At 38.5% G+C, this 72,089-nt stretch overlaps 2 protein-coding genes across 2 annotated transcripts in view; both read right to left on the bottom strand.

Moving 5' to 3' along the window:
* The window catches only part of LOC134489526 (5-phosphohydroxy-L-lysine phospho-lyase-like), an 11,516-nt gene extending 6,493 nt beyond the window's left edge, over nucleotides 1-5,023 (bottom strand). The window contains exons 1-5 of the mRNA XM_063292262.1: nucleotides 4,936-5,023; nucleotides 3,744-3,828; nucleotides 1,844-1,962; nucleotides 1,166-1,325; nucleotides 597-671 (exon numbers count right to left, since the gene is read on the bottom strand). Of these exons, the coding sequence (XP_063148332.1) occupies nucleotides 597-671; nucleotides 1,166-1,325; nucleotides 1,844-1,962; nucleotides 3,744-3,802 (413 nt within the window). The 5' untranslated portion in view covers nucleotides 3,803-3,828; nucleotides 4,936-5,023. The remainder of the gene's footprint in view (nucleotides 1-596; nucleotides 672-1,165; nucleotides 1,326-1,843; nucleotides 1,963-3,743; nucleotides 3,829-4,935) is intronic.
* A 7,876-nt stretch (nucleotides 5,024-12,899) lies between these two features.
* Nucleotides 12,900-64,762, bottom strand: LOC134489525 (collagen alpha-1(XXIII) chain-like). The gene is made up of 24 exons (XM_063292261.1): nucleotides 64,742-64,762; nucleotides 61,337-61,363; nucleotides 48,934-48,960; nucleotides 48,263-48,289; nucleotides 46,009-46,053; nucleotides 44,945-45,007; nucleotides 44,045-44,107; nucleotides 43,235-43,279; nucleotides 41,790-41,867; nucleotides 38,205-38,258; nucleotides 37,473-37,517; nucleotides 36,016-36,105; nucleotides 33,783-33,872; nucleotides 31,864-31,914; nucleotides 30,783-30,839; nucleotides 30,114-30,140; nucleotides 24,894-24,920; nucleotides 23,618-23,689; nucleotides 23,481-23,534; nucleotides 22,593-22,619; nucleotides 19,665-19,718; nucleotides 18,574-18,660; nucleotides 16,393-16,431; nucleotides 12,900-14,291 (listed from the first exon to the last, which is right to left on the bottom strand). The coding sequence occupies exons 3-24, from the start codon at nucleotides 48,934-48,936 to the stop codon at nucleotides 14,289-14,291; spliced, it is 1,101 nt and encodes a 366-aa protein (XP_063148331.1). The 5' UTR covers nucleotides 48,937-48,960; nucleotides 61,337-61,363; nucleotides 64,742-64,762; the 3' UTR covers nucleotides 12,900-14,288.
* Between the last annotated feature and the right edge of the window lie 7,327 nt (nucleotides 64,763-72,089).

The following is a 72,089-nucleotide window of genomic DNA, read 5'->3' as shown; positions in this document are numbered from 1 at the left end:
CTAGTCTGGTTGGCTTATATGCATGTACATTAAATGCAACTTGGTGTTCAGAATATGATCTTTAGGATCACAAACTTTTAGCTTTGAAACTGAATGGATGTACCTAGATTAGGAATTGCTTGGGAACCTCATAGTTGGTTTTGGCTTCTTGGAAAACTAGCAAAATTCAAGTTAAAAAATAGGAGCTTTAAGAAATTCACAATACTGATAACCTAAATACTTTTTAGTATGGGTCTTTTAACATTTACTTCAGAAACGCAATGAGCTTTTCAGACTCCAATTAATATTGAAAGAAAATGAAGACTCTTGAGCCAAACTCAATGCCTGGTAACTACAAAGGCATGTTCTTGTAGTTTTCTTGGGAACAGCATGGAAGTGATTTATTAATACAGTTTTCTGATACTTTTAAAAGATCTTCCTAGTCTAACCTATACCCCTGAGATTCTCAGCTGATTCCCTGACAGCATTTTCCTGTCCACGTTCTAACTAGGTTTGATCCAATTTAGCTTTTTCCAAGTTCAACCAAGGTTGGTTAGTGCTGCTAGCCAAACTGGATATAGTAATATAATGTTATTTAAAACATTTTATATACTTACTGGTCAATAACAATAATGTCTTTATGCTTTGTATACTGCCGTGCCAGTCTCAGAGCAAGATCATTAGCTTCTGATCTGCAGTGGAAAAATTCTGAGGATTTCTCATTGTCCATATTCAGTAAATCTGAGTAGTTTCATATATAACAAATGAAGGCATACTGGTATGGAGATATGACCAGCACTAGATGTATATAATTTTTATTAAATTTTAGTTGGATAAAAAAATAGATACAATAAACACAATTTTAAAAGAGAATTTTAGAGTCAGTTATTTATATGCAGTGTGAATTGTTTCATTACAGTTGCTAACTAAATGTATGACGAAAGGCCCTTTGATTACAGAAAATAAGGGAAAATGTAAACCAATTTTTTTTTTTTTGTAAAAGTGGAAAATACATTTTCAGTCATTCTGACTAAAGGAACAAATACTGAAGTAATATAAATACCAAGGAAGCAAAGATGTGATTATCAGTTTTGTGGGGTATTAACAAATTTCAGTCCATTTGTTTTGCAAATAAGGCACAAAGATGCCTCTATGTTCTAGTGATACATTTTTTTAAAAAACCTACCCTGAATTCAAAAAATAGAAGATGCACAACTTCTCCGGCAATGTTTTAGAAAGTCTCTGTGCATAATCCACCAAATTGTCATGCAGATACCGAGAGTTTGTATTTAACAGTAGATTCTGCTGATGGGCTGCTTTGACCACTTCAGGATGGCAGTGCCCCACTGAAAAATAAGGATGAGAAAGTAACAATTTTAGTGACCATTCATGAAGTTTTTAAGACTATGTATGTAATTCCTCACTTCTTGTTTTCCAGACTAATCTTGGAAAATCAGAGATAGAATTTCATAATGTCAGTTCAGTTACAGGGTGTACTTGCTAGGTGTACATTTCCACAGAAAAATACAATGGCCTCCTGTCTACCATTTTGTCCTGGTCACCCAAACTTTTGAGTATCAACTATAGCTTTCAACTTTCTGAACTTTCTGAGTTGTTAGTATATTTATTTACACTGCAGGGTTTGAATCCAGTGAATGAAGACACCTGCTGTCTATGAGACCAAATGCAGGCTACATAAAGTTACTACTGCTGGTGGGTGATATGGACAAGTTAAACCAAGGAAAAGGAAAGGATTAAACACAAACATTTTGCTAGTTTAATAAGGACTGATGAGTTACATTTACCTGAGCACACACTTTAGGCCTAAGCGAGTTTACTAAAGAGAACATAATTTCACACTTGCCATGAGCAACATTATTGATACAGTCAAGGTATTGGTTTCCATTTTCATCATACATATACTGGCCCTTTGCCCGGATAATCTTCACTGGGTCTTCTGGAAAAAAAAGCTTGCAAGATGTTCTTTAAAGAAAGATAAAAAACTTAATTGAAACTCATTAAACATTCTACCACTAATGTTATTGCATATTGGAGGTAATAAATCTGGAACAAAAGTGGTTTAATTAGCTACAATGATAATACATGCCTTTAATCAAATTCTAAGGAAATTGTTTTTGAACTAAGTTTAGTCTGTCATGCGTAGTTGCAAGTAACTTGAACAGTAGCTAAAAGTCGCTTTCTGTAATAATTTGTAGCATGATTATACTTCTGAAGAAACTTACACATATAACTGATCTGTGGAAGTCTTCAGAAGTGCAAGGTCAGGAACTTGCTCAGGTGACGTGTAATAAATATTTGCAGTAGATATGATGGTGACCAGTATGGGAAGACAGTGTGTGTCCCAAGAACTTTAGAATAGTCCTGCTGGATTAGGGCAACCCCCTTCTTAATGAGGCATTTTGTTTCTCACAGTGGCTACCCAGATGTCTTTGGGATGCTCCCAATGAGGAATTAAGAGACACACCCCTCTCCTGCAGAGTTCCCGTGCAACTGATATTTGGGGCAGGCCAACACAGTAGTAGTATCTGAGTTTAGGAGTACTAGTCTTGATAGACTTGACTACTGATGTGGCCTAGGTATGGAAGCAAGCTCTCAGTTTGGCTCCTCTCTTACATTTATTCCTCAGCATCAGGTTTTCGGAGAAATGCTGTCCCAGGCCTGAAAGTAACATTTGAGTCTTAAAAGACAGAGCTCTAAACAGACTTACATATTTCTGATCAGGGCTTCTTGGGTTAACTCAAGAGCTGGTTCTTTTGCAGCCAGTTAAAGCCTTATTGGACCTTGGAAGTTCCCTGAGACCATGTTTCATAACGGGCTTTGCGGAAAATCAAGTGAAGAGGCTTGATGAGTACAAGGAGATGGGTAGAAGTGGAATTCCCTATTGTCTACAGTAAAGCTTTCAAGCTCCTGTGACCATGCTTCACCTAGTTCTCTGGACTGTATAGCTGTGCCACTACAGTAGAGAGAGCTGTGCAAGTTTCAAGCAAGCACTGCAGATTGGCTCTTTGTACGCATGGAGGAAGATCCTGGCACAAATAGCCCAGCTTCCAAATTATAGCCATTATGTGTTACTTGTTGGAGAGACCAAGTGCAAGATGACTCACAGAGATGTACTTTGAACTGAATCAGGAAACAGTTGTAGCAGTACACTATCCGCAGTGACATTGTCTTGAATGGTGTGCATTATCAAAATGTCTTTAATTATAGTTTACTTGATGAGAATTTGTGTTCACCTTCATGTATCTAAGCTTACCAACCACTGGATTTTCAAATTAAATACACCATCGATAAGTACACAATTATAAACTGAAGCAAGTATGTGCTCACGCAGCAGGGAATAATCACTTCTCCTAGACGCTAGACCAATTCTGTCGCATTGCTGACTCGAGTCTTATTTGGGAAATCCTCAGGACGGAGATAGAAATAAATCTCGGCAACGCGTAGCTATCGGATTGATCCTACGCGTGAAAGTGCTGGAGTTCTCGGAAAGAGCCTACTGCAGATCCACCCAGCTGCCTGCATTGCGGGACGAGCTGAAAAGCACGGCGCGCACGAAGGGGAAGGCGTCGCGTCAAACGCAAGGAGCGCAGCGCCTCCCCCTTTACTGCGGGGGGTGGGTGCGGGGGTGGGTGGCTGTCTCGCGCCCTACGAAACAGAATTGTCTTGGCAGGGCAGGGCAGGGCAGTGCCCCGAGCAGACGAGTCCTTCCTTCGGTCCGTCCTTCCATGAGCCGCAGCACCTACCCAATGAACTGCTTCCGTAAAACCAGAGTCTGCTGGCGATTGCGGGGCTCGGCGGTCATGGCTGCTCCGGAGTCTGGGAGAGGAACTGTAGAGATAGAAAAGGTTAGCACAGGACTCCACGGTGAAAGCCGCTCTCGTGAGGAAAATGGATAAATAAATAGCTTAAGAATCGCCTTAAGCGGTGCCAGAGCCCTGTATTCTCTTATTCGCCGATTAGCATTCGGGGCGCGGGGCTCAGGTTGCAGTGGAGGACTCTAGTTGTGAGTTAGAGATCTATCAAGGCTGTGTTTGGAACCACAATAACGTTTTCTTAAAGCTTGACTCTCACTTTGTCCTCCTCCGAAGTGAAAGGAGTCCGAAAAACGCGCGTCTCTAGGCTGCTAAATTTCGGGAGGATTTGAGTGCCCAAAGACAACTGCCCTTGAAAACGTGTTTTTCTCCTTTCCGTTTGTTTGTTTGTTTTAGAGGGCTGACTCTACATTTATATTGCTTCCAGACCAGTAGCGAGCTAAGCGCTCAACCCTCGCCTCTGCTTCACGGCACTTCCGTCGTATATATTGGGAGTAAGTTACGACACGATGGCTTGGCGTTGCAACTCGGGTTGCCAACTCTGTTGCAGGTCGAGGTTTCCGTGCCTTTAAGGGCCGTATAGATAAGGAGCAAATGAGCGGGCGAGAGTTTTCCCTCGTTAAAAGCGCTTCGTCTGTTTAAGGGTTGCGTTAAAGGTGCCACTTCTTTGCAAGAGGCAAAAAAGTACCCTTTGGCAAAGTAGAACTACTAATCTTCCCACCAGTAAAGCGGAGAACGAAAGAAAAACACGCTTGCACAGCACTAGCAAATGTCTGACGTGGTTACCTCGTAATCCTTGCAATCACCTCATATAGTTGCCGTTCCGTACGATAACTTGGACTGCAGATCTCATAATACTCAGACCTCATGACCAATAGAAATTTTACATATATTGCATGACCATGCATTTAGAAGGCACCAGCCCAGGAAAGGCTGCTCTAAAAGGAATCGAGTTTATTTAATCTCTTTATAGTGCAGGTACTGGAACTAGTTGATAATGATCTGCCTCGTACCAGCTAGCAGGCAATTTGCGAGCAGGTAATTTCGTTCTTTTTCATTAACCCAAACTGCAATTTACAGTGCATTTACCCGGAAGTAAATCTCATAGAATGAGAGGACTTACTTTTGAGTAGATCTGCACAGAGTTGCACTGCCTGCCTCTGACGGGTTGGCTATACAAAATGGCAGTTGCCGAAACGCTCCAGGCTGGTAAAAGCTGACGAATATTAAAAAAAAAATAGGAAGGGGTTGGAACGGAAAGTATCTGGGAGCTGTCTGTAAACTCTTCCAACTTTTCTGCAAGAAGTATGAGATGTGGGTGTGAGTTATACACTGGACAGGCAAAAAAGGCAACTCGTGGCTCATTATGGTTTGTGACACTAAGATTATTTTTAAATAGGAATTTCTCCCTCATATTTGGTACTCAGCAGCAACCCAGCACGGCGGATGCTGGTGATTTATTCTCTCTGAGAAATATCAACAAGAGTGCTTGACAGACACACACACACACACACACAACCCGTGTATATCTAAAGACAAGTGAAGTAATGCTTTATTCACCATTCAGAAGACTAATTTACAGACTAATTTATCTGTTTGGGGGGAGATGGGCAGTGATAGAAATTTGAATAATAAAATAAATAAATCTCTCTTCCACCACAGCTCCAGGGGATTCAGGGAAATGGCAGAAGATTTTGTATCAAAAATTGACTTGTCAGTAATACTGCAGTCTATCCTGATATACATGGCCTTATTTAACATTTGCTTATCTTGATGCCTTATTTGCCAACTTCATTTGGAAAATTTATTGATATGCTTGGGAATTTATTGATATGTTTTCTTGATACAACTTTGATAAAGTAAATTTAGAATTAGCAAAATGTAAGTCATGACCAGGACCAAAGTGAAAGGTTAGCAGGCATTTTCTGGGCCAGTGATGGAGAGAGTTGGAAAATACCTTAGCATGAAAACCAAATGTCTGTTATTTTGGGGACGCGGTGGTGCTGCGGGTTAAACCGCTGAGCTGCTGAGCTTGCTGATCAGAAGGTTGGCGGTTCGAATCCGTGTGACGGGGTGAGCTCCCGTTGCTAGTCCCAGCTCCTGCCAACCTAGCAGTTCGAAAACATGCCAATGTGAGTAGATTAATAGGTACCGCTTCGGCGGGCAGGTAACGGCGTTCCGTGTAGTCATGCTGGCCACATGACCACGGAAGTGCCTTCAGACAACGCCGGCTCTTCGGCTTTGAAACGGAGATGAGCACCGCCCCCTAGAGTCAGACACGACTGGACTTAATGTCAGGGGAAACCTTTACCTTTACCTTCATGTACAAATTACAGGTAGTGTAAAACAAAGTGGGGGACAGCAATTAAAACTGCTCCTGTTTTGAAGTTTAATTCCATCTCACCAACTGGTCCAAAATTGTGGTGTTGAAATTTGCTGGTAAAACAGCTAAGTTTTGGTGGCATGGTTCTGGAACTTCAGGAGGGGTTTCTGAGCAGGGGATCCAAGGGTAGAAATGAGAATAGTTTGCTTAATAAAATTGTCTTGTTCTCATTCTCATTTTGATTCTTTCATTTTTGAAAGAATCAAAAAGAAATTAATTAGATAGCTCCAAATTGGCAGTTTTCCCCCAGATTTTAGCAGAATGATTTTAGGATGCTGGGCCTTGCTCACCCTTGATAGAAAACATAGTTTAAAGTTTAGTATGTTGTACAAGCCTAGCCAATTGCTGTTTATTCAACATAGAAGAGCCAGTGTCATGTAATGATTGAGGTGCTGTTACAGGATTATGGACATTAAGGTTCAAGTTCATCTTCAGCAATAAAAGATCACTAGATAATTTTGAATCAATCGAAGTCTCTCTGTCTGTCTGCCTCTCAATCTATCTACCTATTATTGTGAGAAAAGTCGAGAAAATATTAATATAACATTTAATAATATAGTATAATATATATGCTATAATATATAATAATAAATACTATATTTAATACATATAATTATATATAATTTTAAAAGTATAATATAATATTAGAAAATATTGGGCACACTAAAACTGATCAAGAAGTGCTTTGGATCTGGTAAAAGCATAGCGCCTCTGTTATTCATTAAAACACATTTCTTTTCAGGTGCCTGTGCAAGCTTGAAAAAATGCTTCTGCTTTAATGAATTGGATCAACGCAGCACTGTCTTTAATGCGACTCTTAAACCACCTGCATTTTTCTTCCAGGCTTGTGCAGAACTCTGAAGAATGCCATTGCTGCTTCATTAAGTAGAAGAGGGTTGTTTATATGCGGTCCAGAGAACTTCTGGATGACTTTTGAAATGTGGTCACCTTGAGCACCTGGTTAAAAAGGTGCAATATACATTTAATGAATAGCAAATAAATCATTGTTAAGCAAACTGTAGCTTGCCATGTTGTGTGAACAATGCCAGCATATATATACAAGACTACTAGAAGCCACTCTATCTCACCCATAGACTGGTTTGTGAAAAATGGGAGCAGCGTATTGTGGTTTTGGTTTGAATTTGCAGAACAGAGGTCTTTCATACTGTGTAAGAACTTTATGTAAAAATCATTAATTCTTTTTGTTTGGGTGGGTGGGGGTAGATTATTGGATACAGTGAAAATCCCAGCTATGTTAACATCTTGGGTTCTCTGTTGTTTTCTGAGTAACGGGTTTCTTTTCTGGAGTAATTTAAAACTCACTTCCCTCTGTTGTTTGTCCCAGTTGACCTTTTTTTTTCCTCATGTAAACAGTTCCAGACAAAGCACTGGGCTACAGTGCTTTGTATTTTCTAAGAATGCTATATGAGGCTCAAAGGTAATCTTAAAAATAAGAGAGAATATAAAACTTCGAACTTTGCTTTGAAGTTTTGCAGCCTCCACCTTCTCATTGGATTTTAAGTTGAACCAATTGACGGAGGCAGAGAATGTGGCAGCTGCCAGGAGGAAGTGTCTGTAAACAATGTCTGCTGTTCCTGCTTTATGTACGTCCCATCTTTCTTAATTCCCCCTCCCCTCTGTTTGTATAGCACTGGATAATATGTGGCTGAGATTGCGCCCCCCCCCTTTCTGAAGATTGTTTTGGTACACTATAAACCTCAAAGTTAACCCAAGCCTGCCCTTAACCGTTCTTCTTGGAGAATGGTTGACGCTGTTTGGCTGAACAACCGGAATTGCTATTGCTGTATGGGATGATTGAGTATATCTAGTGTTTGTAAATGAAACAGTTTCCAAGTAACTATTTCAGAAATAGAGACCTGGTTAATACAACAGCCTTCTTGGATTGTAAAAAATTAATATAACTCTTATTTTTACTTTAACCGTTTGCTGGATATACTTGTAGTTACAAATGCTGCAGTATAGAATAATCATAGAAAACCATTTGTACAAGAAGCAGTTTATTTTAAAACTGTTCAAATACCAACTCTTAACTACAGATTAAAACACAAAGCAGTGGGTGCACTGCCAGATAGTGCAGTGACTGTTGTAAAATTTACAAACAAGCAGTACAATTCTGCATTTTATTCAATAATGCATAATACTGTGTTAATGCCTTCATTTAAAAATAGTTGTTCCCCTATATTACAGCTAGATATAACACTTGTTTTGGCATGTACACATTAGAAATTTTACAATAAAGCCAGTAAGTGAAGTATGACTTTGTTTTGAAACAAAGCTGTACATTTTATTGAAGTTCAGAACAGGGTTTCCAATATAATCATGAATTACATTCCACAATTATGTTGCCCTTGTATTGTTTCTAACTTATTTAATGTCTGAGATTATTTGCATGAAAACAAATTTTATATGATCAGTTCAAAAAATTAGATCATCCCATATTTTCTGTGCATTTATATTATACCTATTCAGTTTAAGTTGAAATGAAGGAAATTTGAATTAACACATCTTACCCTGACACAGTTTAGATATTGTATCCAACTGCCATGACAGAATTTATCTTCCTGCATTCCTCGAATCTGCTTGAGAGGTTTGGGAAGTGAGGGAAAGGGGCACTCCAGGATATATTTGGAGAATGTGTGGCTGAGAAGGACAGAGGGAACCCCCATTGCATGTAGTGTAGAGGTAGCTGCTTAACACATTCTCAAATCTGGGTTATCACCTGGCAGTCTCTAGGCCAAAATCCAGGCCTCTGACATGTATTACCTGAACATCTGGATCTGCCAGCATAGAGGTGTAGACAATGGCATTTGGAAGAACATACATGATGCTCTGAGACGGGTCTGCATGCCAGGACAACATATGATTCACCAATGTGACTGAATTCATATCAGCCTTAGCTGGTTATGGATGCTGTAGACAGAAGCTGGAGTCCAACAGCCTCTGGCTTTAGGCAGTGCATAGTGCTGATTAGGTATTATAACGGCAGTAAACTATAACACCTGGGAGGGTTAAGCTACTATTGCTGCACATACCTAACATTTTATATATGAGGTTTCCTTAGAAATACAAACCGCAAATGAGTTAAGTAGGATTAAAATCTAATTTCAGCTGAACTGTAAAATAGACAAAAGGCAGAACAATTATTTTTGTAGCTGCAACAATGTATTTTTGGAATAAATGCAAAAGGTTTGCAAAAATACTAAACATGGATAAATTGATTGTAAGACATCCTCCTCCATATTAGGCCTACGTTTATTAATCAGAAGTTGGAGTTTAGATCAAATTTGGAATTAGCTCAAAAGATGTTTAATAATGCCTCATTTTGGGTTAAAGCTAATCATGGCTTAACACTGTATTGAGAAACTTAATAGACATGATAGAACCCAAATTAAATGCTATCAAGTCTCAAGACTCTTTAGTATGAGAAACTAAAGCATGAATGTTATGCTTTGCCAATTCTATTGCTTCAATAATTAGACTTTATTGGGGATTAATTTGGGGTGGTTATGGATTTAATTTTATTCCTTCAAAGCTACGTTTTACAGCTCACTTGTGCAGTAAAGTCAGATCAACTATTATGTATGGGTAAGAATTTATCATATAACTGCCTACCATTCCAAATTAATTTATTCAGTAAATGTCATTAGTTACTGAGTATGTTCTATATTACTAGCAGGTAACAGTGAGGAAGTGTACAATTATTCTATTACTGTATTAATAACTTTACAGGGCATTGAAATGGAAGCCTCCTAGAGAATGACTTATCCAATATCATTTTTTAAATGAGTTACTACAATATAATGTGGATATTATATAGTTAGATTAATGTGGTATGTTCAAAGATTATCCTCAAAAACTAATACTATAAAATGGTGCAGCGAAAAAGATGAATATGTTGTCTGGGTGTTGCATTTCTCATTATCCAACATAAAGTCATTTGTTCATCATCTTCAGTTCTGCTGACATCTGGTGGTGATTTGCCAACTTAACTGTCCTTACATAGAATAAATAGGATATTTTTATTCAACATTTTATTTTCAACACTTTAAAGATCATTTCTGTTCCACAATTATCCATACCACAAAATATAATACTGCTAAATGAGGGTGTACTCCAGGAGGACCTCAAAAAATTCAAGATGGTGTCTACAATCATGCAATCGAAATCCTGCCCTTTTTATACACCCCTTTTTTGTGGCCTCCATCTTGATCTTTTTGACACCCCCCGACACTCATGCTGATAAATATTTTGAAAAGAATATGCAGAGAATCTCATATTTTTCCATAATGTTTTTACTTGTGCTGTTTGTAGTTGTTTTTCTTTACTTTGTTTTTTGTATCTTTATTGTGCTGCAGCTTTCTTAAAAATTTATTAAAAGCTAAAGCAAAAAAATAAAAGAACCTTATTCTTGAAATGAAATTGATTAAACTAATTTCAGAGACTTCTAGGAGAAAAACGCCTGCTGATATTCAACGTTTTATTATTTTCAGCCGTTTAAAAATATTTTCCCCACAATTGTCCGTACCACAAAACATGACATTGATAAATATTTTGAAAGGAACATGCAAAGAATCTCACTAGCTGCAATGAAATTGATTAAACTAATTTCAGAGTCATCCAGGCGAAAAATACCTGCATATATTTTTCCATGAATCTCCTGCCCACGGCATAATTTCATAACTGATACTGTGATTGCCACAGTTTCTGTGTAATGTGTGCAAGCCAGTAATCTCTGGGAGGATTTTCCAGAAGCCATAGAACACTGGACTTCCACTTCATAAATGCTAAGGGAAATCCATCTGGCAAAGTTCTTTTTGGAATGTGGCATAACTTTCTAATAGTAGCACTAAGTAGGGAGTGTGGTCCAAGGACATGTAAGAGGTGGCTGAGCACACTGTGCTTCCATTTCCAAATATCAGAAATTACTCAACAACTGCCCCCTCACCCTAGTTGGAGTTCTTAGTTGGAATAAGCCTGCAGGACCTCTCAACCACTGCTACCTTAAGATTAAAATTACTTAATATAAATACATTGGTGCCAAATCCTTATTGGTGTAGAAAGGGAAGATTTGTTTTAACGGGATATCAGAGGCATGGAGTTTTTAAGGAGATACCTTTTTTGAGAGCTCTCATAAAGGTTGGATAAATTACAGTTATGAATGATATCCTATCTTGAGAATTCCCTGTTTCCATGCAGTAAATATGGGACTGATGTTCATTCCCCCATACCCTCCGTGTACTTGCCATAGACTACTATTTGCTCTACTCTTTCTTTCTGTTCAGAACAGCAACAGTTATACAGTATTAAAGTAAGTACTATAGACCAGAATGAAATCTCTTTTGCTACAAGATAAGAGTGGAAGAGAAAGACAAGAGTGATTTTGCTGTCCATGGGTTAATGGAATTTGTCACCAGTCACACAACTATTTAAGGAATTATTTGATTTTCAAGGAAGTCATAGTATTTAACTTCCCTTTCTTGACTCAGCTATATCTTCATTTAATTAAACAACAGTCTAATACTATTAGAAAACTCAATAACATCATATAGGCCTCAAAAAAGTCATAAAGTAAAGCTAACTTAGATACCCAAACAAGTTAACATAGTGAAGCGATGCTAACTTTATAGTCTCAAATTGTATGAATCTTATGCATCTTCTACCATGAAGAATTGTACAGTATTTTAAAGTATTGATTGAAGCTTGTCTAGAGTATTTTAAAAACATTTACAACAGAAAGAACAGACATTACTGCTAAAGGTTCATAGAATAGCAGTCCTCTGCCTACACAAATGGAGAGCCATTATGCCATCCTTACTGAAATAAATTCTGATCAATAATGCAAACCATTTTGGAATATCCTTAAATTCATTTTTGGGAATGAGGGCTAAAACTGGAATTGGGATAAAACTAGTTAGTACTAATATAAAATGAGAAGGGAAATTTAAACTTTCTAAGTATTGTTAAAATCATACATTACGATGCCTCTTGGTTCCTATAACATGTGAACTGATCATTGCTGGTGCTTGAGGATTTCAAACAATGTTCTGATTAGTAATAAAGGAATTGCTGTTAGGCTTTGGTTAAAAGGGAATAAACCCTATTCATACATTGTTCTAGGCAAATATTAAGAAATTATTCCTAAAATCTTTCTGTACTCATTCTGGACCTCATAAAAGTATGTGTTAATGTGGCCTTGGAAAGTGAGCATCTTTTAAGATTGTTGGCTCTTCAGCATTTTAAGCTTTGAATAAAAGATTGAATAATTGAAACTTAAAGTTCAAAACTATGGCAGGTTATGTTTCTTGGTTGGATCCCTCAGAAGATTTTCATGGATGGGAGAGCTTCTACTGTCTGTGCAAAACTACTGATACGACTATTCAATATTTTATTTGAAATGCTGGTTTACTGGGATAATTCTGGTGGAAAGGTAGAGGCAACCTTTGTTATTGCTGTCCTCCTATTGAAGCTCTGGTTGGGCCAGAGTCTGCTCCAAAGGCTTAAGGTAGCCTCTAGGTCTTGGGGATGCAGAAAGGTCAAATGGCAAAAATCCCTTTCTGCAAGTAAGCTGGCAATCTTGCAGGTTGCTCCTGCTGTTGGCTGAATAAAAGTGATAGCCAATGCTATTTCTGTTAGAGGGAACAATGAGCATGTAGATATTCTCCTAAGCAAGAACACTTCTTTATTCCAGCAATATTTGTACACACTGCTAGAAACTGGAGAAACCATTCCTTGTTACAAACAGAATCTCTAGACCACTGGTGAGCATAGTGAAGTTTTGGAATCAGTAACTAAATTATAACTGCAATAGATAGAATGGGTCATATATTGGACAATGTCATAATCTACTTGTGGCTGTATAATTTCATAGATGTAGTCCTTTGGGACTGAAGTAATACTGTATTGTATATAGTGACATTTGGCTTTTGGGCACACTTTTTTCTTTCTGATGCAAGAAAGGTGTATCTGTGACAAAATTTCATAAAATGTGGTGCTCCCCTTGCTTTTTATCTCTGAATGGAGCTGAAAGAGCTGTTTCTATCACCATGTTAATTACAAAAGCTTTGACAATAGGTTGTATTACTTTACCCCTATCAATTGTAATGCAAAAATTCATATTAAATGGGTGTGATGAAACACTCGCTGGTGGGGTGGTGGGAATCATCTTTTCAGTATTTATTAAGCTAGTTCTGTGAATCCAGGAGAATAAGCAGCATGACAGGTAGCAGCCATGGCCTACACAATGGGACTATTGTTTTGTTCCAAAGCAGAACTCATGTTTCAAATCTGTACACTGAGATGATTATTATAGTGTTTTCTTTATTATGTTTCTGCAAAAAAAAAGTTTGGCAGTTGAGGTGTTCTGTGTTTTGAATTCTGCAGTAAAATAAAGTTCCACAAAAGAATCTTCCAAACTTTAGTCACAGATTGAAGATGTGAAGTGGAGATTTTCCCCGAGATGATGCTTCCTTCTGGAGGAGGAGCAGCCACAGATGGTGACACAGATCAGAGTGACCTAGGTTGGAACGAGTTTCTTCAAGGTTGAAGCAGGTAGCAAGAAGTGTGGTTATAGTTGTGTTACCTTTCCGGATTGAAATTCTCCCTGCGTTCATCCAGAAGGTAGAGTTTGTTCAATTTCTAGGGCTGCATCTTTTTTTTCCTTTTTGTTTTCTCTCCCTTTTGTGCCAGTGTCTATATGCAACAGAGTTAGAAAGTTGTAATCTAAAATGGTTGTCCAGGGATGTTCCTTCTCCATGCAATAAAGCAAGTTTTTTTCAGTATGGTTAATCCACACATTAGCATTAGCAGCAAGTGACATCCATTCCTGACTGTTTCAAAATGTTGAGTGCTTCTGTGTGTGTGTTTGTGTCTGTGTGCCAGTATGTAGTCTGTCTTGTGGACCTCAGGAATGTTTATATTTTTAAAAATTCATATATGACAATATCCAGCATTAAAAGATCAATATATTACTGTTGAAAACATTGTTTTTGTGACTTTTTCCTCTTTTTGTATAAAAAATTAAAAAAAAATAAACATTTATCCCACTATTATTTACACAGTCCATGCTTGTAGAATCACTGCAAAACAAAACAAAAACAGTGCATGTTTTAAATCACAGGCATACATGCATCTCACAGACTGCTTCATTAAAATGCAGTTTCTTTTAATATTTAGAAATGTTTATTTGACCTAATAAAGATCATGCTTAACAGAAAAGAAGAAAACAAAGCTGCTCCTTCAAAACCTGCTCCATGTTATATATTAACTAAACAATGACAGAAAGTGAAGTATTTCTTCTAGCACAGCTAAGTTCTATTTTACTATTTGTAAAATATGTCATACCTTGACCAAACCAGTTTTATAATTATTGGGTTTTACTATGGTTTTAACTTGCTGTCTCACACTTGTTTTCTAGCCAGTCTTTTGCACTAATAAAGTATCTAGTGGTCTGTCTAACCACAAACCCAAATCTGTTAAGAAGAGAATGTTGAAATAGTTGGCACATCGTCTTTTGGCTACTAGTACTAGAAGCTGTTCACCTGAAAGGATCCATGATTGATTTTTAGCATTGCTTGAAATGTTTATAGTGTTCATACTGTCTGTTCTTTGAGAAGGTCCTCTTTTCTTGGACTAAATATTGCTAGGTCGATTGTTTTTAAAGGAGCTCATAGGACAGAAAGCTGTGCTTTACTAGCAAAGAAACAGGTCTTTTCATCTGTTGCCCTTTATATGTGTGAAACTTTGGGGACATCCAAGCAATCAGTTTGTCTTCTTAAGCCCTGCTGCGTTATCACCATTATCCGTGCCTAAGCACTGCAAAGGGTGCAGAAAGCAAAGTTTGTGTTGGAAGAAGATGGAAAACACCACCTTAACCTCAGATCTGACAAATGTGAAGTAAGGTGGCCTCAGCTATGAGCTGAGTCGTGAAAACGTGTCCTTAAAGAGGAGTAAATGAGACATCCTTGAAGTGCAGTTAGGGGACATCTGGTCAAACCTTAAAACATTATAAAGAATCTGTACTCTCAGTGTTCACGGCAGATGTATGAAGAATTAAGAGAAAAGCAGAGTTCCTTTTTCAAAGACAAATGGGAAACTATTTTTTAGAAATAGGAACATACCATTTACATTTGTTTGATAGGAGTTGGAGGAAATAGCAGGGACACAAAAAAGTGTTTGTGGAAAGCATCCTTGATGTCAACCCACTATCCATGTTTGCTGCTGAGTACTAAAACTCCTGCAAAGCAGCAAAATTAATCTTATTATTTCGACAGTGAACAATTACCTTTTTCAACCTTAAAGCAATTAGAAGACCTCCTTTACTCTGGCTCATTACCTTGTGTGACAGCTTAAAAGTGATGTCTGATTAAATGATTTAAGAAAATAAATCATTCATTACACTCTAGAATCAAAATGTGACTAACAAAACATGACTGGAAAAAAGAGGTTTTATGTTAAGGAGGAAAGTTGCTGCTTCTCTGCCAAAAATCCTCCTTCCACTCCCATGAGCAAAGTTCATGGGCTTGCTACTAATATAGCTTGAAGCAAATGGGTAAAAGCACATTAAAAATAAAAATAAAAGCATCTGAAAAGCAAGATGCAAAATCATGTTGAAACTGAAGTAAAGCCAGATTTTTATGTCAGAAAGACTCCAGGTATATATTATATACATTACATAGAATTGTTATTGCTAATTAGAAACATAAATTTGGTATACATAGGAAGGTGTATTTTCTTGTCTCTGCCTTAGTCCTCAGACCTCTGATACTGGTATTACACACAGCCATAAGCCCTGTTCAGCTGTTACGATAACTGGAGAAAATTAACTTGCATTCTAGGCCAAACGTGTTTGAGTGTATTAGCCTTCCCTTCCTGTGTAGAAGGTAAACGCCTGCAGTGGAGAGTACCTTTGATCCACTGAAGTTCTCTTTGTCAGTGGTTTCTGGAAAGCAGGCCCCTTAATCATATGAAGAGCCTCCTCATTCTGCACCTGGGAGGGCAATATGAATGGTGCACCCTAGACTGTTTCAGAACAACTCAACAGGGCTATGAAAGCACAAACATCCAGATTTACTTCAGTTTGTTTATCAAACATGTTTACAACTGAATATATGGTGTTATTGCTCTTGCTTAAAAACAATCCAAATTCAGGACAAAAAACTCTAAAATATTTTACAATACCTTGTGCCAACATCCTGGTACCGGTAATCCATCTGGACCCTGTAACAAAATAAATAATCGTTTTGTATTATTGGAAGACACTTAAGAAACAAATGCCACTTCATTCATGATGTCTCTGGAAAGTCTACACCAGCTACTATGAAGAGCAGTTAATGTGAAGACCCATGGAGAAACCATGTGCTGGTTTGAAGAAAAAGTATATTGGAACAAACAATACTTCATTAATTAATAATTACCATTAAAACAATATCTGGATTCTAGCACACATTTATCTGCTTAAGATGTTTTGATTTATGGAATCACGTGAAAGTTTTGGGCAGGAAAAGCTATAGTGGTGCATACATATCAAGCTAAATTAAATCCACCTGTGTAGTCTGTAGGAAGTACTACTGAATTCAACTCTACAGCAGCTCATGACAGAAGCTTATAAAGGCTATATCCTTTTCAGAATGGGAGATCCAGGATCAATGACTAGAAAATATGAGCGTCTTCTTAGATACTTTTTTTCTTTCTTATCCACCATGTCCATGTCTTCAGTTTATATTATCATCTGGGGGATGGACACCTTCCTTGGCTGGCATGCTATCTTCTTTCTTGACCTTTGCAAGCCCCCCAAATTTTAAGATGGCAGAATCAGGCTACTGTTTTGTGTGTGTGTGTGTGTGTGTGATTGAGATATAGATACACACACACACGAATATTGGTTATTCAAATAAAAAAGTTACAGGACACATTATAACACTTGATACATGAAACAACCTTAGAAGGCTGTAAGAGGGAGCTACAGAAGTCTCAAATGAAAGACTTTTGAGAGAGGTGTAGAGTGAAGATTATATGGCTAGATCTTGGGAACATAACCTGTGTTAGACTATCTTAATTTGGAATACTCTTCAAAATTCTGTGACTCAGGTTTTGCCTTTCTCAGCATCTTCTTGATGACTTTTTAAATGGAGAAACTAGAGACTCAAACTGAGCCCTCCACCATGCTTAGCCTCTGCCAAGGGGAGTGTGCCAAGCTGCTTCCACTGGCAGGCTTTGGGGAAAATGTTGCTTGAGAACCTACATTTATCTCTTTAATCCTGTGTCTGTCAAAGGCACCAAATACTTCAAAATGTGTATTCTTTCCAAACACAGCTTCCTGTTAAAATATATATTCTGTTTTTTGTAGGCACTGTATAGCCATCCACTGTCAAAGAGAAAGGTAGTTTCCAGGCTGGGAGGAAGGGAGAAGATGGGAAAATGTCAAGCTGAAAAAGTCATGCAAAAGGCAGAAGGAAGAGAGAGATACTGTACCAAAGGACAGAGCATTTCCACACCATCCAGTTCTGGTAAATCTGGCTCCCCTTTAAAAATGAACTGTTAATTGAAAAAGGAGAAAGGGTTAATAGGAAAGAAAGAAGGAACAGAAGTAAAGAAAAAAAAATCAGAGGCTGACTGAAACCTTATAGCTGGTGTGGGCAACCTGTGAGAGTCAGCCTCCCAACAAGAGGCCTCACGGTGATGCCGTGATGTGACAGGAGGGAGCTGGCCAGTTTCTTTCAACCCTAGCCCTAGCCCATTTTTGTTTTACAGGGAGGAAACAGGAGCAGAAGGAAGGCAAACTGTTCCATTTCCTCTCAAAGACCTACATTTTGGGGTTTGGGTATTTTAAGGGGTGGGCATTGGAAGCAGTTTGACTTGCAGAAGCCTCCTGCTCCTACTTATTTGGGGGTGGGGGAAGCACAAAAAAAATGGTGTAATTGAAAATGGAATTTTGGTGATGTGATCAAAATTAGGAGCCACAAATGAGGGGCTCTGAGGCTGCCCATGGCCTGCTGGATGCCCACTTTGCTATAAAGGCTTCAGGATATTCAGGATAAAACTGAAAAGTGACAGGGGGAATAATAAAGGCGTTTCTGTTTTTTGTAATGAAGCAAAGTGTTAGATGGTATTGTCATAAAATGACAGGCAAGGAGTGTGGCTTTTAGGATGGCTTGTGAGATGTTTTTAGCCATCTGTTCAACATTCAACTGCAAAAGCGCATTCTGGTCTGGTGGCATAAAAAAGGCCAATAATCGGAGGTATTAGCATTCATTTAGGCACTTCATTCCAAACAGCCTCTGGCAGAATGTTTTGAAATGGATTGCTTACACTACAGTTGTCAAACACCCCAAAAACGTTCCCAACAATATCAAATCATACCACTGGGCAAGGCTGATCTAATCCAGGGGGGCCTGGTTCTCCTTTTTGTCCCTTTGCTCCTTTTCTGCCTGGCAGTCCTCTTTCTCCCTGTTGACATTAAAATAAATAAATATATTTTAAAGAACTTGAATGACAAACGTCCCAACCTTCAGCTAGTGCCCAGTTTTTCTTAGACTTTGCATAACAGAATGTTCTGTCTGTTTGCATCAAATGACTGACATGGCTTCGGACCCTTCCTATAGAAATATTTTACTGGTGTAAGCAATGGATATGAGGCAGTGAGCCAAGAAATTAGCTCAATAATGTTTTCCCGTACTGTAGAGGACTTGCTTATATATGACATGGTTAGGTACCAAATAAAGAAAGGTTCGATCAAAGTTAGCAACTTTTTGAGGCTGCCAATAGATAAAAAAGAATGGCCAAAATCTGACAAAATCAGTATACACGTATTCTTGCCTGTAATCTCAGAGAAGAATTGGCAATCCTAGGAGATATGACTGTTTTAAAAATGTTTTATTTAAATATGGGTACGATAGGTAGATTAGATGCTGCACTGCCAAGCCTAAATTAGGTCTGTAATGTATAATAAACAGTTTACAATGTGGAACCATAAAAATGTGGACTTAACACAACTATCAGTTATAATATGAATTATATTCATACTTAAATGTATCCCTATACAAATATGTGGAAAACTAGCATATCAAGGAAGAGGATTTAACTTTATATGTTCTTGACATGACAATTTCCTAGAGCAGAGATATCTTATGTAGGTGTGGGAATAAGGTAAGAAAGCACTCAAATATGCATGTTTTAAAAATACAAACTTTCTAGTACAAGAAGTGCAGCCACATATGATTTGTAATTATGTGAATCGCTTCAATTAAATATGCTGAATCCTTCTCATTAAGGTGAAGGATAATGTTTGTACAAAATGCTGTGCCAACAGATTCCAGTCTTGTTAGACTATAGTGTGATAGAATATCTGCCTATGGCTAATCCCATTTAGTTTATAGGGGAGAACAAAGGTACAGAGATAGCTTTTTTGAAGAGCTGAAAAGAAGACAAGAACTTTATTCAGTGATAGCCACCTTTTCTCCTCTTTCACTTTTTTCTCCTTTTTCTCCTCTGAGGCCAGGGAAGCCCTATCAAAATAAGATTGCAACATTTAAAGCCAAATACACTAGAATATCACTAATCTTAAAGCAAAGGTCAACATAGTTTTCTTTTAAATAAGTACAGTACTCCTAGCCAAGAATCATTCTCAGAGGAAAGAAGAAACATTTGTGTGTGTGGATGTGTATATGTGCACATGAGTTCATGCACACACACACACACAACACACACAAACACGAATAAGATGGGAGCATTATAGAATCTTAATAGTAGTTCTGAAGTATATGATATTCAGATCTCTTAAGAAGCCACTAGATGGCATGGAACTCAAACTCAATGAACAGGACAACAGCACAGAACAATGATGCACTATGATATCCTTATGATAGGGACCATGTGAATAAGGCTCATATCTCTGATTCAGAACTATGTGTTAGTTTACATTTCAGGTTTTAGTTTACTCAAAAACTATGACTGATAACCACTATAATCCAATGAATAGAAAAGCTGGAAGACTTGATCCCAAGCATCATGCTACCTTTCAGCTTACATTTTTTATTTATAAAAAGAAGTAAATGAGCTATCCTTTTAGGATTGCTTTTTTCAAATATTCAGCAATCCTTTTAGGATTTCTTTTTTTTGGATATTCAACTAAAGGACAAAGTATATTATAAGTACCACAGGTAGTCCTTGCTTAATTACTCTAATTGGGACCAGCAACTCTGCTGCTAAGCAAAGCAATTGCTAAGTGGGAAATCATGTGACTGCAACTGTGCTTTCTGGCTAGAAAGAGACAAGACTATTTAGTTTCACACCTTCAGCTTTTATTTGCTTCCTAACCACTCTCTCACCTTTGAAATGCTCGAGTGTGTGCTTACTGTCTTGTACATATTGAAAGCAATGCAATCGTGCCAGAGCCTAGGGCTGGGAGCCATGGGTGTGCTATGCAAGCAGCTTACAGTACTCTCTTGAAAATCCCTTCCTCTCCAATCTCTCTGCTCTGCAATGGGGGGTGGGGGAGAAAAAAAGCAAGCCGTTTCTGTAGGCAATCTCTCCTTTGCCTGATGCTCCCCCCCCACTTACACAGCAGAGAGTTTGGAGAGGGATTTCAAGAGAACAAGCTGTTTGCTCTTCTACACATCAAAAGCAATGCGATTGGAGCTGTGGGTGCACTATGCAAACAGCTTACAGTGCTCTTGAAATCTCTTCCTCTCCAATCTCTCTGCTCTGTGAGAAGGTGGGGTGGGGGGGAAGCAAGCGATTTCTGTAGGCAATCTCTCCTTTGCCTGACACTTTTCTGCTTCTGGTGTGATCGCATTGCTTTTGATGTATAAAAGAGCAAACAGCTTGCTCTCTTGCAACCCCTTCCTCTCCAATCTGTCTGCTCTGCAAGGGGGGGAAAAAAACACAGGTCAGGCACAGGACATTGTATACTGAGTGTAATGGTGATCACATGACTGAGGGACACTGTGAAGGTCGGAAATTGGTTGTAAGGTTATTGTTTCAGCACTGTTGTAACATTCAACGGATGCTAAATGAGTGATCAGTAAGTGAGGACTACCTAGAATACTATTTTTATGTATTGTAAGTATGCTTATACTAACTTGCAAATATATTCCCAGGGAGACTTCCAAAAAAGAATAAATAATTCTTTATATAAGTAAAGCTACAAGCCACGAAATGACAACAAGCAGCAGAGAACAGTTAGAAGGACTAAATTAGCAGGACTAAAATCTAACCTTTTTTGCATATTGTTGAGAAGACACAAGGTGACCCATTCTCTATGAACCTATCTACAAGTCTACAAGTGGTAGGGCAATAGTAAAAAAGCATATCTAGTAATCACAGCCCATTTTTCTCCATATAAGAAAAACAGAACCAGAGCTTGAAATTAAATAAGGTAGAAAAATTAGGCAGAGCATGGATTCTGGAATTCTTTTTGACCACTTAATAGTAGCGCCGTTCTAGGTCACATGACCAGGAGGGGCTCAGAGTAGAGCCATCAGCCACATTCTAAGCCACTGTCCACCTGCCTTCCATCAGAGCACAATGGGCGATTTTTTAAATGGATGTTCTTTTCCTCTGCAGCCCCTGGCCAGATCCAACCAATGTCTGAATGTGATTGCTTACACCAAGTGGTCAATAGTGACCCCCAAGGGTTGATGAGACTATCCATTGTCGTCGTCGTTATTATTTGTACTATTAATGTAGTGTTTATTAAATTATTTTCATATAATAAATGTTTGGGGGTCAATGAGCTGAAGAGTTTGGGGACCCCTGGCCTATGCTAAATTTGATTTTGTTCCTTTCTGTTTACAGAGTTATCCTGTTGACAGACAGACAGAGAGACTAATAGAGTCCCAAGTTCCTTTACATATTTTTTCCCAACATTCTGTTGAGTTGGCATGAATAAAAAGTACGCGTGCGCTGCATTTTTCCCTATCAACTCATTTTTTCCTTTATATTTTCAAAACTCTCAGTTGACTGCTGACTTGTAGAAAAAGAATACGAGGAAGTGTTCTTGTATGTATTAAGCCTTCTTTTATGTATTAGCTAACCTTTCAGGACTTCTTTCCACTTTGAGTTTCAATAACTAGGGCAACCATATATGGGCTGCAAAGGATCCAAAGGACCAGAAGATGACAGCACAGATTTGGAGTTATTTCTATCTTTTTGTTGCCATTAGTGGTTGGTTGAATTTTTGCAGCCTAGATATTGTAGTCCTAAAGTGATTGTAAGTCTGTAGGCCAGAGGTCTTCTGACTGTGCTACCTGAAAACTTTTAACTAGAAATGCCAGGGATGAACCTGGAACCAGAACTGAATTTAGTTTCACCTAAATTATTTCTTGCATTACTTGGTGACAGACTGATGATACAATGTCAATAAAGTACTGATTACTTACATCTAATCCTGGTTCCCCTGGCTTTCCCTGCATTATTAAAGAGGAGAAACAGAGAACATTGAAAAGATGACATGGTATACCACATTAAGTGGATTACATTAAGTCTATATATGTTTTTTTTTTAAATACCGAATCCAGGTGCCTAACTAGATTTTGCCTCAATGGGAGAAGTAAGCAATATCGTAGCTATCTCCTACTAACCACCATGTACAGCATTAGGACAATGCAAACTCTTATTCAGCACAATCTTAGGGTCATCTGTCATTTTAGTATGGCAAAAAGAAAGCAAATGTGATGACAGTTTTTAATTTTTTTATAGATGATTTTTTATTACAAACACAGCTGGCAGATTTTCTCCTATATTCAATTCATGCAACCTGGCTAAAATGCATCCCTTAATTTAAACCTGTGAGAATCAGAGTTGTCCCTACTGCATCTGTTTGCATCACTGACAGGAATAAGCCAGTAGAGAGAGCTGCCTTCCTTCTAAAACAATGTTTCTCCACCTTGGCAGCTTGAAGATTTGTGGACTTCAACACCAGAATTCCCCAACCAGCCATGCTGGCTAGGGAATTCTGGGAGTTGATGTCCACACATTTTCAAGTTGCCAACGTTGAGAAACACTGCTCTAAAATGTAGCTTCTGAAGGTTCCATGACCTTCTGGAGCAATATGTGATGGAGCACAAGATGCCTTCAGTAGACAGAGGAGTTTGGACAGAATCAGATGCCCAATCTTCCTTGACAGAAGGACTTAGTCTGTTATGGTAAAGTGATCACTTTATTTTGGATCATAATGTATCCAAAATACATTATGTGGGTGACTTTATAGGACATAAAAATGAGCAGTACATCTTAATGATCTTTTAAAAAAATTATTAAGTTCTTACCTTCTCCCCTTTAGTACCTGGTAGGCCAATAAGTCCAGGAGTGCCAGTGGGACCCTAGAGGAAATGAAAATTATCAGAAAGGTTTCGGATATCTCCTCTGCTCTCCTGTGCAGGTTTTATAAGAGTCTATTACTCACATGTGGCCCAGGGGCACCTTTTTCACCTTTATGGCCACTTTCACCTTTTGCACCCTTTGCACCATCTGAGCCCTACAGGAAAACAAATATATTGATTAGGCTTTCAAATAATCACATTATATTTAATAATCTGCTTTATTTCTGCTTCATAAATCAGTTATATTTGTACAGAGTTGCATGGCACCCACACTTTTATCAAGAGAAATGTAAGATGGTATATTCTTTAACAAAAGTTGCCATTCTTCTAACTCTTCATTAGAGGAAAAGAGTCTGTACTTTTTTCAGTTTTCTGTTATGACAACGTCCCTTGAAAAATTACTGTTGAAAATAATTCCTGCCAATTAATATTTTGTCCTCGCTGAAACTAACGGTATTCCCCCTCAACAAAAAAAGCAACAGAAATAGTTTCCATATATACAGTAGATGAACCACTGTGTAATTCAATTAGTTACGGTTCAACTGATGCCAGAGAGAGAAAGTTATTCTACAACATTGGTAGATTTCTTTATATTTAATACATTTAAAGACTGTTTACTAGGAAATAAACAAACATAAGGCTTGCTCCCTAGTAGTGTATGTAGAACTGTAACCCTTCTTTAGACAAAAAAAAAAAGACTGGAATAAAGAATTTGCAAACATCCCTGACTCCTGATCAAAGACAACTTTGTAAGCATGGTGGGCTGTGTGTGCGTTTTTGTTTGTTTGTTTTTAATCCATTCAATTGTATCCTATTCTCAGAGACTCCCTGGACAAGCCCCTGCAGTTTTCTTGGCAAGGTTTTTCAGAAGTGGTTTACCCTTGCCTCCTTCCTAGGGCTGAGAGAAAGTGACAGTCACAAGGCCACCCAGCTGGCTTCATGCCTAAGGTGGGACTAGAACTCACAGTTTCCCAGTTTCTAGCCTGGTGCCTTAACCACTACATCAAACTGGCTCTCATGTGCTTAATACTTGATTTCACAACGTTATGCTAAATGTGCAGTGATTTTAGGACACTTGCGTCAGAACAGTTGTGTCAGAACATTTTTTTCTGAAAAATTATTGCAAAAAGTTGTTTTATCAAAGAAACAAACTGTTGTTGACCCCACCCTCTGAATCCATAATCAGGATTTAGCACTAGATCCTCATCTAAATAAAATCTTTTATACTAGTATAGCCCGCCGACTTTTTCTTCAGATAAATGTTCTATTATAAATTAACTTGTCAACGTCAATGGTTTTCTTCGTATACTCAAGATCCACTTTACAATTATAAAATATATTAATATTTTTATGACATACCTTTTGTCCTTGAATTCCTTGAGGACCCTGTAAAATAACAACAGGACATTTGAAAATTAAAATCTTCAAGAATTTAATTTAGTAATCCACTTGTGTCTCTTCTCTCACTAAAGGCTCTTCAATACAGTGGAAGATTATGTGGAACAGGAGGACATTTTATGTTGCTGCTTTCTTTTTCTGTCTCCATCCATTTTTCACTTCAGCAAAGGATCGTTACCTTGTCGTGGTGCTGGAGCTTGAGCACCTCAATGACGCCATGAGCTAAACCGTGAAGGGCCACCCAAGACGGGAAGGTCATGACAGAGAGGTCAGACTAAATGCGATCCCTGGGGAAGGTAATGGCAACCCACCCCAGTATTCTTGCCCTGAAAACTAAATGGATCAGTACAACCAGAGATATGTCGGTATACCATTGGAAGATGAGACCCCCAGGTCGGAAGATGGTCAAAATGCTACTGGGGAGGAACAGAGGATGAGTTCAACTAGCCCCAGACATGATGACGCAGCTAGGTCAAAGCCGAAAGGACGGCTAGCAGCCGACGGTGCTGGTGGTGAACGGCGAATCCGATGTTCTAAGGATCAACACACCATTGGAACCTGGACTGTAAGATCTATGAGCCAGGGCAAATTGGATGTGGTTATTGGTGAGATGTCAAGATTAAAAATAGACATTTTGGGTGTCAGTGAACTGAAATGGACTGGAATGGGCCACTTCACATCAAATGACCACCAGATCTACTACTGTGGACAAGAGGACCACAGAAGAAATGGAGTAGCCTTCATAATTAATAGTAAAGCAGCTAAAGCAGTGCCTGGATACAATCCAAAAAACGATAGAATGATCTTAATTTGAATTCAGGGCAGGCCATCTAACATCACAGTGATCCAAATATATGCCCCAACCACAGATGCTGAAGACGCTGAAGTAGAGCACCTCTATGAGGATCTGCAGCACCTACTGGACAACATGCCTAAAAGAGATGTTATTTTCATCACGGGAGACTGGAATGCTAAGGTGGGCAGTCAAATGACACCTGGAATTACAGGTAAGCATGGCCTGGGAGAAGAAAATGAAGCAGGACATAGGCTGATAGAATTTTGCCAAGACAACTCACTCTGCATAACAAACACTCTCTTCCAACAACCTAAGAGATGGCTTTATACATGGACTTCCCCAGATGGACAACACTGAAATCAGATTGACTACATCCCTTGTAGCCAAAGGTGGCGGACATCTATACAGTCGGTAAAAACAAGACCTGGAGCTGACTGTAGTTCAGATCACAAACTTCTTCTTGCACAATTTAGGATCAGACTCAAGAGATTAGGGAAGACCCACAGATCAGCTAGATATGAGCTCACTAATATTCCTAAGGAATATGCAGTGGAGGTGAAGAATAGATTTAAGGGACTGGACTTAGGAGATAGGGTCCCGGAAGAACTCTGGACAGAAGTTTGCAACATTGTTCAGGAGGCGGCAACAAAATACATCCCAAAGAAAGAAAACCAAGAAGGCAAAATGGCTGTCTGCTGAGACACTAGAAGTAGCCCAAAAAAGAAGGAAAGCAAAAGGCAACAGCGATAGGGGGAGATATGCCCAATTAAATGGAAAATTCCAGAGGTTAGCCAGAAGAGATAAGGAATTATTTTTAAACAAGCAATGTGCGGAAGTGGAAGAAGACAATAGAATAGGAAGGACAAGAGACCTCTTCCAGAAAATTAGAAACATCGGAAGTAAATTCCAGGCAAAAATGGGTATGATCAAAAACAAAGATGGCAAGGACCTAACAGAAGAAGAAGAGATCAAGAAAAGGTGGCAAGAATGTACAGAAGACCTGTATAGGAAGGATAACAATATTGGGGATAGTTTTGACGGTGTGGTCAGTGAGCTAGAGCCAGACATCCTGAAGAGTGAGGTTGAGTGGGCCTTAAGAAGCATTGCTAATAACAAGGCAGCAGGAGATGACGGCATCCCAGCTGAACTGTTCAAAATCTTGCAAGATGATGCTGTCAAGGTAATGCATACTATATGCCAGCAAATTTGGAAAGCACAAGAATGGCCATCAGATTGGAAAAAATCAACTTATATCCCCATACCAAAAAAGGGAAACACTAAAGAATGTTCAAATATCGAACAGTGGCACTCATCTCACATGCCAGTAAGGTAATGCTCAAGATCCTGCAAGGTAGACTTCAGCAATCCATGGAGCGAGAATTGCCAGATGTACAAGCTGGGTTTAGAAAAGGCAGAGGAACTAGGGACCAAATTGCCAATATCTGCTGGATAATGGAAAAAGCCAGGGAGTTTCAGAAAAACATCTATTTCTGTTTTATTGACTATTCTAAAGCCTTTGACTGTGTGGACTGTAACAAATTGTGGCAAGAGGAACTGAGGAGCCTTATGATGAAGGTGAAAGACGAAAGTGCAAAAGCTGGCTTGCAGCTAAACCTCAAAAAAACCAAGATTATGGCAACCAGCTTGATTGATAACTGGCAAATAGAGGGAGAAAATGTAGAAGCAGTGAAAGACTTTGTATTTCTAGGTGCGAAGATTACTGCAGATGCTGACTGCAGTCAGGAAATCAGAAGACGCTTAATCCTTGGGAGAAGAGCAATGACAAATCTCAATAAAATAGTTAAGAGCGGAGACATCACACTGACAACAAAGGTCCACATAGTTAAAGCAATGGTGTTCCCCGTAGTAACATATGGCTGCGAGAGCTGGACCATAAGGAAGGCTGAGAGAAGGAAGATAGATCTTTTTGAACTGTGGTGTTGGAGGAAAATTCTGAGAGTGCCTTGGACTGCAAGAAGATCAAACCAGTCCATCCTCCAGGAAATCAAGTCAGACTGCTCACTGGAGGGAATGATATTAAAGGCAAAACTGAAATACTTTGGCCACATAATGAGAAGACAGGACACCCTGGAGAAGATGTTGATGCTAGGGAGAGTGGAGGGCAAAAGGAAGAGGGGCCGACCAAGGGCAAGATGGATAGATGATATTCTAGAGGTGACGGATTCGTCCCTGGGGCAGCTGGGGGTGTTGACGACCGACAGGAAGCTCTGGCGTGGGCTGGTCCATGAAGTCACGAAGAGTTGGAAGCAACTAAACAAATAAAGAACAACAAAATCCATTTTCAACTCAGAAATCCACATTTTTTTGTTTCTGGAACAGCATGAGGAAGGAAGCTGAAGAGAAAAGCGGGCATTTACAAAATGACCTCTCTATCACGGCACTCTGAACTGAAACAAGAGACTTCTAATAGTAGAAGGATAGAAATGAAAGGATGCAATCTGAAATAGCTTGTATTCATTTGATTTGATTCATTTCCATCATTTTCTTGCAATGCAGAGGAAAATAGGACGATATATATATAGTTAACAAGAGCCTCGTGTGGCGCAGAGTGGTAGGCGGCAGTACTGCAACTGAAACTCCCCATGACCTGAGTTCGATCCCAGCGGAAGCCGGATTCTCTCTCGGGTAGCCGGCTCAGGTCGACTCAGCCTTCCATCCTTCCGAGGTCGGTAAAATGAGCACCCAGCTTGCTAGGGAAAGTGACGAGTGGGGAAGGCAATGGCAAACCATCCTGCTATAGTCTGCCAAGAAAACATTGTGAAAGCGGCATCCCCCCAAAGGGTCAGACACGACTCAGTGCTTGCACAGGGGACCTTTCATCTTTCACCATATAGTTAACAGGGTGAGGAACAGAACTTTTGCCACATTACATTATAAGTTAAGTTTACATCACTTAGAGAAAGTAGCTATAGACCAATTGGATTCATTCAGCCTTAATGAGGATCAGCTACAGACTCTAATAAAAAAAGTTCTCTCTTTAAGAACACTCATGGCTGGAAATACTGCCTTTTGCTTGTGAGCACAATTATTCTTGTGTCGCAAACATTGACTGAATGAGAGGTTTCCTTGATGTAGGTGCAATTGTTTTGGCCGCAAGGCCCTATGTGCAGTTGTTTGGCACCTAAATATCTTCAGGACCACAATCTCCAGTCAAAATCAGCCTGTCCAACTCATTTGCCTCAGGAGAGTGTTAGTAATATTGTACTTCTGTAAAATAAGGGGTGTTGAGGTTAAAGGTGCTGCTTCTCAAGAACAGCATCTATTTTTTAGGAGAGCCTCACTGTTGAGACAAGACTTGCCTACTCTTTGATTTCTTTTCAGAAGATGCTAAAAATTAAGCTCTTCCAAAGAGCATTTGTAGATCATCTGGGTTTGAAAGTTGGAGGTGGATTTTGAGGTCATGTTATTAGCTGGCTATTATTTCATCATTACTTTTTCTTAATCCATACCATTAGTGTTTTATTATTTGCTTACCATGGGTATTAAATATTATGTATTTAACCACAGAGAGTCTTATTAGGTTATAGCACTATATAAGTTGAATGCATAAATGAATGAATGAGTAAATAAATAGATAGGTAGCTTTGGATAATCTGTAACACTGCCCCAGGAAAAGATGCAGGTCCTTTCATTCATATGAAAGCTTGGTCATAAAAACTGAATCCCTAGCTTGACCTGCAGAGTTTAGCACCATGTACTGCTATTGATACAAATGCAGGATCTCCAAATAGCAACTTTAAAGGGAGGTTCTTGATGGAGAGAACGGAGTGTGACCAATGTGCAGAGGATAAAGAATCATGGAAGGGCTGAAATCAAATGAAGGGAAAATATCTCACGAAGTGATATTCCTTTGGGAATGTTATAAATAAATAAAATGAAGTGATGGCCTGTATTACTATAATGGCCATCAATACAACACATATTACAGGTAGTCCTCACTTAACAACCATTCATTTAGAGATGGTTCGGACTTATGACAGTGCTGAAAAACTGATGACTACTCCTCACACTTACAACTGTCACAGCATCCCCACGGTCATGTGATCACAATTTGGGTGTTTGGCAACCAGTTATGACCATTACAGCATCCTGTGGTCACATGATAGCCATTTTTGATCTTCATGGCTGGCTTCTGGCAAGCAAAATCAGTGGGGAACTGTGTGATTCACTTAACAACCACGTGGTTCACTTAACGCCCACAGTGATTTGCTTAACGACTGCCACAAAACGGTCATGAAATTGGGTCAGATTTGCTTAATGACTGCTTCGCTTAGCAATCGAAATTCCATTCCCAATTGTGGTCATTAAGCACTGTAGTAGAAATATGTGAAATACTGTATTGCATGTAGGTATAAAGGGCTCACCTTATGTCCTTGTATTCCTTGCGGACCCTAAAGACAACAATAATTCATCTGTAAAATATCCTAAAATAATCTAGAAAGTTTATAACATTCATGCTCAAAATGTCAGCACAACAAAGCTGAATTCCCCCAACCAATTCCAACCATTTCCAAAATAAAATACACTTGCTGGGAACAATGTTGTACATCAACATTTGAAGGGCACTATTGCTCATTCCTGCTACAGTCCCCCAGTATTAAAAAAAATCAATTCTAAATGTTGCTTGCTATCTTAGTATGTCATTCACCTTATATTCAAAACTATTCCCATCATTTTATGTCTCAGATATGTACAGAAACTATTAAGAGGTATCTATTTATATTTCTCAAGCCAATGCATCAGTATAGGGTTTATCTTCATAATCACAAAAACAAAAAAACAAAAACATGTTCAAGGCAGTTTTGGCTCCCAAGTGTTTAGGGTATTATTCTACATTGGCCCAACAGGCAAGAGATAAATAGGCAATTAATTCAGGAAGGTCTTTAAGCACTATACAGTAAATGTTTGCAACGATCATCAAAGGTTAATTGTTTAATTCAAAGGGATCTGTTGGTTGGGGCCACATAGACTGTAGAGTTGTAAATAGCCCAGCCGAGCTACTTGAGCATGAAAATAGTTCTAATAACACTTACCACAGGACCTGGTGGACCTGGTAAGCCAGGAGGTCCTGGTTCAGGTAAGATCTGCACCTGTAAATGACATTACAAATCATTTGGCCATACAGCATGAACTGTAAAACCACATGATGAAGGATAACTCTTCAAAATAAAAAGTGGGACATCATTATTGGAAAAGCATGGCAATTAATAGTTACTCCTTTAAAGACCGGGTACTGGATATAGTGCACAATTTTCTGAAATCCAGCATCCCCATGATGCATCTAATTCTCATAGGCTTAAGGGTGCCCAGCAGTTCCCCTGGAATTGCAACATTACCATAGTATCATGCACCATGTTTCTTGGTACATTTTCCCTTAAATACTCAATGGGTGCAAGTTCAGCTATTCAGCAATAGAGCGTGCCAGAAAACAGCAGAAATGCATGATCATGGCATGTGACAATCTAGACAGGAATTTCATACCTGTGAAGCAATCCTAGATCAGAGATGGGCAATTAGTGGCATTTTACCTTCTTGCAGGCCTTGAAGCCTTTTCTAACCAAGACTGTAGAAAATGAATCACACTATCTTGTGCCATTTTGAAGTAAGTAACAGATGGATATTGCTTCCTACCTCAAAGCCATATTGCAGTTTAAAAGATCTACCACCTTGTGAAAAAACCCAGGCTATATGACCCCATCCACATGGCAGTCCTTAGCCTCTCTGTGCATGGTAAGTACAGCCATAAAAAGATTATCAACTCCAGCTTTATATTATGATCCACACAATTTAAGTAAATAATTTCCAAATAACTGACTTGACTCCAGATGTGAAAACACCCTTAAATACCCTGCAGACTCAGTGAAACCAATCTGCGATGATAATTTAATACTTCTATGTGTATTTTAATTAGATTTTAATTGTGCATTTTACTTTTGTTAACTACCTTATTCATCATGTGTGGTGAAAAAGTATAAAACAAAACAAGCACAAAAATTATGTTTGCTATAGGAAATTGGACTATTGCTTTCAGAACAAGGCTGTAATTTTGCCCCCTGGCATATTTTGATAGTAACTTGATATCAGTGAGTATATATTCAGTTGATGACAACTTACAAGATTTTGCTCGCAGGGTGTCCCAGGTTCTCCTTTTGGTCCATCAATACCCTAACAGTAACAAGAGATAAAAAAAGTGGTGTCTGAGAATAGTTCTAGATAGAGGAAGACAAGTTTCTCTCCTTTCTCTGGAAGCTTTATTTGAGCTGATTTCCCATTAGTCTTCAGTGGAAGGTGTTCTTTTTTTCTTCTTCCAAGATTGCTCTCCTCTTGGCTCTTACATTCTTAACCTGATAACTGGATTATGGAAACTCAGTAGTACTGAGAAATATAGTACTGCAACAATTTGCAACATCACTAATGAGTATCTATTACTGATCACATAACTTGGGGAAACCTCTCTAATATATACTGCTATCAGAAAGGGAGTCATGTCTCCACAGTGAATTGCAGAGCTGGTCTGATGGTTAGGAGAAATAAAACAGTTGCTTTGATTGGATGACTGGGACCAATAGTGAGGCAGAGCCAAACCCAATAGCTGCATAGAGAAGCTACTTCACTGCCCTTAAGGCATGTGGCTCTCTAGGGTGGCAGATTTACTGTCATTTACAAATACAAATACATACAAACTTTTAACATAGTTCATCTTTGTAGTAGTTTATATTTCTGTAATATCTTCAAGTATAGGAAGATATACTTAAATGGGTGGGGGTGAGCCTATTTCTTGGTTATGTTAACTGAGATGGTTGTTGGTGTTGCTGTAGTGTTGTAGGTTGGTTGCTTGGCTGCTATGTATGTTATTTATAATTTTGTTTATTGTTTTTATTCTGTTTTTAATTATTAGCTGCCCAGAGTCATGTACCAGAGATGGGCAGCCGTATTCATTAAATAAACAAACAAAGTAACCTACTGTATGTCTGATTTTATAAAAATAGGTAGATAGATGCCTGACTTTTTATGAGTTTGTAAGTAGCACAAGTGATCTAGGAACATCTCCTTTACTAAGAAATGTCCCTTTTATTAATGTGGCTTCTTTCCTTCCAAATTTTACATTGATCACTTGCACTCCCAAATCTGGGCTTATTTTATATTGGAATAGAAAGGAAAAGGAAAGAGTGGACTTTATTTCAATTGGGTGCCAAGATCAGAGTGGATTTATAAGAAAAATGGATGATTGAAGATAGAATGAGAATGGCATAAAAGGCAGAATTGTATAGATTCTGAAAGTTTCATCGTAATAGTAGAACAGAATTATCATTGTGTATTAGCTAGTTGATCTGAAAAGCTTCAGACTAAAGCCTAAGATATGAGTGGGCAACCTATGTGTTTGACGTGACACTTAGCTGCAAAAAGTGTGGCTGCAGGGCCTTCCACCCATGTTTTTACCAGACCCCTAATCCAAAGTCATATTCTTGGTTTTCTGCCACTAATGGCAGTGAGAAACTATATATCTGCAGCAGACTGCATTTGTGGCCTAATCCTCCCTTCAATCAAGCCAGGGACCTTGAGAAGAATAGCTAGGAGGAAAGGGGAATAAGCTTTCCTCCTTCCAACCAGTCCAAAAGGCAAAAATTTTGCAGGGGGGAGCCTCGCTGATTTCCCTTTCCTTCCACGACCCAGCTTCAAATGGCTGGGAGAAAGCTGAGTGGATGGTGTCTATATATGCTGGGTACCTATATGTGAGTCAGAAAAAGAAACAGAGAAAGGCATAATGTGATTGAGAGGAACATCTTGAGAAGATGGCTCTCCTAGCAATCTGTGTAACTGTGGGGGCAGAGCAGAGGGCCTGTCTATGTTTCAAAGGAGGATCTGGTAATCATCTCTTAGGGTGGCTTCCTCAGCCAAAGTTCAAAAGCTCCTCATCTACAGCATTCACCAATAAAAAAAATTAGCCTTCTTCTACTACAGATTACTGTAATAAGCAGCCATATTTTAGCTAGTCTTTGAAGCAAAAAAATAGTACTGAAGGCAGACCATACCGGTGGACCAGACAAGCCCATTTCTCCTATCTCTCCTTTCTGTCCCATTAATCCAGGGTTTCCTTGGTCTCCTTTCAATCCTTTAGGGCCCTGTAAGTTATGAAACCAAAGTATGATGCACGCTTAATTAGCCAAACGCTTTTATCTCACCCCATGCATTTCCCTCCCAGATCTTCCACAAGTCTCCCAAGTCCCTCCCTGAAAAAGACTGGGGGGATTAGCAGGAGAGCTTTTGAAGAGGAAATATCCAGGCAATACAGTATATACATACTTCTGGAAGATAACCTTTAAAAAGTTCCTGTAAATTGGAATAAATCACCAATGCAGCCTAATACAAACTATTTTCCAGTTCACAAATGCAGCTGTTCAACAAGGAATTTCTATCTGTCACTGCCAGTCTATCAGAATCTTGTGTAGAGGCTATTCGGTGGGGCCACAGGAATACAACAGTGTGCTCAAATTAAAGTACAGATTTCCAAAAAGAAAAGTTTTTCTGTCAAATCAATCAGTCAATCACAGGAATTTGAACTCAGAAGAGGAAAAAATATCAGGGTGATGTCTTCTTCTTACATACCAGTATTCAGAACCTGTCCAGATGGTATCAACTTTATTAGGAAGTGGAATAAAAAAGCTTGCATGCCAAAACAGAGCATTAATGATAAAATACAAGTAATGCAAAGATTTCTGCTTTTAAGCTGAAAATGGCAGCAGCTGATTTCTCTCTAGAGGAACAAAATACTGGAAGCTGAAGGAGGAGTGGCCACTCAAAATCCCTGCCAATCAATTTCTCGTCTAAAAACTTCACCAAGGAGACTGTGTAGGAAACTCTACCTCTTGATTGCTAAACAATCTTAAAAAGTGTTTTAGGAATTGCACTAGGGCTTTGGTTGGCAAAAAGTGGTGGGCAGGATCTGGTAATATTAACATGGCTTATAACAGATGTCAAAATGGCCATTTTTTCTGATACACTTAATACACGGGTGGGCATTGGTCTGTACAGGACAGTATAACCTAAGGTTGAGTAACCTGCATAGTGGGTCAGAAGAACACCATTTGCAACACTGTACTTACAGCTAAGAGAGCCTTTTCTGTTGTGGCTCCTACCTTGTGGAACATCAGCCCCCTGAAGATCAGATTAGCTCTGACCCTGTTGGCCTTTCATAAGGCCTTAAAGACTTGGTTCTCTCACCGGGCCTGGGGGTCAGGAGGTGGGTTAAGCCTGTGCATTGGCTGTGCTAATTGTTATTGATGGATCTGTTTTTACACTGGCTGCTGTTTAATATGTGTTGGATTTTGTTTTTTTCTGTTTTTCTGTTTTTAACATTGTTAGCTGCTCAGAGTCATTAATCTGAGATGGGCAGCCATATAAATTGAACTAATAAGCAAAGAAACAAATACTCCAGGTCTCTGTGATTGCACCATTGATCATTTTTCTGTCCCCGCTCCAGTGATGGAAATGGGAACAGCAGGTGTCTAGGAGGCAACAGCTCTTGTCCTTTTCATCTTTATCACTCCTAAACCCTGAAAAACGGGTGAAAACCTGCCACTGGAATTTGGTATCAAAATCACAGTACAGATAGTTCTCACTTGCCAACAGTAATTGGGACCAGCAACTCTGACACTAAGCTGTGCGGTCATTAAGCAAAACACCACATGACTGCACCAACTTACAATGTCAGTTCTGTCAGTTCCAGCTGCAGTTGTTAAGTGAATCAGTGTGGGTGATTAAGCGCAACATCATGTGACCACGACTTGCAATTTCCTGCCAGCTTCCCCACTGACTTTGCTTGTCGGAAGCTGACTATGAAGGTCTCAAATGGCAATCCCATGACCGCGGAATGCTGCAACCACCATAATGTAAGCTGGTTGCCAAGTGCCAGAATCCTGATCACATGACTGTAGGGACACTGCAACAGCCACAACTTCAAGGACAAGTCGTAAGTCTCCTTTTTCAGCACCATTATAACTCTGAACGGTCGCTGCACAAATGGTCAGTAAGCGAGGACTACCTGTACTTTAGTGGTCCAATTGTAGACTGGTATTGGATTTTAGGATTGTTTTAAGGATGGGAATGGGATCAATTTGCTCCCACTCATACTTCCCTCCCTAAAACCCCAGTCCTGCAGAGATGGAAACTATTTGGCCCTTCCCACTCTAGGGATGTCACCCACTGGTATGGAATGGTTAGAGGCTGCCACCCAAGTTTAATGAAAAAATTTAGATACAGACATACAGGTAAACCAATCATGCCAACTTCTCCAATCTCTCCCTTCTGTCCTACTAGCCCAGGGCTTCCTTGGTCTCCTTTTGATCCTTTAGATCCCTGTAATATAAAGCAAAAGAGCTATGTAAATGGGTTTTAATTCAAAGGATTGGGTTTTTTTTCCAGAACTGCTCAGAAGTACATTAAATTCTGCTTACAGAAGACAGACTTGTTTATGATCAAATGCTGATAATAAAGAATAAAACTAAATCTCTCAGGGTGTAAGAATGTTTCCTAAAGATTCTGGTATCACACACTTCCCTGCACAAAAGAGAGTTAATTATTTTGGATCAAGTTTAAAAATCTCATAGCATAACAGTAGAATGACTAATAAAGAGCCAGATAGGGAACTAAACCAGATGGTCTTTTGTTGTGCTGCGTAATAATGGCTGGGGGGGGGGGCGGGGAGGAGGGGACATTAATTTTCAATGGATTACTAACTTTGGGAGAAGATGGTCTGCACTTGTCAGCAGGGTTCCAGAGGACTATTTGCTCTGGTGCTATTTGCTGTGTGCTCCAGAGGGTTCTTGTTTCTCTCCTACAAGCCTACATACCCCTCTCTCTCTCATGGCACCAAAGCTCTTGGATGATATAACCTTCTGGTGGAACTTCCAGTATTTACTTCTGCAAGATGTCCTCAAAGACATCTTAATGGCATGCATACACATCCACATTCTGCAGTGGTTTTACTCTATGGTAGCTTATGTACCAACTCTGAACTGCTCAGGAAATGTAAGGGCTCTGCATTCTGAAGTGCTATGCAGATCCTTGGCTCCTGCACAATGCAAAGCACCTCTCCTCAAATTACCAAAAAAGCCACATCTTTTTTTCATGGCTCGTTGCTTTGTAAAGAGCACCAAGCTGTCTCTGGAAGTTGTGAAGGACCTCTTTTGAAGACTTCACACAGCCCTATTAAAATGAGTTTGAATATCTGATGAGATAAACTGATACATAGATAAAGCTTGCCTGAATTTCAGTCAGCCCTAAATATTTCTAGGGATAATAATAAAACCTTTCTATTTTAGAATACTTGTCTTTTGATTTCTAGCTTTATCTTCCAGAGTTTCTTCCTTTGTTTTATTTTCTTTTTTAATGTAAATTACATCTGGTTGCTGGACCTCACAAAATGAGAATAAAGTATGACAAGTAAAAACTTTGCTCCTTCCATTTATTTCTGTCAGCAATGTTTGTTCAAAATGGCAATGAAACAAGCCCATGTTTATAAAATTAATTTCCTTATAAGCCCTTGAAGATTCCAACCGTTTTAATAACTTTGGCAACTACAGTGCAATCTCCTATCTACTTAATTCACTGCACTTTACTTATAGCTAAGAAAGTATAGAACTGTAGCCATAATAGTCATTTTCTATTTTAAAGGAAATTCAGCCAAACACCCTCATACTGAACATTTTAATACTGAAACATACCTTCTCTCCATCAACTCCAGGTGGACCAGGCAATCCAAGTTCCCCCTAAGGTATTACAGAAAATGAATAAATCAGGACAAAGAGGATATTCTAAATCCAACCAGTTCAAATTAAGTTCTACAAAAGAACTCTAATTTTCTTGGACTAAGTATTACGGTGATTCTCAAGGCTTGAAGTAGGCATCAACAGAGCTGGATATTTCAGCTTAAGCACCCTATTTCTTCAGACTGCAGTTCTAAGTACACTTATCTGAATTTACGATTCTCTATTTCAGAATTAAAAAATCTACTCTAATTTAATTTAAACCTCTTCTGGCTCTAACTTCTAAACAAAGGCAATCTTTCAAGGCCCAAGTGAATAAAAAAAAAATCTCAGTGGGTACACAAAGTAGCATTTGCTAGACTTCAGTTATGTTGCTTTTACTATCTTTCAGATAAGTTGTTAGGTCTTCATAAATAGCTATTACGAGCCTCTATCAGCAACTGTAACCATATAAACAAACCTAATGCATACCACCAAAGAAGTTAAAATATATAAATGGCCCCAAGATTCCAGATGCCTGTTACCTGTATAATTCTACTTGTTAATCTTCAAAACTCTTCATCACTAGTCTGATCAGTTCTCAAAGGAACTGTGTCATTGACAAAATAACCCACATGAATCAACAATTGTGATGCCAAGTGGATGTTGTGTAGAATGACATATTTTGTTTTAAAGGCATTGAAATCCAACCTTTGGTCCTGGAGCTCCTTGAGGCCCTGGTTGCCCCTGAGGCCCTGGTGGCCCCTAGAACAAAGAATAACAAGGGTTTTATTGTAGTTGTTCTTCTTGTTGTTGTTGTTGGTAACAGTGGTTTATAAAATAAAGCATTTATAAATAATAATGTACTGAAAATCTTTTAGAAATCAAGCAACAGTTATTTTAAATAATGACAATAATTTACAAAAAAGTCTGTGGAGCGGACCATCTAATTTTTAACCACAGGGAATTTATCCCACAGTGCAAGAAAGCTTATAAACAATTTCTGTTAAGTGAGTTGTGCATCACACGTATTATGAGATGATAAAAAAAATCACCTGTCTTCTGCCAGTAATTACACGTCTTCAAGTTGTTACTTCATGGAAACATTGATTTCCTTCTTTTTCAATATCTTCAACTAGCAACAGTGGGTGGATACAAATATGTAAACTCACTATTTTTTGAGACTCTCTCAATGTGGAAAATCTTGGATTATCAACATCATGACACCAAATGGTGAAGATTTTTTTCTTTTGTATGGAAGTCTCTTAAAATACATGGGAGAATATAAAGTAAAATGGAAATCTGTCTGGGCCCAGCAGTGAGTAGAGACAGATTAAAACCTTAAAGTAAACTCCTTTATGCCAATCACCTTATTAGTTCCCAAAATGGATTTCCCCTCTTGTACTAAATATGATTATTTGCCCTTTTCTTTTTCACAGTAATTACCTCTTTTCAGAGAAACTAAATATTGTCCCTTCAAAATAAAGCTCCCTAATTTTAATTTATCACATGATCTGGCAGGAGTGAATTTACCAATTCACTGATAAACTAAATAATAATTATACATGCATCAATTGAGTGGAAAGCACTGTATAAAAACACTAAATATAACTGGATTTCATTTTGTTCACGATGAATTTACATGCAGGTGACAAGATCTTGTGGCTTATTAACAAATGTCACTTAGCTTTCATCATAAAGAATTCAATCCAAAGACTGCCCTCTTCTGGAGGAATATTCCTTCCATTGGCAAAAGGAAATCTTTGGATCTAATCCAAACAATTATACACTTTTTATCTGTTACACTGAATATGCAATACCTGAAGTCTTCCAATGCTAATTAATTCAGGGCACAAATCAAATATGGGACAAATGTGTATTTAAAAACGTCTTGTATAGAAGAAATACATGTATGGTACATCATACATTATCAGGAGCAGAGTGGCTTTGCAGGGAAGAAGTCCACTTAGGAACAGTTGCTTGCACAAAGGCTTTCACACAATTGGATTCCCATCTTATGAATGCCTATGTGTGAATAATCAATAATATAATTATTGTGAACATGTGATTCAGGTATGAAGTAGGCTATAGCTGGGTAAACTAATGATCACATGATAATCTGATTATTCATGTAAAGTAGTCTTACACTAGGTTACCTAAATCATTTTGTCCATGAGGACTGGTCACTAGAAATTCTGGATGTTTTGATGAGAAGCATAGTGGAAAAGAGAGTTTAGTTATTCAAGACTACTTTTCACACAACAAGGGTAACACACAGTTACCCTTAGAACAAAAATACAAGTCAGAGTGAGGCATGTTCTAGTAATCAGATTTTCACTAACATCTAAATCGTAAACTGGGAACATTTAACCTAATAGTTATCTCTGGTGTGGTGGAGTCTAAAGTTAGTTTGGCCCTTGGGCTAAAATAGGTCCCTGTTAAAGCTAAGCAGCATTAACAGCTCTTGGTGGTTCAGCCTTCCCTAATCTGGTGCCTCCAAGTCTTTAGGACCTGAGTGAGGTTGGCTGGCTGTTAATGGGAGTTGAATGTATCTAGAGGTCATTAATATAATGACAGGCACTGGTCAAGCCAAAGCTAAGTAGTAATATATCTCATTTATGTCAGTAATGAGTAAAAAACATTCTCATGTTAAGCACTGCCAGTGGCCAGTTATTGTAGCATCACAGTGACTGTAGCATCAATCACCAAACTTCAGAGATCTACAAAACAGAGTAAACAATGCCTTCAGATTTGGATCTATTTTATTAACCAAAGGTTTAGCAGAATTTTTGTTAATGATCACAATCCAGAAATCTAAAGCACAAAAGCCACATGCTGGGCCATTCAAACAAACCAATCCAAGTGAACATCTGGCACACCACAATTACCGTCAGTTTGGGTTTCCCCACAGCCTGTTATAAAAGAATTGGGATGGTTTTCAAATGCACTTGACATAGCTAAAACAGTAGTTTCAAAGTATGGCCTTCTCCCAATGGAAAAATATTATAATCTGTGCAAACTTGCTATCAGAAAATGTTGCTGTATTGCCTTTATCTATTGATCTGAAAGGAAAAATGTAAAGTCCATCCCTGTTACTACTAAACTGCAGTCTACTATGTAACAAATACCTGTTAACAATATTTGTGTGAATTGTTGGTAGTGTTTATTACCCTGGGGAAATGTAGGTAGCCATTACTGTGCCCTCCCGCACAAGTGCTTACTCCCAGAGCAGACCTGAATTTTTCTGTATTTGTCTTTAGGTACAGCTAGATTCAGTCTGGAACCCACTGCAGCTGCTTTTCCAAATTCAGAAACAACACTGAGACAACAGGCAGAACAGCACTAGAAAGGAGGTATTAAGATTTGTACCAGGCTGGTATGAGCTGAGAATATGTAGGAGTGAAGGGCCTGGTCATCAGAGTAGGGAACCAATGTACACATTGGTATGAAGGTGGTAGCCTATGCATGCAACTCAAAATATATGCTTGAAAATATATAAGTGTAGATGTGAGAGAGATTTCGGATCCAGCTCTGTTTGGTAGGATAGGTTTCACTTCCATTATATGTAGTCCTCAGGGGGAAAAAATATTTCTATCTTTGCTATAAACGTTGATTAATGGAATGTTGGGGCCATGACCTGAACCAGTGTTTCTCAACCTTGTCCACTTTAAGATGTGTAGACTTCAACTTCCAGAATTCCCCAGCCAGCATGAACAAGGTTGAGAAACACTGACCTAAATTTTCAAAGTTAGCTTACTAAATCTTATGCAGAGTGTGTACCTTGTCCTCATATTTTGACTATAATTTTCCTGTAGGTGTCTTGACAGCCACTGAGAGAAGCAGGATACAACATTATATGGTTTCTGATCTAATACACATGCACCTGACAACACAAGCTCTTATGGCTTTTAACTTATTTTAGCCAGTGTGACTATCAACCTTGGAATATCTGGAAAGCACCAGCTTGGGAATGGTTGACCAATTCTGGCTAGTCACCAGAGTGGATGGGACAAATATTTTCCAATTCTTTTTTCTGGTTTTTTTGGCGGGGGGAGGGAGTATATTTTTTTAAAGTGGTGCTGTGGGTGTCTTAAACTTGCAAGCTTAAGGCTTTGCCCCTAAACTCTTCAAAATAAACAAAATACAGATCTGAAAATGTTGCACCTATTCATTCAGCAGGGAGGGGGGCAAGGCTGGGGCCTCTGGATATTGCAAATTATGTGCTGGGACCTGCAGATTGCCTAACCCTTATTTACATGATGAATTCATTAGTTCAGGAAATGGTATGCATGTTACCTTGAGAGCTTCCAAGATTCTACCATCATAGTCAATTATTATCGTATCGCCCTGTTCTCCTTTCAGGCCTGGAGGTCCCTGAAAAGAAAAGGTTATTGCAAGTTTTATGGTAACAGTCATAGCACTCTGCTACTCACATATTATGGATGCCTCAATAAATTATTATCCACTGGAGGGAAGAGTCAAATATCACCTACCCTGCTACAGTCCCAATAAGGGCCTAACTGTTGACTGCCCTGATCTCCAGTTTGCCATTATTTAAGACAATTAATTATCAAGCCCAGCTCCTTTTCAACAGTGGTGATACAGCTGTAGAACTCTTTTCCATAACAAAATTTTAAAGTCCCTCTTAAGATATTTTGTGAAAACCTTGTTGTTGTTCAAAGCTTTTTATCACCATATGAACTTTGAACTATCTAAGATGAAATGGAACTTTCTTCTAGGAAAAGAATTATAGGATTGCAGCCTAACACTACAATTCTATGCATGTTTATTCCAAAATCGAAGTAGTTCAGCTTTTCTTCCAGGCAAGCATGATAAGATTGCAGTCAGTTTTATTGTATTTTATGCTAGGTGTTAGATTCTGTTTTAAAGCTTTCAGTATTTAATTAAGTTCTTTCATTGTTTTGATTAGCTTTCATTTCTTATGTTATAAACTACCTTGGAAGGTTTCTATTTTGAAAGTTAATCCACAAATGTACAAAACAAGCTAAACTCATGGATGTAATCCATCAGAAAGTTACTAGAGTTGTTTCCAATTGCACTTTTCCATTCATGGAAAGTTCTTTAATCCAGAAGCATCTGTAAATGGAAGGAAAAGAGGGGGTCTTTATTGATATCTCCCCCCCCAAATGTCCCTAAATCTTCCCTAAAGGATTTAGTAAGTACTTGAACAGTATGGGAAATAAAAGGAGAGTCTTCTCCAACCTGGCAATTTTCAGATGAGTTGGGATTGCAGTTCCTTTGTTGGCTAAGAATTGTGGGAAACGCAGCTCAGGTCAAGAATGTAAAGTTGGAAAAAGCTGCTACAGATGAAAGGAATACTTTCTTAAAATTATTGATCTCCTCTTCCTGTAAGGCTCTGATCAGTCTACAACAGTGGATATGACTTTGGTATTGTAATTATTTGAAAGCATCACAATATGAATGATAGTAATTGAATATACAAAACGGAATCTGCCAATACTCTTAGCCCTTTACATTTATATGTCCGACACAAATGCCAAATTTTAAGAATTTCTTGGAAAACATTTTCTATTCCAGAACATTTATATTAATTATAACTTTTAGTTGAGTTAGTGCACAGATAAAACACAGGAAAGCTCAGTTTTTGTACAGTTATTTTGATAATTACCCTCTTGTACGACCCTCCCAGCCCCATTTAAACTATTGGAAAATGATAAACTGTGGTTTATGTATTTTAAAAAAGAACAGGAAATTCATACCCTAGGCCCAATATGCCCATCTGCTCCCCTCTCACCAGGTTCACCCTGAAAAATGAAGAAGAACAATAAAAATGATTAATTTAGAGCAATGGTAGATAAATTGCCCATGTTGGCTTCAGCTGTTAGAGATTTAATTCAGTGACATTTGGAAAGTGACTTCCCCCACCTAGTTTTGAGAAAAAGCAGATTAATATAACTTGCATCTGGACAAGCACAATATTAGCAGCATCAGCAGCATCAGTTTTAAAAAGCTTTCAACATAATTTATTTATTTATTTTATTTTATTTTTATTTTTCAAATTTCTATTAGCGCCCATCTCTCCCAAAAGGGGGGCTCTTAATCTAGCTATAAAATAAACCAGACAGATCAGATACAAGACACACAAGCCTCCTGCGGACAATGAATCCTCTGAATATGTAAGATTATGCACACTACATAACTGGAAAGCCAGGCTTTTTCAAAGAACTATGAAATTTAACTGACAAACATCAAAAAGACAACATGACAGTAATCTCAATGTTACAAATTAGGAAAGTTGCCACATTTGAAAGGACAGTATCTTTGGGCATTCTGAAGTACCACTTTCTTCCACTTTCAAGCACAAAGAAAGCCATAATCAGTTTTAGTATGCAACTTACAAGTACTAACTCGAGTCTCTTCTTTCAGCAAGAGAAAGTTAATGAAGTACCTACCAGCTGAGTGCTTGAGAAAGGAGAATGGTATCAGTGGTAGCCTTCCCTTTCTTTATTTCCAGAATCAAAATCAGGGCATGTGCTAACCATGCCATGCTTCTCCCATGCTCTCCTTACCTTTGGCCCTGGTAGCCCATCTATGCCTTTTTCTCCCTTTAAGCCAATGCTTCCTGGTTCGCCCTGCAACGTTTGAAAAAGGTGCAATGGAAAACAGCTGTCAAGCAAGTCAGCATTCAGCTGTACTACTGTAGCCTTTCCCTTCCCTCACTTTTGGCTCTAGAGCTTGTCTGTGCCCTTGTAGCCCACTGGGTACAACCTGCCTTGCGCACTCCACACATGTGAAAGAAGGATGATAGGAATGGGAAAAAGGTTTCCAAGCACTGGCTGGCTAATTTTACTCCTGGGCACCCCACACTTTTAGCTCCAATGGCCCATTTATGCCTATCTCCAATACTGGGTCAAGGCTCTAAACACCTTGGAAAGAGGAGTTGTAAGAAAAAGCCCTGTTTCTAAGCAGAGCAAGTTTTCCTCTTTCATTTGAAGTGGTTTAATGCCATCTTTTATTGGACAGGGATTCAAGGGAATCAACAAAATGTACAAAGGATAGGCTAAAGTAAGAACCTGAACTTTATAACAGATAAACACTCTAATTTTATAAGCAGTTGAAAATGGCTGAATTCTTAGAAAGTGAATTCAACAGGTGAGCTGCTACCACTTAAAAACGTTCTCTAATTATAGAGTTCAATCTAAGGAAGCCACTTGAAGCAATGCCTTTTCCCCATTTGGGCTAATACTTCCTGGGTGGTGGAAAGAAGTCCAAGGAAAACTTAGTTTTTAACCAGAGCACATGCTAGTCTTATTCTCCTTTGGCTCCAGAAGCCCATTCGTGCCTCTGTCCCTCCCTGGACCAATGTTTGCTTGCCTGTCCTGCAGTATCTAAAAGAGGTGCAAAGAAAATCTCTCAGCTGAATCCAGGACATTTACAAATCACATTATGCGGTTTAATTAGATGCTCACCTTTGCCCCTGGCAGCCCATCAATACCATTCTCTCCTCGGGGCCCAGAACTTCCTGGATCTCCCTGAATTTAAAAAGAACCTGGTATCAATCGTTATTTGAGAAACAATATTTAATATTAAAATATTAACTGATTTTATGTGTTATAAATAGTTATAATCTTTTTATTTGAAAATTCAAACAGGGCATCCTTAAAGAAGAATTTGAATTCTAAATGTAGTTCAAACTTAAACTGTTACATTTGTCTAACTATTAATAAAGCCCCAATATCACCAGTCAAATAACTAGAAATCTTCAGCTCTTGATTCATTGATATACAGGTAGCCCTTGCTCACCAACTGCTTGTTTAGTGATTGAAGTTACAATGGTATATTAAAAAAAAAGCTTTGCGACCAATCCTTGCATTTATGACCGTCACTGTGTTCTGTGGTCACGTGATCACCATTTGGGCCCTTCACAACCAGCTTGCAACAAGGAGAGTTAATGGAGAAATGTGGAAGTAAAATTGTAAGTTGCAGTCATGTGATGTTTTGCTTAATGACCGAAGGGGAAGTGAGGTGGTAAGCCATCATGGTCATGTGATTTTCCACTTAGTGACTGTGGTGCTTAGCGACGGAGTTGCCGGTCCCAATTGCCTGATATAGACGTAAATTATCTTGACTCTCAATCAGTATATTCAGAATCAAATGTTACATACCTATCTGAAGACATTCATGAAATTGAAATTGACTAGAAAAATACAGGGCTGTGGCAAGGCTCAGCTTTTCAGTCCTATAGATATTCGTGTTTTTATAGCCATCCATCCCTAACCACAGTAATGTGAAAATGATGAAATGTACATTACAACATTACAAGGTATACCCCACTCTTTTTTACTTGCATCATAATGTCACGTGCAAGTATTTGAGGGACATAGGTTGCAGCACAATGTCATGGTAAACACTTCATCATTTGCTCACTTGCCCTGTCTTCCCAGACCCCAACAATGCTTTTGGTTTTAAAACACACTCCTATGCTCCAGTGTACAAACAGCCAGAAAGAGTGAGACATAGAAATGAGATTTACCTTTGGTCCTTGAATCCCTGGTTCCCCTGGAATCCCAGCATCACCCTGATAAACAGAATATGTATAGGTGACACTGAAATGTAGATGTGTTTATGTCTGCCACCATCACAAGGCAATTATTAACTGGACTTAACTTAAAAGGTGGGAATAAATATTTACCTTTTAAAAAGAGTGTCTGCAATGTATAGGAGGATCTTACTTGTGGAACCCACTTAAATTTAATCCTTAAATATATTTATAAAATCTGGTAGCCATATCTTATGATTGTTCTGATTGGTATGCATCAATCACCTTCCCATTTTGGTTATTATTAATCTGTTTGTTTGTTTGTTTGTTAATCTAGCTCACCTAGCTTCTCCAATGAGCCAATTTTGAATGGCATGCGTCTCCAAGGCTCAAAATATAGAAATTACCTTTCACTGGCTAGTGAGGAGGATAGGGTGGGTGGAAATGTTTAAAATTCAAAATCCCTTTGAGCTTAAACATGATTAAAATAGCTTGTTTGAAATGCAAAATCTTGTTTTGGCCTTGAAACAACAGTTTCATCTGAAATGGTGTGTTTCCAATTGGAAATGTTCAGGCTTTAAACATTTTGCACATCACTATTAGCTAATGCAGCAAAAACTAATAGTATATTTTTATTAACCCACCACCACTGGAAGAAATAATATACAAAGATTTGCTTCTCATAGGACCATTTTAAATGGCAACACATCGCTCTATATTGTACAAAGAGAGAACATTTTAGCATGGTATCATTAAGCTTTGATTTGGTGTATAAACTGAATGGCAAAAATCATGTGATCCATCCTTTTCACACGGCATGACTGAAATATAATTGGCATTATGTGTACAAAGTTGGGTGTTTTTGCTTTGTATAAATGTTTTATTATAATGTGTAGTTTAGGGCTTAAACCACTAACATAAGCATATAGGGCATTGTATTAAAGCCAACTTATGCTTGATAAATAAAAATCGGCAAAAAAGAAATGAGTAGAATTAAAAAGCATCTAGTTTAATGAGTGATGAAGAAATATTAAGCATTCAAAAATCATTTAAAAAAGGATACAAGCAGAAATTTGTAAGGAGAGAAGCCAGAGTATAGAATGTACAAATCATAGCCCATGTACCTTTATATTTTTTCTGTAATAATTTACATTTTATTGGGTTTGACCAATAGCCATTAGGACATTGAAAGCAACAGAGAATAAATTTCAGAAATATAAACTTGAAAAAATATCAAAAATGTTAATGGGGGGAGGGGAGGAATAGATGAACAAAAACCTTGTTCCCAAACTTCTGAAGTCATTTTTTTGTTCCCCCCACCCCCTTCCAAACGGAAGACAACTGGTGTGGGAACCCAATCTAATTCCAAAACCTGCCAATGGGTCAATATCCAAGGGCAGAAGGCCAGCTCAGAAGAAACAGGCACATAACTCTTTCCTTCTACTCTACAGCAATCGATTTATTTCCTTTTTCTTATTTTATGTGGCCCTTGACCTTGTTTCAAAAACTCTCAGCAAGTAATTGATTAACATCTATAACAAGAACAATCCGTCCCAGCCTCCTATACCCAGGGAAGAGGACAATGAGAGAAAGAGAGGAAAAGAAAGAGTGTTAGGGAGAAAGGGAGTGGACAGCCCCACCCTCTTTTTGTCCTGGCCCTGCCCATTGCCTATCTAGCCTCACCCAACATTGACTGGCAATGCTACAAAGATTACTCTCCAGTAATGCAAATCATCATCATCATCATCATCATCATCTCTCTTATTCAATACCATGCTGCTGCTCATTCATTACTCTTCCTGACATCTATTTGCTGCATGTTCAGTCCTATACATACAGCCGCTACAATGTGTGTCGCATAAGCAGAGCAAGACATGCACATGCCCAACAGAGAGACAGGTCTGAGCTGGTTGGTCCTCTGTCTGCTCACTTCATTAGGGAGCATTTTCAAGAGCACTGTCTATGATGCACTGGGATGGGCAATTAGGTCAGTCAGTAACAGCTTAGTCAAGTATCAAGCAAGCCTCAGTCCTGGGCTACCAGTTTAGGAGAGTAGGAACTGTGGGAGAGGCATATAGATCAAATGCTGGAACTTGTACTCCTGGTCTCCACATCTCCCCAGCATTTGTTTCTCTGGTAGCCACTTCATCCTACCACATGTTAGGGCTGGCCTTGTTTGGATGATTTGGTACATGATATCTAAATGCAGGCAGCTTTTGAGGGAAAATAAAAAAACCCAGTAACTTACCTTTTTTCCTGGAATACCAGGGTCACCCTTCAAAATAAGCAAATGAAGCATTTTATATGAGAGATGTAAAAACTAGGCATGAGAAACTAAAAATAACAATGAAATATTATTTCAAATTGATCTTAAATATATCTTTTCTAATGTATTAAAATCCAATTCTTTCACCAACAACTGATGTAATTTCTCTTGAATAACCTGGGGTTATTACATTTTATGGATAATAGATTTCAAGCATTTATTTCAAAATGTTTAAGTTCCATGATAAATAAGAAGTAACCTTAGACTGCAGAAATGACCCCTTTAATTGACTGGCAGATTTCATGCAAAGTTTATATTTCAATATTTCAGTGTCAAATGTTAAAACTGAGGATTCAAAATGTAAACATGGGATATTCCTGCTTCACACCCTCATACTGCTCACATGGAAGATCACCAAATGGTATAGGAGAGTCACATTCCCACCCACCCCCAGCATGTGCACATCACTCAGAACATCAGGGCAGCGTGGCCAGTGGGAAGTATTGTTCTATTTCCTATGTCTCTGAACAACTCCTCTGTTTACTGCTTAGACAAGGAGTGAAAGATATGAATCTAATTAACTGATACACCGAACGGGGATACAAGTATTACAGGTTGGTTGTTAGTTTTAAAAGACAACATTGCATACGAACCATGATACCAGCTTCTCCTTTCTCACCCTAAAGAAACATAAATATACATTTTTCAAATTAGGCCAACAATACATTTCACTTGAAAATCTGTTTTCAAAAAACCTTCCTATCAGCACAACAGTGAAGGAGAGAAATGTGGGGATTTTTAAAAAATACTATTTTAACCACACGGTATTTTCTTTCTCGAGAAAAAACTTTTTATTCCGTTGATTTAGGAATCATGGCCTTACCAGCTCACTCAAGTGACATGTGGATATATCACACATCAATGTGAATGGAATAATTAGACTTATACTGAGCACAGAAATAGATTTCATCTCATTTATTGCTTCTTGGTAAATAAAACTCTGTCATTCTTCAAATTCAAGGACAGGGTGTCAACAATTAGTTATTAAAGAAAAGATTAAGAATGGCTAATGAATAATAATAGAAACTATTCTGAGGATAGTTTTTTCTAATAGAGCTGCCAGTTGCTAAACAGAATAATCACACTGAAAACCGTCACATTGTTCTGGTAATTGCTGTTCTGGCAAGGAAAATCAAATGTTGTCAAACCTTGAAGCTTGGTATACTATTGACAAACTATTGAGCTGTGAATAAAATAAAACAATATTGAATGAAACAATACTGATGGCACGTTCAGTCAAGGGTTTCAAGATACTGCCTCTTCCTCTGTTACTTCCTGTTAGAACATCGTATAATTCTCCTTCCACTAACTTCATCAGACATTTAAGATCAAGCTGGGTATCTAGTTTAAGGATCTTTTAGCTTACATGCATCATGAGGAGAATTTCCCCCAAAACATGCATGTTAGTTAGCTTTGCTATTAATCGTGCCTTACAGGAAGACCTTCTGGTCCCTTTGGGCCATCTTTTCCTGTGTCTCCAGGGGGCCCTCTTGCACCCGGCTGTCCTGGAGGACCTGGTGGGCCAGCAGCACCATCTTTACCTTGATCTCCCTATAAGAAGTTTAGACAAAGCATTATAATGCAGGGAGCAGGGTGGGGGCGGGGGAACACCTTCCTAATAAATGGATTGTATCAGCAAATACTATGCAGGAAGATGAAAAACACCACAGGAGACAAAGTCTGGGACTTAGTTATGTTTTTAAGTTCTGCAACAAAACTTTAGGCTGCAAATTAATCAAACTTTCTGTAGCACTGTATGATAGCTTATTGAACCTAAAACACTTCATTCTTAAGGAGATTTTAAAGATTTCTTTTGCACGTATTTGGCAACAAATATTGATGGCCATAATGTTTTATTCGCTAATGTCCAATTCACATGTAAGTATGCTATACAGGGATGGAAACTGTGTACCTTGTTCTTTCTGTCTGCAAATGCTGGGTTCTGATATCTTTGGGACCATAGATCAGGGAAATTTAGTGAGGAAATCGGTAAATAACTTCAGAATGGATTCTATTTTTTTTAGTATCTTGCCACTAGATTTGTAGAAAACATCAGCAAAGCTATGGGCCCAGTTATGGTTTTAAGGCAAACAGTTATGCTATATTTTCTTATTTTACCATGAAGCAAGTATAAAAAATCTCTAAAAACACTAATCCACTAATGCATCCTAGCTCATTTGAACATGAACAGTTACCATGGAAAATCTAGATGCATATTTAGTATATTCATTTCCTGCTTGCCCTCCGTGGCTTCATATTACATACAAAGGTTTCCCAGGCAGTCTCTTGTCTAGGTGTTAAGACACTGAGGTAACCAACCAATGTAGGGTTGTTTATCTTTAATTGCTGTACTGTATACTTTTAAGCAAACTATAATATGGTTCTTTTTCTGGGGGGGTGGAATATCTAGTGATTCACTGAAATATTTACAAAAATGCAATATTTGTAGAACAAATAAAACATTGCCTTTAAATTGGAGATCACAGCAAGAATACACACAGATGAAAATATCAGCATACATCACATACTATGCTCATGGTGCATGTAGGTTTACTAGCTCTTTTTTTTTTACTTTCCTTCTTCAAATATAAAATGATAGTTCTTAAATAGCAAACTGCTTTTGAGTTTAAGATAGTTTCATAATCAGTTTGCAACAAAGCAGAAAGAAATCTCTTCACCTTTGAAAATGAGTTCTACATTTTATTTGTTTAATGTTCATATTGCAAAATTATTGTAATTGCACTTATGCAGAATAGTATTATTTCACAAATTAGGAAGCTGACAAATAGCTTGTTCCAGTAAGTTCTGGCCTAAGCAAGAATTAAAACTAAGATCTATTTGAGTGAACATGGGTGTCAGCTATCATTACTATAACCTGGATTATAATCTACTGTGGAAAAATAACAAATCAGCCTGCCACAACATATGGAGCCATCTTTGAAACCACCCAAGAAAATTAATATCTGAGCAGGATGTCCTAGTGTCAGAGTTAATTTAATCCCATCCTGCTCTAACTCAGAAATGTAATCATGAAAGACATTCAACATCTTTTCAAAGTTCTAATTAGGAAAGGTTTTCTACTGAGTAACAGTATAAGATCAAACTTTTTAGATCCAGCTCTATTATACTGGAATTGAAAGTTATTATTTCATGTATATCCCACTCTTATCGTTCATTAAAACTGGCAGTTGTAACAAGGCCATAATCCTGGAAACAGGATATATCGTCCAATAAATCAAAAAGCATGGCTTCTTTGCAAATTTGCCAAGCTTTCAATTCTTGGATAAACACAGCGTAATAAAAGCATGGACATATTATTGGCTTGTGGTTCTTTGTGCAGAGATTGTGTCAATATTCTCACTGTACATGACATGCAGTACATGCAAGAACACAGCTATGAACCTAGATAGATCTCAGGGACTGGAGCATGTCATTGTAATGTTTTTCTTAGATTTGTATGAATAATTGGTGAAGCTCAGATGATGCCAGCATCACAGATCACAAATAGAATGAAGGGGACAAGAAAGGTAAACAGATTCGGTTTATGTAACAGTCTTGAACTATAAGCAAGAGAATTGGATTATAAAAATACCTTTAGATCTCTTTAATGTATGAGTTGATGATAGTAGGGGTTCTTGTAGACTGGGTGTGCGGACACTTAAGAGTGAGCACTGTGGCCTAATACTCACAGGATGGAGTAAAAACCAGTCCTGGGTTAGGATGTAACGTTGCAGAGTGCAAGTGGTACAGTGTATTAACTTATCTGCTGTTTCTGAAAATTAGTTCTATGTTCTTTAAATTTGAAAGTCATAGAAGCCGAGATATTTTCCTGTGCACACAACATATTCTTTGTATAAGATGCTTGGCAGATTGCTTACTTTCTTACTAACATTTGCAATTCTTTCAAAGCCACAGTAGATTCCACATTTCAATCTATAGGAAATCTGAGTGGTCATGACATACATTCACCATGGCTTTCTCTAAGCAGTGGAGAAGAAGTGTTAAATCTATTTTCATGGAGGTAAACCCTGTATTCTGTCAACATGATGAGGCAGAATGTTAGGTTGACAAGTAACTGGATGATAATTGAAATGGTTATAATGGTTAAAAAGTGACTGATTTTTTAAAATATTAGTTTGGTACTTTTACAGTGAAAAACAATTCTGATTCTAATTGCCACAGCACTCAAGTCTATTCAATTTAGTTTACAACATAAAATAGTAAGAGGTACTGTCAGATTGTGAAAGAACAGAAGAATAAAATAGTAAAAGAGAAGATCTTAAATAAAAAAAGCCAACAACCTTACAAGAAAACACAGCAAGCCAGAAGATTAAAAACGATTCTACCTTAAGGATACGTCGGCTAAAAATATGCTGGTCAGAGAGAAATCCATGACTGAGGCGAGGAAAAGCCATCTAGTCAATGTATGTCAGCAAAGAGAAAGAATCAAGACAAAGAAGATAGAGAAAATGGTAAAGGTTCATTCAGCATTTTATACAAGAAGAACTCCAATATGGAGCAAACCATTGATATAACCAGAAACAGCATTAATTGCTTTCAGAACCAAGACACTGATAGGTGGCAGCAGAATAAACTGTATTCTATTAGTTTACAGGGGAACAACTTGTGACTCGAGGACCACATGCAGTCTCCTACTGCTCCCGAGCTAAGGGCTTGTTCACACAGATTTGCATCCTGATGATGCACTCATTCAACAAAACTAAAACTTTAGATTTAAAAAGCAAAACAAAGAAATTTTGTTCATCTCTTGTCTCCATAGGTCATAATTTAAGATGTTTTACAGCCACTTTTTTAAGGGATAACATACATTTTTATTACAGCAATCATACTCTGATAACATTTGTTCCTGAAGAACTGATGTACCTTCAGTGAGGAACAATCTGTCTAAACTGGTAGAATAGCTTAACTGCTAGGGATATGTAATCTAGCATCAACCTTTTGTTATCAAGTCACTGTGGTATCTTGGACTATGGTGTCTGGACAATGTTTGTATCTAACGTTAACTTTCCAGGTTTTGTGAAAGTACCCACATAGGTATTTAAAGTAAATGCCAGTGAAAAACCTAGTCTCAAAATCTATGTATGTATGTATGTATGTATGTATGTATATGTTTATGTGTGATGTGTGTATGTACATACACATACATGTAGAAAAACTAGAACTAAAGGAAAAGCAACTCTATGTGGACTGGGGAAAGAGCCCAGATGAAATCATAGATTGTTACTGCCAGGTAGTGTAAATAATAAGTGCATGTACTGTAGTTAGTCCAGTAAGTTGATTCAGAATGAGGCAACTTCATACTGTATATTCCAAAATGATATCTACAAAATTACAAAAAAAAACCCAAAACAAAACAATTTACAGAATTGTTTAATCTATAAAAAGCTGAAGTGATGTTTACAAAAATCTGATTTTATAATTTTGGCCTAGTGCGAATGTTCCTCAATTTGACATGAACCCAAGATGTCTTTCTGGGAAGTAAGCTTTACTCAACACAGTGGAACTTCCTTTTGAGTAAGTTTGTCTAGAACTCTGGTACATGACATTGGTATTTGAGATCCGAGATAAAGTGTAACACCACTGAAGGAGCTTCAAGCCAACCTCTCAACCACAATAAAGCTCATTTACATAAAGTTCTAAAATAAAGTGTAAGCTTCTGGGGTTTTGGGTGGTGGTTTTTTTTTTTTTTTTTGGTGCCTTTGAGTCAGTATTGACTCCTGGTGACTGCCTGGACTAGTCCCTGCAGTTTTCTGGGCAAGACTTCTGGAAGTGGTTTGTCATTGCCTTCTTCTTATGGTTGAGCGGGAGTGACTAGCCCAAAGTCACCTAGCTGGCTTTATGCCTAAGGTGGGACTAGAACTCACGGTCTCCCAGTTTCTAGTCAGGTGCCTTAACCACTACACCACTTACAAATGATTTAAATATAGAAACAGATGAGCATGGCTGATTTGCCAGTCTGCCCCTATAGATAAGGATAGGTCTAACTGCCAAGTGAACCTATTCCACATTTCATTTATTTAACACATTGGAAAGGAAATAATTTATATACATTCATTGCTATATATGAACTGACTTCTGTATAAACATTTCTGGAAAATTCTTCATAAAATAAAAAGAAAAATAAACATGATGAAAAAAATACCTAATCATCTTGGATACAATCCTACACCCACCTGGGAATAAATTCCACTTAACTCCATATGATATAGCAACACATTCAAATAACGTAACATCTTAACACAATTTGAATGAAGAATGTTGATAAGAAGCAAAGAATCTGACAGTAAAAGCACTGCTATGCAGTTTTGATGTAAAGATGGAATAATTTTTTTCTCTGCCAGTTATTTCCATGGGCTTTGGCTGAAACCATATTTTACAAATTACAGCATCCCAAACACAGATTCCATATTGTTTAGATTATGATTATCAGAATTCTGTTTCAATTAGGTTTCTTGGACTGAACGTACTGTAGATATGATTCAAACCTTAGCTGAAACGGAAGTAAATATTCCAGTCTTATATGTTAGTTTGGGCACAAGAGTAGCAAAATCAAGCAACCAAAGCTACATTTTATTTATACTGATCTATAGATACTTAGTAAACAGCACTTTGCCCCCACTCTTGTTGTGTTCAGGCTCAGCCAGCAATCTACAACTCAGTTGGAAAACAAATAATAATGATTTTAACTACTGAGGTTGAATGATTTACTACAGAGAGGATCTTGTCACATCCTATTTTATCCACTGTAACAAAAGAGAGGACTAATATAGCAAGATAGCAGTACAAACTTCATATCCTATTTGATTTGATTCTTTTTTTGAGCAATACTAAGACAGTGCGGGTCAACATATGCTCTAGTATGGAGAATGATTTCTGAACTTAGTGCTTTGCAGATGTGTTTGACTTCAACTCCATAATCCTGACAGCACTCCAGGGCTGAGAGAAGCAATCAGTTGGACAGGCAGAAACAACTAGGAGAAGACAGTCCCATAGGTAACCTGGTCCCAATCCATGAAGGGCTTTAAAGGTGACAACCAGCACCTTGAATTGCACCCAGAAACACACCGGCAACCAATGCAGCTTGTGAAGCAGTGGTGTTATGTGTGTCGAATAGCTGACACTATTTACAACCCAGGCAGCTGCATTCTGTACCAGCTGAAGCTTCCAAATGCTCTTCAAGGGCAGCCCCATGTAAAGCGCATTGCAGTAATCCAGACGAGAGCTCATGAGGGCATGAGTGACAGTGAATAGAGCCTCCCAGTCCAGGAATGGGTGCAACTGGTGCACAGCCTGAAGATGTGCAAAGGCCATCTTAGCCACAGCTGCTACCTGCTCTTCCAGTAGGAGCTGTGAGTCCAAGGGGACCCCTAGATTGTGCACTGGGTCTGTCTGGGGCAGTGCCACCCCATCCAGGACCAAAGATGAAAAAACCTTGATACTGGGAGGCCTAAACACCCAAAGCCACTCAGTCTTGCTTGGGTTGAGCCAGAGCCCATTGCGCCCCATCCAGGCCCCTACAGCCTCCAGACACTGAGATAGGACATCCATGGCATCACTCAAACAGCTTGGGGTGGAGATATAAAGCTGGGTATCATCAGCATACTGATGATACCTCACCCCAAACTGTTGGATCACCTCACCCAGCGGCCTCATGTACATGTTAAACAAGAGGGGTGAGAGAAATGAGCCCTGTGACACCCCACTCAGTACAGGCCATGGATTGGACCTCTTCCCTCCTATCAACACTGACTGGAACCAACCCTGGAAGAAGGAGGAGAACCAGCGCAACACCATGCCACCTACCCTCAACTCCCAAAGCAGGTCCAGAAGGATACCATAATTGATGGTATCGAGGTCAAGAAGAGCAAGGATGGAAGCACTGCCTCCATCCCGCTTCTGCCAGAGGTCAAGTGTGATCAATGCCATCTCAGTCTCATATCTCGGCCTGAATCCTGACTGAAAGGGGTCCAGATAATCTGCTTCATCCAGAGCCCTTTGAAGCTGCCGGGCAACCACTTTCTCAACCACTTTCCCTAAAAAGGGGAGGTTGGAGATTGGACAAAAACTGTCCAAATTAGTTGGGTTGAGCAATGGCCCCTTGAGGAGGGGGTGCACCACTGCCTCCTTAAGAGCCAATGGGACCACCCCTTCCCTCAAAGAGGAATTAACCAACACCCAGACCCAATCATGTGTCCTCTCCCAGGCAGCCTTGACCAGCCAGGAGGGACACGGATCTAGCACAGAAGTGGCCGAACTAACAGCTATGAGAACCCTGTCCACTTCCTCAGGTTCAACGGGCGTGAACTCCTCCCAGATAACCACATAATGCTAAATGTGTCAATCAAAATTCAGTTTCATAAAATTATTTATTCAATTTCAGCAAAAGACTCTGAATATTATCTTTCAAGGCAAAATTCCTCTCAAGGCCTATTTACTAGGAGATAAACATGGGGTGCTGTGGGTTTTCAGAAAAATGTATTTGGTCAAGATTAATTAGATGGACCAAAAGTCTGATGTAATTATTTTATTTTCTTCTTCTTTCTTGGTTAAAATATAACACTACTCTCCTCCTAATAATTTATCTATACAGTACCAGTACTTCTATAGTGAACCTGATAACAAAAATTATTTCAGTTTGCAATTAAAAGTGGGAAAGTTCTAGGAATATAGGATTGGGAAAGCATGCAACTAAAATGCCGAAAACATTATGGCATAATATATTCCACAACAATTGTCTGGTCAAACACAACAGTGGGCCCAATAGGGTACCAAACATCTGGCCAATTAATGTAGGCTTTGATCATAATGATTAATTAAATGACTGCTTCCTCTGAAAAATGGGAGATATTAACAGCTGTAAATGTATGTACTATGCAGCATGTAGTATGAAATAATGCACCCTTCCTTTAAGCCAGGAAATAAAGTTTGCTGTTGAGGCCAGAACAAAATAAACCTGTACAATTTAAGGAAATAAAAGTAATTTAGGCCAGATGCTGCCACAGAAAAATGTCTCTGGGAATGGAAGAGAGAACAGGAGGACTTAGGGGCCAAAGAAGTAAAGAAATGTCCTAAAATTTCAGAAGAATCTGACTGGGTTTTTGATTGCATCTGTGGGAGAAACAGGATGATTACATACTGATAGAACTACAATCTGATTAGTGAACTGTCCTGCTGAGAGACCAGGTCTCAGTTTTCCCCAAAGATGCAACACATTTGAGAAACTGGGGCAGAAGTACATTTCGTAACATGAACATTGCTAAATGCAGACTGCTTTTATGCATAATTGATAACATCTGGGAATGGCTTGCAATGTTTTCTTTCCTTCCTTTAAAACGTAAAGACCCTTTCTGAGTAATTTCCATTTGATGGCTTATGTTAAATGCATGGTGACAACAATCCTTTGAGAAAGAGATCAAGCACCACTGCTAAATACCGTTTTTTGGTCACTCTATTTCCAAATACGCATTGTCTCCTGTACTTGTACTGATACACTAATGCAAGATTTCCCAAGTGAATTGTTTCTGAATTGATATAAAAAGAGTTAAATTCTTTAAAAATAAAGATCAGGCCCTTCCCATTATAATGTAGAAATGCAATGGAGTCAAAGCATCAACTAAAGAAAGCTGTCCTCTTCTTCTGATATGACTGAGGTAATATATTCTAGCTTCTACCAAATCGAGAGGATTGTACACAGACCTTGGAAAGCTCACAGTGTTTTTCATGCAGTAACATTTTACATTACAAAAGAGAAAAAAAATTGAATCCAATCAGTTAATTGTTAAAAACAGTTAAATAGAGTTTAGTTCCTTCTGAGAAATCCAGGAACCTTCCAGATTTTAGACCAACGAATGCAATATCTAGCAAATTTAACAGAAAATTTGAGAGGGGAAAAAACAAGAAAAGAGACTTTACTTTTAACAGAAATGTGGTGGGGAAAGTGCTCTGGACAACAGATTTGGAGAGAAGAAGGGAAATGAGTTGATTTTGCTCGATGGGAAATAGAATATATGTTTAATCTAGTACAACACAGACATTTAATTTTTAAAGTTAAGGGCCTGGGTCTCTGATAGATGAAGAAGAAATGCCATCCATACATTTGGTCTTCTAAATTGTAAGCATGTGGGGAATTGAGAGGTTGCTGGCTGCTGTGGCTTAGCACTATGAAGTTTGTGTTTAAGAATTTAGTGTTGTAAACTCAGCAACCAATACTGTCCTTCAGCTGTAAATGGACAAAGTTTCTTTAAATGGAATAAATGAAATTCAGAGGATATTATTTAATTGCTATGTTCTTTTTTTCCCAATAATTATATTGAGGATTATATTAAACAAGTAAAACTAATACAACAAACTAATACAGAAATTTGTTGTTGTTGTTGTTCAGTCATTAAGTCGTGTCCGACACTTCGTGACCCCATGGACCATAGCATGCCAGGCCTTCCTGTCCTCCACTCTCTCCCAGAAATACATACATATATATGTCTGTATGTGTAATTTTTTAAAAATCTAATACACTTTATTAAACATCACCAAAAATGACTATCATCATCCAACCTCAGTCAAAAAAACCATTAGACATCATCAGAAATAACAACCCATTATTTTAACCATGGTCAAATAAACCAGTTTTGTATTTTTATTTCTTTCTCTCAATGATCTTTAAGTCCCACAAATAAAATTCCAATATCTGCTTTCTCATACTGTCTCTTCTCTCAAAATTCTTGTCATCTTTATCGAAGTCCTTTTGTAGTTCCAGTGTAGTAACCCCAGTAGATCCCTTATATTCCAATATAAGAAGATAATCCACATTGCTCTTTTTGATTTATTATTTGTATATCTTTAATTTTTAAGTCATCATCCAATTCCATTTGTAAATCCAATCTCTTTCTTGTGAGCTGTAATTCTTAAATCCACTTTAAAGTCCATTTCAGTTTTATTCAAAGGGGCTTGTTCCTCTTCAATAATACCTTTTGATTCCATTATAGAGTTAAATAGCTCAAAAACCTCTTGGACCCAAATGCCAAAGATTTCCTTTAGAGTAGCCATCTGGAACCCTCTAGTGTCCAACCTTCAAAGTCTTGTTATCAGCTCAAAATATAGAAACAAGAACTTTTCCCAGGAGAGAGGATCCTTTTAATTAACTTCAAGGTCTTTCTTTAGTTCAAATCCATCTGAACCATTAATTCATTTAAAAACTTTCTGAAATCAGCACTAAAATCACTCTTTTGCTGTATATTGCAAAATAGAAAGTTCTTACAAAACTTTAAACATCTTTCTTTCTAAATGGATTGAAGAGAAAATCACCCAGCTAATATCAGACTTGTGGCTCTGAAGGTTTTTCAATCTTTAACAATAAAAAAAAATAAACTCCAAAGCGATTAAAAAGGTGAGGTTTGGTTGAACTTTAAGTCCATAAAAGGCTACATTAACAGCTCAGAGCACAATGGAGTCCCGTGACTCCCAACTGATCACAAGAGACCACAAAAACATCAGTTTCTGCCATTTACTCACAAAAAAAAACAGCTGTCCGGAGTACATATAGGTAATCTCTCCTTGGTCCGGAGAGAATTTTTGGCAGTCCGGATCCAGTATCCAGCTGTCTTTTCAGCTGTAATGTCTCCTGCAATCCACAGAATGTCAGTTTACCATTCCTCACTGAAAGTATTTAATTCTATGTTCTGAATAATTTTACCTGGAACTGCCTGCATGAAGTTTTACTTTATTTGCAGGATTAACATTCTCTTATTGGAATTGTCCCAGCCAGTTCAAAATCTCTGAGAAAAACTATTAGGAGTGCCCCCCTTTAAGGAGATGAGGGGCCCCAAGCTCAATTTTCAATAACTGCACTGGTTCTTTGGGACAACCTCCCAGGGGATATCTATTTGGTCCCACTCTGACTGCCTTCTGGAAGATGCTCAAAACAGAGCTCTTCTGGAGGGCATTTGGAGCTTGACCCAATTGTGGTTTAGTTACGCTTTGGTTTGATTAACTTAACAGTATTCTATGTTTTTCATTAGTATCTGTATACTTTTTGCTATTGTATATATTGCTATTGTTTATTGTTTCTTATGTATCTTATCTGTATACCACCAAGACTTCTTAGTTGTCTGGTGGTCTATAAGTGTAAATCATCATCATCATCATCATCATCATCATCATCATCATCATCATCCTTTTTTGTAAGTGTCCACTTGAACCTGGACTCCATCACTGTCACCATACCATGCTGCTGTGCTACTTTAACCATCCTTCATCCATTCATATCTAGAGGATACCCTGCTTTCACCTGTGGGGTGTTAACTGAATAAATTATAAATAATATTATTATTCTGAAATTGTATCACTCAACTACAAAGTGTACAGTACAAAGTTTAAACTACAAAGTTTAGAGTATTTGAAAAATAGTTAGGGCTTTCTATTGGCCTTGAGAGTGTTTTTGTTTAAGGCCCTATCTTCTATCTGAGTTATCATTACCTTATTACACAAGCCACAATGTACATCAACAGAAAGCCTTGAAAAGAAACAAATGAACATGTCCAGTCTGGTGCTGTGCAATAGCACTGAGGGCAAGCAAGAGAGGCCACAGATAATGACCAGAGAGAGAGATCCATACAAGGATAGTCTGGAAAGAATATGATCAGATGCAGTTCTACGGACTTAAAACTCGCTTTCTACTGGGAAAGGGAATTAAAGAGTTAATAGCTCATGTTTATGCAGAAGTTCCACAGACATCAAAAGGATTTACTCCACGTATGTAAGTACAGAAATGCAGCCTGGAATAAAACTTGTTTTGTTTCGAAAAGTTTCCTTAAAATTTGAGCTTTGGGGGAAAGAAAGGTAAGGATAAATTATACAGCTCTATTTTTTTCACCCCTTTATCCCGGTATTTACATTCAGATATTTTGATCTTTCTATGCTCATTTCAGTCAAACCCTCATGTACATTTCAAATATGTTCATAATTACTAGTCATACTTACCCTTGGGCCAATGTCTCCTTGTTCACCCTACAAAACAGAAAAGTTACTATAACCTGCTGCTCAGTGTGGCTTTTGGCCAAATCACTTCTTCCTTACAAATAGGAACAGTGGCCAAATATAGGAAATTAGAAGTTTCAGAAATTAATGTTTGACATTAGCCAACATTATTTCACGTCTTGGAAGTCCTTCGTATTGTAAAAGCCTCAATAGTTAGGTTTAATGTGCTATTTAGGGCTCCTATAGCAAGTAAAAACAGTGTATCAGTGGAACTGAAGGACCTATAGAATTTTTAATTTAATTTTAATTTATTTATTAAATTTATACACCACCCATCACACTATAAAAGTGATTTTGGGCGGCTTACAAATAAAAGTTATAAACCCATTATAAAAATAGAAAAGTACAAAAATAGGAGATAAAAGAGGGAAACTAAAAGGTGGAGAGAATGTCTTTAAGCCACCAACCACCCCCACGGATGAATGTATTATCGGGACAGGTATGGACAAAGTATTTGTGCAATTCTTGGAGGCAAAATGTGCCAAAATTAATGGCTGCAGACATATTCAAATGGAAAAAAAAGGAGTATATCTTGTTTGTTGTTTATTCGTTTAGTTGCTTCCGACTCTTCGTGACTTCATGGACCAGCCCACGCCAGAGCTTCCTGTCGGTCGTCAACACCCCCAGCTCCCCCAGGGACGAGTCCGTCACCTCTAGAATATCATCCATCCATCTTGCCCTTGGTCGGCCCCTCTTCCTTTTGCCTTCCACTTTCCCTAGCATCAGCATCTCCTCCAGGGTGTCCTATCTTCTCATTATGTGGCCAAAGTATTTCAGTTTGGCCTTTAATATCGTTCCCTCAAGTAAGCAGTCTGGCTTTATTTCCTGGAGGATGGACTGGTTTGATCTTCTGGCAGTCCAAGGCACTCTCGGAATTTTCCTCCAACACCACAGTTCCAAAGCATCGATCTTCCTTCGCTCAGCCTTCCTTATGGTCCAGCTCTCGCAGCCATATGTTACTACAGGGAACACCATTCCTTTAACTATGCGGACCTTTGTTGTCAGTGTGATGTCTCTGCTCTTAACTATTTTATCGAGATTTGTCATTGCTCTTCTCCCAAGGATTAAGTGTCTTCTGATTTCCTGACTGCAGTCAGCACCTGCAGTAATCTTCGCACCTAGAAATACAAAGTCTTTCACTGCTTCTACATTTTCTCCCTCTATTTGCCAGTTATCAATCAAGCTGGTTGCCATAATCTTGGTTTTTTTGAGGTTTAGCTGCAAGCCAGCTTTTGCACTTTCTTCTTTCACCTTCATCATAAGGCTCCTCAGTTCCTCTTTGCTTTCAGCCATCAAAGTGGTATCATCTGCATATCTGAGATCGTTAATGTTTCTTCCAGTGATTTTAACTCCAGCCTTGGATTCCTCAAGCCCAGCTTGTTGCACGATGTGTTCTGCATACAAGTTGAATAGGTAGGGTGAGAGTATACAGCCCTGCCGTACTCCTTTCCCAATCTTAAACCAGTCCATTGTTCTGTGGTCTGTTCTTACTGTTGCTACTTGGTCGTTATACAGATTCTTGAGGAGGCATACAAGATGACTTGGTATCCCCATACCACTAAGAACTTGCCACAATCTGTTATGGTCCACACAGTCAAAGGCTTTAGAATAGTCAATAAAACAGAAATAGATGTTTTTCTGAAACTCCCTGGCTTTTTCCATTATCCAGCGGATATTGGCAATTTGGTCTCTAGTTCCTCTGCCTTTTCTAAACCCAGCCTGTACATCTGGCAATTCTCACTCCATGAATTGCTGAAGTCTACCTTGCAGGATCTTGAGCATTACCTTACTGGCATGTGAAATGAGTGCCACTGTTCGATAGCTTGAACATTCTTTAGTGTTTCCCTTTTTTGGTATGGGGATATACGTTGATTTTTTCCAATCTGATGGCCATTCTTGTGTTTTCCAAATTTGCTGGCATATAGCATGCATTACCTTGACAGCATCATCTTGCAAGATTTTGAACAGTTCAGCTGGGATGCCGTCGTCTCCTGCTGCCTTGTTATTAGCAATGCTTCTTAAGGCCCATTCAACCTCACTCTTCAGGATGTCTGGCTCTAGCTCACTGACCACACCGTCAAAGCTATCCCCGATATTGTTATCCTTCCTATACAGGTCTTCGGCTTTATACATGGACTTCACCAGATGGACAACACCAAAATCAGATTGACTACATCCTTTGCAGCCAAAGGTGGCGGACATCTATACAGTCGGTAAAAACAAGACCTGGAGCTGACTGTAGTTCAGATCACAAACTTCTTACTGCACAATTTAGGATCAGACTCAAGAGATTAGGGAAGACCCACAGATCAGCTAGATAGGAGCTCACTAATATTCCTAAGGAATATGCAATGGAGGTGAAGAATAGATTTAAGGGACTGGACTTAGTAGATAGGGTCCCAGAAGAACTCTGGACAGAAGTTTGCAACATTGTTCAGGAGGCGGCAACAAAATACATCCCAAAGAAAGAGAAAACCAAGAAGGCAAAATGGCTGTCTGCTGAGATACTAGAAGTAGCCCAAGAAAGAAGGAAAGCAAAAGGCAACAGTGATAGGGGGAGATATGCCCGATTAAATGGAAAATTCCAGAGGTTAGCCAGAAGAGATAAGGAATTATTTTTAAACAAGCAATGCGCGGAAGTGGAAGAAGACAATAGAATAGGAAGGACAAGAGACCTCTTCCAGAAAATTAGAAACATCGGAGGTAAATTCCAGGCCAAAATGGGTATGATCAAAAACAAAGATGGCAAGGACCTAACAGAAGAAGAAGAGATCAAGAAAAGGTGGCAAGCATATACAGAAGACCTGTATAGGAAGGATAACAATATCGGGGACAGAGTATATCTTACTGATTTAGAAAGTAGCCAATCACAATAATGATTTAGGGCTCCTATTTTGCTGCAGAAGTCTTATGCATGAATCAGCAAACAGGCAGCAATGCAATGCAAGGTAGAATGACAATTAATAGTTCACCAGAATTCTCCCCTTAGCAATAAAAAAAGGGTTATAGAAGCATGCTGTTCCAATTGTTCTTGCCAGTGGGTACAGCTAGCAATTCAAAGATGGCTCTGTTTGTTCTTGGCTTCTTTCTCAGTTTGTTCTCTTGGATATACAGTACAATACATGGTATGCTAGCTACATCTGCTAATGAAGCGTCTGTGGTAGACATCAGAGCAATACACACCAACTTACTACTCATTCCCTACCAAACTATAATCCTATCAAATTATGGCTTGTAGTGTCATCTCAATGAGGTCAATATAGAACAAAGGCCACAAGATGATCAGCGTAAGACTAGAAGAATTAGCACCTCTCCTAACAATGTCAAGGCACTTTTCAACTGATTCACCTTATCTCCTTTTGGTCCTGGAGGTCCCTGTAGATATCAAAAAGAGAACAATTAGCATTATTTAAAGAAGTGCCATTTCAGTTAGAACCCTTCTTTGTCTGTAAATTACCATAAAAACAGACATTCTCCCATACAGCTATTTCAACACAGTGACAGTTAGTGTCATTGAGTGGAAAGGAGCTGATGACTGGATCCCAAAAGAAGAGACTACAATTGACATTTTTGCTCTATTAAGAGGTATGTAAATGCCTGGAGTGTGTAGGGGTGGAGGTGGTGGAACTAGAAAATCAAGAAGAAGGCTTTCTATTTCCCCCCCAAAGCCCTTTTGTTTTGTTGGTTGTTTATTTTTGAAAAAAATAAAATAAAATAAAAAGGGAACTAGAATTAATATTAAGTGATTAACATGTGAAAGAAATTGCTCTGTATTTGGAAATCCATTAAATCAAGAAATAAACCAATGTGAAAGGGTAGAGGCAAATCTTTAATTTTCAGACACCTCTCAAAACTAAAAAAAAAAAAAAAAGGATCAGAATAATTAAAAATGTCTGCAAGAGATAGCACTCTTGCTTCAGAAAATGAGACAGTTCAGCAAAATATTTAACACTGAAGCTTTTTCTCACAATCAGTTCTTTCTGTACCTGTTCGTTAGAGCAGCAGCTAAAATCAATACATAACTTCCTTTGTTTTGCAACAACCCTGACAGTTTCTTCTGTTCTTAATATTAACATTTTGCCTGCCTGTTTCTCATATACAGGCAAGAATGAAAAAACTGTATTTTGGAGAGTTGAGCAGCTTGTAATTTTATGTGTTTCAAAAATTAAAAACATGTTGAAATCAATAAAAAATGTACAATTATTGTTTGAATAAACAATACAGTTGTATGCACCAAGCACACTTTTACAAGTGAACCAAGATAAACATAGCAAAATATATCTGTAAAGGATGTTGAAAATCAACATTTTTACTCCCCCCCCCCCATTCTCCAATTTTTACTTCTGAAAACTACTACAGGGACATGTTTTCCCCATTGCTTCAAAATATCCAAAATGTTTACATTTCTAGTTTTATTACAGGTAGTCTTAGTTTAGCTACCACAATTGGGACCAGCAACTTGGTCGTTAAGGAAAGTGGTCGCTAAGTGAAACTGCAACTGTATTTACAAGCTTGCTTTGCTTTGCTTTACAAACCTGTGAAGGTTGTAAATGTGAGGACTGGTCATAAAGTTACTTTTTCATCACTGTTGTAACTGCGAATGGTCGTAACTGAGAACTGAGGCAGTCGCTAAACGAGGACTACCTGTATAGATTAAATACTTGATTCTTTAGTCAATTTCATAGGATGAATCAGGGAGCAGTGAATTGTAGAAAGAAAGACCTTTCACTGAAGGGAGATGGAGAGGCAAATACTAATTTTTCTAGCTACCTGCCAGACAAACTGCTCTGCCCATACTTTGGTGCCATTCTCTGAGTAGCAGAGTTCCCATGCTCAAACTTCTAAGCAAGGCTGCAAAAGAGACCTGTTTGAGCTCAGCTGCTTTCTTTGTACAAAGTGGTTGCTAGCCTTTTGTTTTCCATAGCCAAGGACAGTGCTTGTACTCCATGCATAAACAGTCTAGAAGCAACTTTTTAGACAAGTAATGGCTGTGGTGGGTAAATTTCAATATCAGCACTTGAAAGGAAAACGATGCTACTGCATATCCTCTTGTGAACATGGAAAGAAAGGCCTTTTGGAAGTAGTGTCAAATTCACAACAGACCCAGTAGAAGCATTCCTTCTGAGAAATAATCATGACAGGTAGGACCCGCAAAAAAACTGCAGCTGTGCAGGAAGCCTCCAGTTTTCCATTTCACACATAAGTGTGAGTAGGCCAACTGAAGGTTAAGGCTGAGTCGTGACTGGCCTAGGGTACCAAAGCTCCTTCTGAAAACTTTTATAGTGAGATGGGCAGTGTTTAAATAAAATAATAAATAAAATAAAACAAAGGCTATTCTAAAAATGCAAATCTTTGTATCGGTGGGAGGTGGCACCATAGTCAGTGTGGCCTAGGGGTGCCAGTTACACAAGCCAGTACCACATTTGAGGCCAGCAACACAGAATGCTTTCAGGGTTAGGATTCCAGATACTCCATTACATCTCTCCTTCACTGTTTTCCATTCTTCACATCTCTAGAATCAACCAGCCTTCTGTATCAGTTTAGTCCTTACTGATTTGCTCTAGACTCCTTTTTCCACCCAGCTATTTCTGTAAGCTTTTTACTTGCTCCTCTTACTTGCTCTGCTGGTATCTCTCTCTTAAAAATGTAAGAAGATCCAATCAAAAGACCATCTAGTTTAACATACAGCTGCTTACAGGAAATCCACAAGCAGGAAATAATGGCAAGAGGTTCCCCTTACTTGCATCCCCCAGTTGGGGTGCGGGGAAGAGTTGGTATACAGCCATTGTTGACTAGTTGTCAGTCATTTTATCCTTCATACCTCTGTTGAATCTACTTAATTATAGATAACAATTCTGTATTAATCACAAGTTTTCTTATTCATCAGTGGAGCTTCATGTGTGTTCAATGCAGTGTTTGCATGCTGTCAAGACCAAGGGAAATCCAACAGCCAGGTTCTCTTGGTACTTTTAGAACAGCATGCCTCTTAGAAAAAACTACCTATCTGGCTTTACAGATTAATTAAATGGTTTTCAGAAATTATTTAGAAGCACTGTCACAACTTCTCATTATTCTTTTATTTATACCTGGGTAATGGCACTTTTAATTAATCCACATTTATTTATTTAATCAATATAAATTTGTGACACATTTGTGACTTCAGGTAACTAACAAAGAATTTAAAAACCACAATAAACACTGAATGAAGAGCAGAAAATAGTATAAACAACAGGTGCACTCAGGGCGCATAACCAAACTTCAACCAACACAAAAAACCACCTAAAATGGGCTCACCTGAGGTTGCAGGAGCCATGACACCGAAGGCATGCTTCCTGGGTCCCACCATATGGCACTGTTTAATGGATGGGAGCTAGAGCATGCCAACTTTGTCAGATTTGCTAGAACAGGCAGAAACAATTGCAGATAAACAATTCTGCATTAATGTGAAGCAGTAGGGCACTGTCAGCCGCGCTAGGTAGACCAGTCCAGGAAATCAACTCCATAGGAAGACTAGAACCATATTAGTGAATAGAGGGGCTATAATAACAGAATCTTCCAAGTCTGATTGTGCTATTCCTCCCCCCCCTCCTCCTTATAGTTCAGTGAATTAGGGAGGTGTCTGCCTGAGCCACTTCTGAATGTTACCTTGTAGTTCTGAACTTAAAAAATGCTGCAGCCCCTTTTGCCTAGGCAAAGCTCCTGCGTACCTCTGTCAAGATCATCTTCTATACTCTTCACAGGCACAGACTTGTAACATGTATTAATTATTTAGGTCATTACTTACTGGCTTGCCATCCAATCCAAGGGGGCCCTAAAACAAAAGCAGAGAAAAGTATTTTACAGAAAGACATGAAGTTGTAGTTCATTTAATTCTGTCTCTTAAAGAGTCCCCCCCCCCATATTTTGGGAGTGTATAATAGTTCTGGAAGAGCCTTCTAAAGCCAATAATGCAAGATCAATGCAAGAGACATGGAGGGAAATACCTTTGCATTATAGGGTGACCCTGCTTGCCCTTACAAATCTTTCCTAACAGAGGTAGATGGCTGAGGAAGTTATGAAATTTAAAAAAACTGAACAAAACCAATAGAATTGGTGTTTCCCAAATTTTTTAAAATAAATGCTTGTCTATAATTATGAGATGAAGAGAATTGTTAGGACAGAGTGTGTTTTCACACACCCATTAATTGCATTGATGTATGCAGAGTAGGGGAGACTGTCACTTGTCACTAATCAAGTCACAATTAAGTATCTGTGATGTAACAAAACCCACCTTTTGCGTAATGGTCATACTATTGATGTACTTGCTTCCTGACAAAATACAGTTTTTTCCTACAATAAAGTTAAAAAGTCACCTTTGAGTGCTGGGAAAATATGATATTTTCACAGCAGAACTGAAATGTAATAGAAGATCTGCAGATTTTGTTCAATAAATCAGAAACAAATGTTCATTCAATGATCATGTGGGACAACCCTCTGTGAATTTTGTTTAGTAAGGTGTTTAATTACTGAGAAATACTTTTTGACAATTTTCAAACCACAACCCACATCCTTTCTAATACTTTCTCAAATGTAAACCAGTTGGCTCTGTCTTGCAATAATTGCCATCAATATTTTAATATATTATTTAATTTAAGACTGTCCCTCATCATATCCGCCAAGTCAATGATGAATCATTCACTGTAAGAGTTGGACTGCCATATTTCTCATAAATCCAAACATTATCCAGATTGAAGAAACTGCAGATGATGCTTGGGTAATGCATCACCACTGGCAGAGATCCAAAGCTTTTATTGTGAAAACAAATAATTGTAATTATGGAAAAACTGGAAAACGATACTTAGTAAAAAAAAAAGTCATTTATCTCTCCTTCCACTATTTCCTTAATGACTGTAAATTTTAAGCACCCTTTCATCTATACGTAGAGTGTATTAATGGACAAATGTTCTGCACTGTATAAATATCAAAGGATATAACTTAATGTATCTCAATACCTCTTTGCTCCTATCCAGTCTATTTCCAACTGAGAAGGTAGTTCTTTTGCTTTGTACTCTAGATATAGGGATACTCACTATATGTCTATAGTGCTTGTGCATGGAATGTGGAAGCAGTGTTTTTTGCTTGTGCATGGAACGTGGAAGGTGAACAAAATATTACTTCGTAGGCATTTATCACCTGGCCCTAATTATGGATAGTGAAGAAAGCTGGGAAAGCACTAGATTTGGGAATGTTGGGATATCAGACTGAAGCCTCAACCTTTTGTTAGGTGTGATAGATGATACATACCAGTGAAGAAGCAGTTTTGTAGCTACAATTCCCATGTATTTCAAAGTACATGATATGTAAGCCCTTCTCTGTTTGCATGTTCTGATAAAAGTAAAGATAATTTCTCCTTTGAGTCAAGCTAGACTCCTGCTGACTTCTTGGGGACAATATGGAAGTAGTTTGCCACTGCCTTGCCATTGCCTTGTTCTGCTATGATTTTCTCAAATTCCCAGTCTGGTCTATTGCTCTGATATTTCTCATTCAAGTATTACCAGGCTGACTCTGCTTGAGTTATCTGAGATCAGCTAAGATCAGCTGGTGTTGCCATCTAGCAAGGCCACCTGTTCTAACTGGACAGATTAAATAAGGGTTGACTTGTTTCGGGAAGGAAAGTAGTTCGCTAAAAAAAGAAAGAGGAATCTCTAAATTGCCCATGGGTGTCCTCAAGTCCTTGGCCAGGCCTCATGACTTGGGAGTTCAGATACATATCCGTGAGAGACTTCCAAGGGAGTTTGCTGTTCTTCTGATTTCAGCTCTTGGAGAAAGGGGGAGGACTCCCCGATTTCTGAATAAACTCTAAAACTTTTAGCATTTTGTTCTAATGTTGCAAAAGAAGAAAATGGTATGTAAGAATATTTAGCACATTTACAGAGCACCTAAGTATCTAACTCATACCAGATAGTAATTTTAATACTTTTTACAGCCACCTTTAATGCAGACCACTATTACCATCACTACATTACTGATTAAGATAACTGCTTTGCTTAACGCAGCATGGCACATCCTGGTTTTCATTAGATGTGTGATCTTCAGAGAATGGTTATCTAGTGTGCTTCCTCAGCAGAGCTTATCTAGCTAATCTGTACTCTTTAGCCTTGTAGGCCAGATATCCAGGAGGTAACCCTTCGTTGCAGAAGATACAGCAGATAACAGGCAACAGAAATGTGGTAATAATTTGTGCCCACATTTATATGGCTGAAATATGCAATCCTACACAACAGTATTGAAAAGGTTAATCTAATTGGAATAAAAAACAAATAGAGCACGTTATTCATTCATTTATTTAATTCAATTTAAGTACCGCCCAAGTCCATACCAACTCTGAGCGACTCACAATAAATAATAAAAATACAACACAACACAAAACTAGATAGGATCTGGTTGCTTTGGGCAAAAACATAGACCAAAATACATCCAACAAGAGGCTCCATCCATCTTAACCCAACATCTGGGGGAACAACCAGGTCTTCAAGGCCTTACAGAACTCCAACAGGATGGGAGCCACACTGATTTCAGGGGGGATCTCATTCAGAGGGCAAGCACCATGACAGAGAAGGGATACTTCTGGGTCCCAATAGATGGCACTGTTTCATAAAAGGAACCCAGAGGGTACCAACTCTGCTAGTATGTACTGGCTAGGCAGAAACCATGGGAGATAGGTGGTCCTTCATATAACATGGCTGTGTGCCATGTAGGTTATGACCAGCGCTTTGAATTGCACCTAGAAGCATACTGGCAACCAATGCAGCTTGCAAAGCAGAGATGCCATGTGGGCATAACAAACAATGCCCATTACTGCCCATACCACTGCATTCTGGACCAGTTAAACTTCCATGTGGTTTTCAAGGGCAGTCCCCGGTGGACTGCATCGCAGTAGTCAAGCTGGGCGGTAACTAGAGCATGACATTATACATTTAAAAGCACACCAAAAACAACAACCACAACCACATAAGGATAAATGATTTCAGGTAATAAGAAAAAAAAAACTCCTATTCAGTTTCTAGGTGCCTAATTGATCCCCTAGATTTTCTGAGGACATTTGGAATGTTTTCCAAAGATCTGGTAGGCAGTTCAGTCAAGACTCTGGTCACCCCCTGGAATAAGGGGTAGCTAGAGTACTTGACTGGATTGGACCAGAGTGTCCTCACCCATCTCGCAGATCCCCTGCTGTTTCTCCAGAGTTCAGGAAGATAAAGCAGAAGAGACACATAGAGCACTGCTTGAGGAAGACCCATCTGAATTCCAGCTGGACACTGGTAAGAGCTCGCTTTTGAGTCTATACAATAGGAAAAAGAAGATGTTTTGTTTCAACCTCTTTGCATCCAATACTCTTTTTATTATTTTAAGTTATTGTTATTTCCTTTTATGGCATTTTATGTTAGGCTACATTGTTATGATCTGTGGTCACAACAATAAACATATTTATTTACTGTTTTGCCATCCAGATTGTGTCTGCTGAACACCACCCTGTGGCCCTTTTTAAAATGACTGTCTGAAGGACACTGAGGAATTTTTGTGACATCTGGTCAACAAAATTGCTCAGGTACAAGAGGAATTAGATTTCAGCTAGACACTGCTGATGGAGATGACTGGGGTTTTGTTTTGTGAAGCGATCTGGGATTACTTTGAGCCTGTGAGCCCTGAGGAAACAGAT

This window comes from Candoia aspera, chromosome 2, assembly GCF_035149785.1.
Source record: "Candoia aspera isolate rCanAsp1 chromosome 2, rCanAsp1.hap2, whole genome shotgun sequence".
Classification (NCBI taxonomy): Eukaryota; Metazoa; Chordata; class Lepidosauria; order Squamata; family Boidae; genus Candoia; species Candoia aspera.
This window is presented reverse-complemented; position numbering and strand designations above follow the sequence as displayed.

Coding starts and splice junctions, on each gene's coding strand:
- LOC134489525 (XM_063292261.1), bottom strand. Junction 41,868..43,234: donor ATGGGCATATTGGGCCTAGG/GTATGAATTTCC, acceptor TTTTCTTTTCAG/GGACCTCCAGGCCTGAAAGG. Junction 16,432..18,573: donor TAGATCAGCCTTGCCCAGTG/GTATGATTTGAT, acceptor ATTTTGTTACAG/GGTCCAGATGGATTACCGGT.